The 72,089-nt window shown below is 35.6% G+C and overlaps 1 protein-coding gene across 1 annotated transcript; it reads left to right on the top strand.

Moving 5' to 3' along the window:
* The first annotated feature begins 47,725 nt into the window (after nucleotides 1–47,725).
* LOC131033889 (uncharacterized) lies at nucleotides 47,726–71,869 on the top strand. The gene is made up of 4 exons (XM_057965196.2): nucleotides 47,726–48,057; nucleotides 48,168–48,248; nucleotides 52,763–52,820; nucleotides 71,551–71,869. Exons 1-4 carry the CDS (start codon nucleotides 47,864–47,866, stop codon nucleotides 71,599–71,601), a joined length of 384 nt encoding a protein of 127 aa, XP_057821179.1. The 5' UTR covers nucleotides 47,726–47,863; the 3' UTR covers nucleotides 71,602–71,869.
* Nucleotides 71,870–72,089: the final 220 nt, after the last annotated feature.

The raw sequence follows: 72,089 nt of genomic DNA, 5'->3' as shown, positions 1-72,089 counted from the left end.
CAGTACTTTAGAAGCGGATGTTGTGACATGGTCAAAGTCAGAGAGGGGTTGGGTGAAAATTAATTTTGATGGGGCCTCAAAAGGGAATCCATGCACTTCAGGTGCGAGGTGTGTGGCTTGTGATGATGAGGGGAAGATCATTTTCACATAAGCAAGAAGATTACAAGATGGAACCAATAATGAGGGGGAGGCTCAAGCGACCTTATTAGTGGCTGACTTGGCAGTGAACATCAAGGAATCGAAAGTCCACTTGGAAGGGGATTCCCAGGTTGTGATCAATGCCTTGATCAAAGGTGATACCCCGTGTTGGAAGCTAAACAAATTTATACATATAACTTATGAAAAGTTAAAATCCTTCCAAGATTTTTGTATTTCCTGTGTGAAAAGAGGTGGGAATGTCATTGTTGATGGGCTTTCAAATGTGTCGTGTGAGCTTTCTAAAGGGGAGGTGAGGTGGCGAGATTGTCATGATTGCATCGTGCAATGGAGTTAAGACACCCTGCCAAGAATGTACTCCTGTTAATTTGAAATGTGCATCCTTCGATCGGCTTTTTATCCAAAGTTGTAGTTTGGTTCGAGTTAATGAGCAATTAATGCGAAATGCTCTCTGAAATGGCGGCAGTTATGGACCGTGCCTACTTAATTTCTTTTTTGGTATCATTGCGCATTCAATAAGGCTTGTCTGTGACTTGGTGGTGAAGGCTACAGGTTTTTTGTAGAGTTTAATGGTTTTTTTGTAGTCTTTTTCATGTGGATGCCTATAATGGAATCCAATTTTACTTCGATGTCTTCAAAGTTGATGTTGGCCTTTTGAGGTCCTATCCCGGTGAGGATGCTAGAGAAAATGTTTATGGCAAATGACCCACTTTTCTTGAAAGTGGTTCAGTTGGTGTTGGGTGAGGAAGTGGCGGTCATAGGTCATAGGTATCGATGTAGATCTGATATTTATTCCCTAATTATGGCTTCGGGATTGGACTTGGGATACGCGTGCGAGGTATTCAGGAAGGTATTGAGGATGATTGTTTTGCATGCCTACCTGTTAAATTTGGAGTCATTGTTGGAGGGGGTTGTTCCGAGTTGGGGATTCAACCTTTCTGAAGGAATTCCAAAAAATAATGTTGAGTTGCGGGCGAGGCACTCCCAGATTTATTTTCTTCATAGCCGAGAGGAGGTCAAAGCTCGGTTCAAGGATGATGCGAGGCGAGGTTGGGAAGCCCTGGTGGTTTATGTCTAGATTATGGAGATTGAAGAAATTATCCGACAGGCGGCTGTGGAGGTGAGGCTAGTTGATGAGGCGAGAAGCAAGAGGTTGATCACTAGACAACTCTCGGCGGAGCTGGCAAGACAGGTTGAATAGGGTGGTGCGGTTGGTGGTTTTGGTGGGGTGGCGAGTGCTTTGAGCTCTCGAACTACTGCAGATGGTTAAACAATGGTTGATCAATGACACCTCTTGGTACATTTTCTGTTTCACCGAAGTCTCTGTTTAATGGTTTTTTTTCTGATAAACTGTTTATGCCATTGAGGCACGATGTATTGAAACCTTTTTTGACAGTGGGGTGGGGCAGGGTTTTTTTATGTCTTTGCTTAAGCTCAGAATGGTTTTGGCTGGGTGGTTTTGTTTCCAGATGGTGGTTTGGTTGTATGGTGATTTACTATGTACTTCAATTTCCTTCTTAATAAAAATAAAAATATTTTACCAATAAAAAAAAAAGATGTAAATTATAATAATAATATCATTGGTATTTATTATGTGTGTATTTTTATTAAGTGGTGTTGAATAATATAAATATCTGTGTTCCCTATTTTCCATTCTATTTTATAGGAGGAAATTATATGCTATATTATTATGTTTTTTTATGGCATTAAATATTTGTTGGCATAAAATAATCTTTGCTGGGATATTATGTGAGATGTTTATTATCTATGAGTTTTGGTTTATATAATTTAATATTTAGTTTTGATTGGTTGAGGATTTGGTTGGGAAATTTAGTTGTTTCCCGTTCAAACACCAACTCCCATTTTTGGGGAATGGTTTTGTGTTGGAAATAACTTGTTTTTTTTGTGGGTGGATGCCGGAGAATTTTAGGATGATGGCTAGAAAAAATTGGAGTTTGAGAGGAGATTTGGGTGTGGCATTGGAGAGCAATTTTTGCATTGAATTGAAGGGGTTTTTTGTAAGAGTTTATATGTGATTTGTTGGAGTTTATTGTTGCTATGTATTGGTGTTGGATTGCTACTATTTCCTGGACTCAGAGTGTAGATCCTAAGGAGTTGATTTTGCAAGATTTTCTTCTACCTTTCTTCTACACTTTCTACACTTTCCAGGTTGGATTCAAATGCCACTTTCTATTCTATGGTTTTAAATGTTTTTAAAATTGAAAATATCGTACTCTCTGTGTATTTTTTTGTTTTTGTTCCATTCTAAATTTTTTTTGCATCCATTGTTTGTTGTGTATTGAAACAATGCAAATAGGTGTGTTCTTTAAATTGTTTTTCTAAACAGTTTTTAATGGTTTCCTATCGTGTGAATTTAATTTTTCTCATGGGATGAAATGATTGTATTTATAGAAAGGGGATTCACCCCTCTCAAAAGGGTATTTTCCACATTTTTCTTTTGACATGGTTTCGTGGTTGTTTTCTGAGCCCAAAGTCAACCCTAGTTTTGAGTCTTGTTTTGGGAATTTTTATTTACAAACCCCATTTGGCTTCCCGGATTGGTTTTTTGGACTCATGTCAATCCATGTTAGTCCAGGGGATTGTTTTTGAGTTTGAAAATTTATTCATGTATTTACCATAGGTTGATTGATCTTTTTGGGATGGATCCACGTGTTTTCATTTCATTTTATGTATTCGATATTTAGGGTTTACTTATTTTGCATTCATATTGATGCCATTACTGTATATGATCAATAGAGGGAAATGTGGATCAGATTATCAAACATGGATCATAATGTATGATTATTTTTATTGTTATATGAGTTATGTGATGTAATATATGATCCCATATGCTTTCATTTCATGTCATGTTAATAAGTTATGGTTCAGATTTTGATGTCATGTGATGTGAGATATATGGTGCTTATGAGATATTTTTGGTAAGGTCTGATTTATTTATAGATACGTGGATTTGGATTGGTGATCATAGGCCCAATCCCATGCTTGATGATTATGAATCAATGGATTCAGGACATGACCCTTTTGTTGATTGGGATATTATGGAAGTCCTTTCTTAATTTATGAGATCCTTACTTAAGATAGATTTCGATGGATCATTATATGTACTTTGGACATGGATGAGGTTGTTGTGATCCTTTTGTTGTACCTATAGGTTAGTGGTGTCTAGGTTCAAGTTAGGGGGAGTGGCTCTCAAGTGGGTGTCGAGGCCCAAAAGTGGCTTCCAGGCAATCTCATTGAGAGTTGGTTAATCAAGTGATAACATTAAATTAAATGAATTGGGTTGGGTTAAACACACATTAATAAGATAATTTTTTGTGCCCCATTCATGCCTCGTGTTCTGATGTAGATAAAGGATGAGATCTGATGGCCTGGAGTGCTCGTTTAGACACAATATGAGATTGGGAAGGACTTTATGAAAAATCAAACTTCCTTGCCTCCATGGAAGGATTGTTTGGTTCCACATGTGCACTCAAATGTCTGGAGTTTGGAGAGGGTCAGATTTCCTGGGAAACTTATGTTGATGTCATGCGATGACACTCTTCCCTAGTTATAGCTTGGTACCTTATCTCTAGCAATGTTGTGGAGGAGCCCCTGGTAGTTTATGTTATGTATTGTTCTAGTCCTTGTGATTGTTGCATTCATGTATTCATTGCATTTCCATGGTTGTGTCAGTGTTAGCCTTAATGGTTGGTTGGTGTGTGTTGGTATTTTGGTATGGTTTTGTCATTGATGTCAACACCTACTAAACACTTATCAACTCTGGAACTTTGGAGAATCAACAACATTCACCGGCAAGCAAGTGACTTATGCATAGTCACCGGTATCTGGTACACCAATAGGATATAATGATCACCAACACTTGGAAAGGTATGGAAAACACTTGGTTATGTTGAAGACATCGTGTGAACACCTTGTTTTGGAGTTTTGTTAATTGGCATATTCATATTTACATATTTGTTGTTACCGACAAATAGGTCCAGGTTACACTGGCGGGTTTGTCTTTTCTAGATCAGCATGGCACGCTATGGAGATGACTTATTATTGTTGTAAATGCATTAAGCCGACATGGTGAATCGATTATTGCATCAGATATTAATTGATTTGTAAATTAATTTTATTGTATTACCCTTTAGAGCCGACCTACTAAAATTGTTCTTAGGATATGGTATAAATGTAAGATCTTATTTGTAAGATCAAGTGTGTGAAATGCGAAAAAAGATTGTGTGAAGGTATATGAGAGAATAAGAAGAGCTATACATGCAGACATCATTTGAAGTTGAAGGAGGGTTTTTGTGAAGGCAATCAGAACTACACCGGTACTGAATCCAGCATATGAAGATGCTATTTTGAGCAGTACATTCTTATTGGATTTAACCATCCAATTGTAGTCAGTGTGACTCCCCTTTTTTTGTTTGAGTAGTGAGCTCTAGGCGCTTGGCCTTTCTGCATGTGCAGACCCCATTTTTATACACTTACTATCTGCAGTAGTATCATCTGATTGTGGGTAAGGTTTCCCATTGTAGTTTTTCCCCTTACAGGGTTTCCACGTACAAATATTGGTGTTATGTGTTGTGGATGACTTTGTCTTTTTGTTTCATGCATTAATCTTTACCGGTATTGCAATTATCTGATAAAACTGTCCACCGGTATAACAGATTGTTTCACCGGTATTAAGCAAAAAGTTGATTAAGGTGTTTTAGGTTTAAGTTCATTAGACAATTGATTCACACACCCCCCGCCTCTCAGTTGTCTCCAGGACCTAACAGTGTGTGGGGCTTATGTCATTCTCCAGAACATGGGGGGTGGGCCTCTAGGTTTCACATGGTTAGGTGGTTGATGTTGTCTTCCATTGAAAAATCTGGTAATATGTTTGTGAGCCTCATGGATGAACTATGTCTTCTTCAGTTACAAGTTCCTTGGAATCAGGATGCAAGTTGTATTCTCTTATTTAATGTTTCATTCATGTATCTAGAATAGATTTTGATTTATATTCATTATGTTATATGAACACTTTCTCGAGAGGAAGATGTAATGTAAATTTAATGTAATGATGTTAACTATGCAGTCATTTTGTGAGTTTAGATAGTACGATGTTGGTACTGTCTATCCTTTATGAATGATTAGATTCTTAGTGAGTAGATGTTAGTTGTAATGCATAGAGTAATTTTAGGAACATTTGGATTTGGGATTTATAATGAACCTAATTTCTAGGATAATTACATTGTTTAGTTCTTATATGATATCGTTTCTATTTTAAGATTCATCTATTTATGTTAAGGCATTATGTTTTGCAATGGTTAGTTTAGTAAGTGTTAATGTCGCCTTGTAGTGATGTTAGGGGACCTTAGAGTACATAGGTGTTATTGTTTCAAGTTGTTTCTGCTTATGCTTAGATAAGTTGTTCTCATGTTAAATATTATGTTATTCATTATTATAGTTTAATGATTTGATGTATCTCTTTAGAATAAAAAAACATGTTATCTCCTTGAGGTTGGTTGGTTAGTTGTGTTGTCCTTTGAGGTTCTCTAGTGGGGCGTTACATACCAAGCCCCATGAATGAAGGATTATACATAATATATTTTGCTCTATAAAACTCTTTTGGAAAAAAACCTAGAAAAATAATAATTTATTACCAACCTAACTATATCATTCATAATAAACTATGGTATTTTGAAATATTATTTAGTCTTCCACCTATATTTGAGTATTTAGAGCACGTAAATATAAGGATCACCTAAACAATATTGCAATTTGATGTGTATGAAATTATTTGTTGATAAACTATTAATAAACAAGCCCTTGTCCGGGAGCCTCTCACCCTCAAATAGCCTCATGGGCGCTCACATGTTCTAATATGAAGAAAAATGATATTGATAAGCCTAAATCGAAGAAATAATGGTAACAAATTTAAGTACAATAGATAGTAATAATGTCATAATCATAAGACAACACAATCATTTACAATTTAAAAACTCTCTCAAGAAAAAGAAAAAACCCAAGAAAAACAACACCCATTTATCATATATCTAAATTGTTCATAATATATGAAGACATTTATTATTTGTGCTACATTCTTGTTGCTTAATCCTAGTTCATATGCAAGTATATATAGGTGAATATAACTAAATAAAATTACTATAAATGTTTCAATACACTATGTATGAATTACTAGGAAAAAATAACATATAATGACTCCTCGTATGTCCATACATGATGCCTTGTATACCACACATGAGTTCCCATATTCCCTAGTTGAGGAACAATAAGGAATGGTGGGCTGTAGAATACACATGGCATGGTACACATGTCCAACATAATTGCGGTGGGTACATATAATTATAGAGGAGTGTAAATCATTTAAATCATACAAACCGCATCCAACTAGTAGGGTGCTCATTTTTACTCTAGGTAATAGATTTATTTCTGAAAGTCAACACCCAAAATTCGAATTTGTGATTTTATACGTCAATAGCTGTTGCAAACAAAAATGAAACTTTTGATTTGTATTTCATTATAAATATTTATTTTTTAGAAGAAATATTTCACGTAATGTGTGAAGTCTGAAGACAAAATTTTACCCTTAGATAATCAAATAACTCATGCCTTATGCACACGAGATGATATGTGTCTCAATAATTAAATCTATTTCATAAATCAATAATGCCAAAAAATATTTAATTTTTTTTGTAATATCAAAATATTACGTAGAGTCTCTTTTTCTTATCGGTAAAAATCAGAGATGGCACCTACAACCACGATGTAGGAGCATCGATAGGTGTAGGGCAATCTTGCATCACCCAAAAATGGTATTTTAATATTTTGTTAAGGTTAGGTGATTAAAAATAAATTCAAACATCTATAGGTCTCTCTGTACTTGGTAAATTATCCAAGTGGACATTGGAAGTCAAAATTATTCAATATTTGTGGCCTATGTCCAAAGGAAAATGTAAAACTCAATAGGGAACACATATTTTTATTATGTATAAGGTAAAAATGAGTAAATACCCACTCATGAGTACCTCTTGAGGAAGGCAAAGATTCATACTTCCACGTGTCTTGGGGGTTACAAAGTGAATGAAAAAAGATACCTTTTTTGGCACCCATTTTGGGAATTTCAACAATCACCTCCTTAGGTACCCATTTGGGAAAGTTTTATGGACATCGATTGGTTGTGTATTGAAATTATCGATGGCCATAACTTTCTCATCTCAAGATGGTGCGAGATTTCCAAGGGTAGTTGCCCAGAGTTTGGTAATACCACAAGTAGTTTCCCTCTCAAAAAAATAATATAAATTGGGGGCTTAGGCTTGTTGATCATTCAAAATTGAGCCCTTCAATATAGAACTTAAGAAGATGGGATTGCATCTCCAACTTGTCGATTTATAAAGCCAATATGGCTAATATTTTGTAAGTTTTGGATATTGTGTTTTCAATTTCATTTGAAGCAGTAGAAACCAAGTATTTCTTCCTTTAATTTTTGGTGTTGTTGAGTGGAGTAGCCCTTCATCAAGTGATATTAGACCGAGGTTTCTAGGTGTGTAGACAGAACATCAAATGTGAGGTAGTTTGTACCAGGTCTTATGGTCATGGGATCTTGATCAAGATTCTTCCACAAGTGATTTGTGGTATGTGGAGTGTAAGAAATGGTATTCTAGAAGAGGATTTTATAGTCCTCGATAGAAAATGGAAGCATTACAAGAGGAGTTATGCAAAAGAGTAGATCAAAGAGGACGAGATGAAAGTGAAGATGAAGTTGATGAGGAAGGATTGTTCAAACAAGAATAAGAATTGGTTAGAGATATTGAAGTGGAGAGATTTCTAAGGGCCATCTTGAAGATTGAAAAGAGGCAAAAGATGGACGTTTATACATTTTTTAGGAAGTTTGAATTCTAGAGGAATGGATTGACTAGATCAAAGATATGGAGAAATACTTTGATTATGAAGAGGTGGAAGATCTTGATAGGGTCAAATCATTTGAAAAGACTAAATTGAAAGGCCATGCCAAAATCTGGTGGAGACGTTGAATTAAAGAGAAATAAGAGAACAAATGCAAGATAACAAGATGGTGTCAAATGGTGGACAAGTTGTAGAGGTAGTTCATCCCTATAGATTATAAGCTTAACTCGTTGAAGAAGATGCAAATTTTAAAGGAAGAAGGCAGATCTGTCAAAGAGTGTGCAAAAGAGTTCTATTAGATTTTAATTAGAATAGGCCATTTCGGGGCCAACAAGGAGAAGAAATCATTGCATAAATAGGTTGAGGCCAAGCATATAAAACGGGTTGAACCTAGTTATAATGAATACCATTAAGGACATTTATCAATTTTCTTTGAAGACGGAGGAGATATTGAACAAAATATTTGAAAGCAAATAAAAGGTAATAGGTCAATCATATAAAAATTGAAATGAATATCAAAATAATATTGAAGAATCGAGTAGTAGCTAGAATTAGAAGGGAGATGATGAGACCATAAATTGTCTCATATTTAACCCATTAAAATAATCTATTTCTTCTTAGTATATTGTTGTAAAAGTGGATTTGAGTAATAATTGGAAGTTCTTTAGATTGTTCAAGGTAGAATATAAAGTAAATATTTGATTTATTTTTTGTAAATAAATATGATCCAAAATTCATCTAATGTGTCTCCATGAGTATGAAATGTATTACAATGTAGATGAATGAGTTATTAAATAACTCATGAGAAGAAGAAACTTCAAAAATACTTGCAGTAGAGAGCTCAGAACATTAACTTCAAAGAGCTCCAGACATTGTAGAAGGATTTGAATATATTAAAATAAGATAGAGAAGGATCTTGAATACTCAAAAAACACTCCAATATTCATGCAAAATCATGGAGTATCAGTCATTCCTAAATCAATGGGAAAAGTATATGTTTCATGTTGGTTGCAGTTGCAGACTACGCTGTGTTATCTTTCTTCAACAAAGATAACTCAAGTTACCAAGGCACTCAAATGTAATTGCATTATTTTAGAATATTCTTCATGATGATAAACAATTATTTGGTTAACTCAATTGATGATTAATGCATTCATTCACGTTGAGAACTTGAAGACTTCCTAAAAATCAGGCGCCCAAAAATTGTGAAAATTGCAGTCTCAATAAAATGGTGATATCTCTGTTGTTTCTTAACAAAACTCAAAAATTCAAAATGATCTAGAAACTAGAATTTAAGGGATAAAAACCCTTTTGAGGGTTTGGTAATATTTGTAATATATATGGAGCAGTTCATATCAGAAAATGACTGAGATAGGTTGGCAAGATGAAGGACAACAAGTTTAGTTTTCTCAATGTTTTGTAAATGTCCCCTTCAAAAGTGGATCTTGGATCCAAATTCTTAGTCGACTAGTTGGGTAGATATAGAGTGAAAATTCTATAAATGTATTGTAATAAATCAAGCAAATGGGGTGATTATAAAGCCTTGTTTTAGCTTGAGGAATAAGATAGACTAGTTTCATTTCTAGCAATGTATTTTCCAGATTTTCCTAAAGTAAATTCAATTTCAAGCAGATCTTTTATTTCCAACAAGTGTGAATTGGATTATTATTTGCTTTCATGCAAGTGTGCCTTAAAATAGCATTTCCTTTCATGCAAGTGTGCCTTGGATTAGCCTTTCCTTTCATGCAAGTGTACCTTAAATTAGATTTCATTTTCTATAAGTTAGAATCGACTGTCAAACCATTTTTCTTCATTCTCTTTTGCATATAGCCATGGACACCGCCCTGGATTGATAAATTAAATGATGAGGATTACAACGACCCCATCAAGAGATAATGCCTATTGTTCCCATGACAAAAATAATGGAGATCAAAGAGGAAGAGGAAGATTTGGATTAGGACCTAGAAAGGGAGGCTTTTAGTGTTTTGAATGTGGAGAAGAGGGACATAGAGCATATAATTATCCCCAACACCAAGAGAGGGCAAATATAAGACCTAAGGATAATTAAAAAGTTGCCTAAGATATTGAGTATTCACATTTTGAAGATGCAAAAGGGGGAGAGGTTGTTTTCACAAGAATAGTATTGGTGAATAAGGAGGTAGATTTAGTTCAAATGAAGAGATTATTTTTTAAAAGATGCAAATGTGAAGGAAAAGTTTGTAATGTGATCATTGATGGTGGTAGCGATGACACTCATATGTTGGAAGAAATGGTTATAAAATTGAAGTTGGAGAGGAAGAGACATCCACATCCATATTGGATTGCATGGTTGTAGGAAGGCCATAGAGTTTTGGTCAATGTTCAATGCTTGGTATAATTCAAGATTGGGAACTACCATGATTAGGAACTATGTGACATCATGCCTATAGATGTTTGTCACATGTTATTGGATTGGTTGTGTCAATTTGATCCCAAGTGTAGTACACGATGGATATGAAAACATCTAATTATTGATGAAGGATGAAATTCACCATATGTTGAAGTTCTTAATGGAGGAGGAGGAAAAGGTATGCAGCAAGACTAGAATTCATTTGGGTTAATTTGGCATGAAATAATTAGTGAAGAAGGACGGGGGTGAAAAAGATGATCTACTAATGTGAGTTGAAATAGTATGGATTGCATTGAGAGCAAGAAGAGCAAGATTTCCAACAAAAAAGGATGAGGTAAAATCCAATTCATGTGATGGGAATCATATGTTAGGAAAGGATATTGAAACAGTGCATCCTTTGAAAAGCCAAAGTGCAACTCGAAGTAAGAAAGCAAATGGACAAGTGGAAGTGGGGTTCTTTGTTGATCCTATACTTAGTAAAGAGATTGGTGAAGAGAAAGAGTAATAGTTTGGTGCAACTTGAAAATGATGAGGAGTGGCAAAGGAATAGCAGGGCGCGCAAGACTCATTTATGTTTTTTTTCAGCAAACATCAATCTTATAATACCGCCATGCTATATTCTTGGCTGCGGTTTAGTGGAGATCCACGTTTTCAATGGATTAACTCCGTATGTTTTCTGTCATAAATTGTTTCCGTCTCATTTCATCGGCGTGACCTAGATTGTAGGAAGTTGTTATAGTTTTCTTTTAAATAAGAGCTTGTGCCTCTTCTCAAAGGTTAGAGACAGGAGATTTAGAAATAGAGTTGCAGAGTATTTTTAGAATTAAAAGCATTTTCTTTCATTTTGTGTGTTGTATCGACCTTTGAAAAACAATGAATCAAATGATGCTATTTTGAGTATACAGAGTTATCTTTCAAGTCTGGATACACTCATCCAAGGGGGCCCACTTGGTGAGTATTCCTGAGAAATTGTTAGATTCACTTTCCCTTTTTGCTGCAGTAGATGTTCTAGCGATTGACTATTCCTGCAACCACTGGAAGCAGATCCTGTGACTGTTCCTGCAGCCAAAGCAAACAGAGTAATTCCTGTTTGTCAGCTTTGGACTTAGTTAACAGTTCTTTAATTAGAATTTTTATGTCAATGTTGAGTTTTCCTGTAGTCATTCAATTGTTCTAATTCTTGCTTGCTTATTTCAAATAGGTTTAGTTGTTGTAGTAATGCAGAATAGTTATCGCAAGAACTTAGTGCATATATAGTGCATACCCATTTCAAGTAATACGTCCCTGGGTTGACAAATAAATGAAATTCAGTTGTGGAGATAATAACTTCACAGAGTGAATGTCCAAAATTCGGGTTGAGACTTTAGCTATGGTTATTGTTCCTATTGGTGAGGCAAACATTTTTGGCGTCGTTGTCGGGGATGGTGTCAAACTAAGAACCTGTTATGGTTATTAATTTTCAAGCTTTTAGTATAGTTGTTTTTGACAACTCAGTTTGTTTAAAGTAATTCTCATGAATCTGCATGCATAGACAAATAAGAGATGCTCAAGGTAGATTCCTTCCTAACCGTCCTAATCATACAAGACTCAATCCATCTGAACCCCCAAATGTAAATCCTTTTGTTGCACTGTACCAAGCCCCAGATAATTTGAATACTCTTGAATTTGAACTTTCTGAGAACAACCTTCATTTCCTCTTTGGACCTCTTGAAGAGGAACTTCATTTAGTAACTCCTCCTCAAAGCCCAATGCAAGGAAATCCACCACCCGGTGGGAATAGCCCACCTCCACCTATGACTCCAACGTTTGAGTTCCCTATTTTTGATCAACGTGATAATGCTAATCTCAAGAACATCCCAACTTCTTCCCTTCCTAAATTCTATGGATTAGTGACAGAAGATCCCGACACTTTCTTGCTTGAATTTTATGTCCTCTGCAGGAGTTTTGATTATACTACAAATGCCCATAGACTCAAAATATTCCCTGCCACTTTGAAAGAGTTAGATTTGAGATGCTTTATGAGTCTAGGGAGTAGCACAATCACTACATGGGATGAGATGAAACGATTGTTTCTTGTGAAATACAAGGATTATTGTAGAGGGACTGACCACCATGGGGATAATATTTTTAGAATGACACAGAAAGAAGATGAGAGTCTAGAAGATTATCTGGAGAGATTTCTATTAAGTGTCAAGAAGTCCAAGCATAGTACTACATAAAGATTCTCTTAAGTTAATATTTTTAAGAGGAATCGGTGATGAATGCTTTGGATCTTATGGGAGGAGGTGACATAACACAATCAACATGGAATGACATTGGACAAATTGTCATAAGTATTCCAGATCTTCTTCTAAGAAGAGTAGGCATTTCAAGCCAGGAATTTCTTCATCAACATCTAGTAATGGAGTTTCTCGAATGGAGCTTAGCCATCTATTGAAGGATTTTAAGGAGGATATCATAAACAATATGGCTACTCAATTAGACACACTTTCAGCTAAGAAGAAACATGAGGAAGCTGATGCAATTGTTGCAGAATTCTGCCCACATTGTAGACAGAAGAAAAGAGACTACAAATGTAAGATGGTTGCAAATCTTGAAGTTCCTGATTTCAAGACAATACAAGGAGATAATGAGCAAGTTTTCTATGTTTCTCAAAGGAGCCTAAATTTTCCAAGAAAAGGTATGCCTCCCGATCCACTTTCTTTTCCGGTTATAGTGGAAATTCCTACGCACAAAATAATCAATGGCAATCTCCATATGCTCAAAATTTTGGAAATTATCAAAATTGGTATAATCCTCAAGGCCAAGGGCAAAATTTTGCCAGTCAAACTCCACAAGGAAATTGGTCTCAACCTCAGGGACCATGGCAACAATTCCAAGGGAATTGGCAACCTACCCCTCAATGGAGAGGAGGTCAGTCATGGACAATCAGTCATCTGGTTATCAGCAACCTATGCAACAGCCACAACAACCTGCGATAATGCCTCCTCTTGTTGCCAATACTGTTTCACATAAACCTACACAGTTGCCCACTCAACCAATGCCAAATCCTAATAGCAAGCCTCAACAACAAAAACAAGTTTATTCAGCTGATCCTAATCAATACGCAACTTATTCTCTTTCTATAAGTGATATTCACCTTAGATCCGGGACAACTTTACCCAACCTGTCCCCACCAATTATAACTGAGATACAAAAAGAACAAGAAATCTCTAGCCCAACAACCCAAATACCTCAAAATCATCAAATACCCCCATTTCCTCAGAGGTTGCAAGCTAAAGAGATTCTACAGGAAGAGGAAGTAAATTTTGATATCATAGATCAACTGAAACACATATGTGTTAAAAATTCCATTGTTTCAAGCTATTAAGGATGTCCCTATTTGTGGTAAGGCAATTAAGAAGGCATGTTTAAAGAAACCTGGTAGAAAGAAAAAAGATTCGCAAATAGTGCATGTAATGGGTCGACTGGTTGATATTATGTTAGGAAAGGTTTCAATTCCTAAATATGTTGATCTTGGTAGTCCTATTGTGAAAATAGTCATCAATGGCACTCAGCTAAACAATGTTGTAATAGATTTGGGAGTAGCCATCAATGTAATGACAAGAGATATTATGCAGAAACTTGACATAACCAGTCTCAAACCTACACGTACAGTCATGCAACTTGCTGACAGTTCCACGATTCAGCCTGATGGTATGATTTAAGATGTAGTTGTTACTTTGGATTCCTGGGAATATCCTACAAATGTTATGATCATGTCTCCTAAATCCACATTGGGAGGATATACAGTTATTTTGGGAAGACCTTGGCTTGCTACAACCTATGCATATATTGGATGTCGGTCAAGGGATATGACTATTTCAGATGGAAATACTACCAAAACTTTGACTCTATATTCTCCTGCTCAGCCCCAACTTGATCAATAGCAAGTCATTTGGCCTTACGTGGGAGAAGAATTTGAGGAAGGAGTCGACTCTGTCAATCATCTTATGATGATTAATAGAGAACCATTCATACAACTTCAAGATGATGATTCAATCCTCTATAAAATTATGGCAAATCCGTTAAGATAAGAGCAACAGTCGCAAGAGTTAGTATCAAATATTACAGCATTAGATTCAACTACAACCATTGATATACTGCATACCCTGTTGCCGCAGGTAGTCTGTACTTCTCATCTTTCTGAGGCATCTCAAGTTGATCTTACTATCAAAGTGGAATTTGATCTAGACAAATATTTGAATATCAACAATCAACTCACATAGACTCAAAGAATAACACCGGTTGACTTGCTTAAATGTCATCAACACATTTTTGCGTGGGATTACAAAGACATGCATGGAATTGATCGTACAATTTGTACCCACTGTATCTACATAAAAGAGGACTGTAGACCACTTAGATAGCCACAGAGAAGAATTAATCCTGCATTAAGAGAAATAGTTAAAGAGGAATTTCAAAAATTATTAAATGCTGGATTTATCTATCCTATATTGGATAGTCAATGGGTGTCACCTCTAGTCATAGTTCCAAACAAAGGAGGTAAATCGCGGGTATGTGTGGATTATAGAGCTTTGAACTTAGCAACCAAGAAGGATCGTTTTTCATTACCATTTGTGGATCGGGTATTAGATTCCTTGGTAGGGAAGCAGAACTTCTAATTCCTGGATGGATTCAGTGGCTACAACTAGATTTAAATTGCTCCCAAGGATCAGGAAAAGACTACATTTACTTGTCCTTGGGGAACATATGCATATTGTGTTCTTCCTTTTGGGTTATGTAATGCTCCAACTACTTTTCAAAGAGCAATGATAAGCATATTTTCAGATATTTCCCATGACAACATGGAGATCTATATGGATGATTTTACCACTTATTGTTCAGAATTTGAAGAGGCATTGAAGAATCTGAAGAAAGTTTTGCAGCGGTGTGAAGACTACAATTTATCATTGAACAACGAAAAGTGCTTCATGATGATGCAGGAAGGTATAGTTCTTGGTCATCATATCTTTATAACTAGAATACAAGTTGACCCAGCAAAAATAGAAGTCATTCAAAACCTCCTCGCACCTATAAATCAAAAGGATGTCAGAAGTTTCCTTACTCATGCTGGATATTATAAAAGGTTTATCAAGGATTTCAGCAAAATTGCAGGACCTTTGTATTGTCTTCTGACCAAGGATATGGAATTTAATTGGACTTCCTCATGCAATGAAGCTTTCTTGAAGCTCAAACATGCATTGATTCAAGCATCAGTGCTCAAGGGTCGGAACTGGTCCTTACCTTTTCATATTCATACAGATGCATCGGATTATGCCATAGGAGCAGTTTTGGGACAAAAGGTTGACAATTTGGAGAATGCAATTTATTTCATCAACAAGAACATGAAGGGGCCTAAGCTTAATTATATTGTCATCGAAAAGGAGATGTTAGCAGTTGTATATGCACTCAACAAATTCAGGCATTATATAATAGGATATCCAATATTTGTGCACACTAATCATTCAACAATCAGATATCTCATGAATAAACCTTCAATTACAGGAAGATTGGCTCGCTAGTTACTATTGATGCATGAATTTGAGATTACAATTGTTGATAAACCAGGTAAATCCAATGTAGTGGCAGATTATATTTCTAGGCTTCAATTGCAGGATGATCCTATAGCCATAGATGATGCTTTTCCAGATGAACATTTGTTCCTAATAAAAATGCACACTCCCTGGTATGTTGATATTGCAAATAATTTAGCTGTTAATAAAATGCCAACTCATTTTTCTCCTAAAGAAAAAAGATTGTTAGTTGAGAAAAGCTTTAATTTCTCATGGATTGTTGATTGTTTATTTTATACTAGACCTAATCAAGTCATGAGAAGATGTGTAAGAGAGGATGAAACATATGATATCCTTCATGCATGTCACGATGAGCCATGTGGAGGACATTTTGCTGCTAAAAGAACAACACTTAAAATACTTGGCATAGGATATTATTGGCTAGCATTATATAAGGATGCAAATCAATATACTAGAAAATGTGATAGATGCCAGCGCATGGGTAGGCCTACCAGATCTGATGAAATGCCATTATATCCTTAGATATTAGTTGTAGCATTTGATACGTGGGGATTAGATTTTGTTGGGCCGATTTATCCTCCTTCAAATGGGAAATCTTATATTCTAGTATGCACTGATTATGTCACAAAATGGGTGGAAGCACGAGCTGTGACACATGTAAGAGATAATAAAGTAGTTGTATTCCTTTATGAAGAAATATTTACCAGGTATGGAGTTCCAAGAGAGATTGTTTCAGACCAAGGACCACAATTTACTTCCACACTAATTGCAGCATTGGTTAATGAATATAATAATAGGCACATGAAGTCTATCCCATATCATCCACAAGCAAATGGTCAAGTAGAAGTCACAAAAAGGGATTTAGAAGCCATTCTTACCAAGACAGTAGCTCTTCATAAGAAATATTGGTCACATAGACTTCCTGAAGCCATTTGGGCATACAGAACAACATGGAAGACACCAATTGGTTTTACACCTTTTGAAATGGTGTATGGAAAAACAACAATGATGTCCATTGAGTTTGAGCACAAAACTCTTAGAACAACTCTACAATTATATATGACTCTCTCTAAAGCACAAAGAGACCGCATTCTGTAATTAAATGCTTTGGATGAGCTGAGGAAGCTGGTCATCCAACATATAAAGCTTATTCAAAATCAATGAACTAAATGGTATGGTAAGTACATGAAGCAGAGAAAATTTAAATTAGGTGATTAGGCACTGCTATATGATTCTATATATAAAGATATTATGGGAAAGTTGTAGACAAGATGGTTGGGCCCATATGAAATAGAGGAAGTTTTTACAAATGGAGAAGTTTGCTTGACCACTATAGATCCAGTCAGATTCAAACTTCTAGTCAATGGTCATTGACTACGCCTGTATCATAAGCCTGCAACCAAAGAACAGTTCCTTCAGCAATTCGCCAGCCAAGATAAAACAACAGTTCCTACAAAAATTGGAGAAGTTCCTTCAACATCCAACGAATATAATCCTATCATAATTCCTGCAGCAACTGGAGAAGACATTAAGGATGCATTTCCTACAGCTTCTGCAGGGAGCGTTCTTAGCCTTCAGCCTTAAATCCTTCATGCATGCTTTCATAATAATTATTTTCATGCCTTATGAAAATATTATTCTCTGATAATAATTTTTTCATACACATCATCCCATTTCATATCTCTGTCTATCACTTCATTCATGTCACATCATCTCATTTCACCCCTTTTTAATAACTAATCGTTTGATGCAACATTAATTAGTACGACTGCGGGTATGTACATTGTTTTTTTGTTTTTATTAATTATGCATTTATTATTTGCTATGATTATTGCCTATTTTAATTTTCATAATCCGCATACCCTTCCCTCTGTCCTTTACTACATGTGTGGACACATGCCATCATAAGTTGGGGGGGGGGGGGGGCATTTTATGGTCCGATTTCCAAGTCGAGTAATTATCCATCATTGTCAGTAATTTGTTTTGACTTGCCTAACATCATTTTTGAATAAGACATTACGTGGCATGAGTGACCAGTTCATCCTACCGCCGAAAGCAACGAAAGGGACTGAAAGTAAGTAAAGTATTTCAGAACAAGTATTTTCAGTTCTATAGGTTATTTTAGTCCCTCATTCTGTTGTGGAAATTATTTTGAGAGCCAAAATAGTCATGGGAGGAGATCCTATCCGCCATGAACTTGTAATTCATGACATGTTGTTGCAAGATGTCCAGTGTGAGCATTACTTCTGTATGTATGGGTGGATTGATTGTTTTATGAAAATAACAAATTTCAATGAAGAAATTGCCTATGAATTCATGCGTACATATAGTGAAGGAGAGACCTCTGTCAACGGGTTAAGAGTAATTGCTACAGAGCAATGGATAGCTGAAGTTACTGGGTTGCTATAGGAAGGAGAACTATTTCCTGAATCTAAGGATGCGAGAAGTGTTAGGGCAAAGTTTACACACCCAACAGATGGACCCCTAAGGGTGGACAAACAGGGAACCAAATAGATATCTCTTCCAACGGAATGGCCCCAGGTGGTATTGTATATGATGAAATACATTACCTGTGATGGAATGTACTCAAATTTGCATCCGGTCCATTTTAAATTGCTTAGTCATTTACGGCATGGCCGAAGGGTAAATGTTCCCAATTTTTTGTATCATTTTATTTCCATAAGTGCAAAGGAAACACAGAAGGGTGGAAATCATTTTGTCAGTCATCATGGATTGATTAAATTGTTAGTAGAATGTTCTCTCAGAGATGTTTCTCAAATGGCATAGGGGGCATTTGAAGATATACTGCAATTTAGGGAGGAAAATGTTCCTGCTGCAGAAGAATTAGCAGCCCAAGAGGAAGATATCGAAGAGCCCTCATCTCCTAGGGTTTCTGCAGAGAATGAACCTCCTATTGCCAATGAAGCCCTGACTGTTGCAGAAGAAATGGTGATTGAAGCAAATATTGAGCAGCCCTCCACTCATTTTCAAAGTGGAGCGACATCTTCTAAAAGGAAAGGGAAATAAATAGAGACAATTGACTCAGAAGAAGAAACCATAGAGCAACCTCAAGCAGCACAGGTTTTTGCTGTAGCTAAAAAGCGTAAGGTAAAACAAAATTCTCCTGCAGCAATGCCTCTTGCAGAAATTGTTCCTATAGCCACTCCGAAAATGTATGCAAGAAGGAGTCGGCGGGGTAAACATAAAACTAGCAGGGGATGTAGTGGAATTCATATACGTAGAAACGTCAGAAGAAGGGCATGAAATTCAAACAGAGATTAAACCACAGGAAGAACATGGAGCCGACATACTTTCAAATTTGACACATGTAGTAGAATAGTTTGGAGAACCTATTGAAGAAATCTCACGCCCTCAGGGAACAACTAACATGCCTCCTTCATCTCTCACTAGTTTATCTATTGCACTTGCATTTTATAGGCAATGGGAGATAGAAAGGGATAGGTTACATGGAGTTATTAATAAACAACAGAAAGAAATTGAAAAGAAGGATAATCAGATTATGGCATTGCAAGCTAAGGTTGACACAATCGCTAGTATGGTTTCTGAGTTGATGCAATGTAGGGCTCCTCCGAGGGTTTATGCTTTATATCTAAAAGAGCAATATTTAAGTTTCAAGCTAAACCGCATTGTTAGGGATCTTAGTCCTTCTTTAGATACCCTAGGAGAATTTTATAATGTTTATCAAAACTCTCCAAAAACTGTCGAGAATTTATTATGTGAATTTTATTTGCATAATTATGTTGTGACTTCTGACAATGAGTGGAATCCCTTATTATACGTTGGTGACATTCAAATAAAAGCATTAATGTCATGGATACAAAATGAAATCAATATGGGGACTCAGGCTAAAATATATAGAAATTTGGAATTTGATTGTCCATTACCACTCAGAGTTGAAGCCAAGATTCCACGGCTTCTTTATTATTTATTATGACTAGCATAAATTATTAACAAGCCCTGATGTCAGGAGCCATGTGTTACCAATAAGAGAGAAAACATTCCAAGAATATGAACACTTGATTGAAACTGAAAATGCAGTTGCAATTGAATGTTTGGTTCAGTGTTGGAATAGCCTTCCAGAAGACCTAAAACAGGGTGAACCCCATTCACTATCTAATTTTCATGGAGCTACACAAAGAGCTCCTAAGTACATCCATTTGGGTAGCGCAAAGAGAAATAACTGGCTACCCTTGATATTTCAACCACCTATCCTTATGTGGCCATTAATGGGATGTAGGGTTATAGACAAACCATATGAGGAGGCCACAAAATAAGCCAGATGGGCTAGACTGGAAAAGATGAAGGGGTTTTATTGGCACTTGGCTACAAGAGGAACAAGATAGGGAACTATTGGTTACTTACGAGTCAGTGCCCGGATCAGAAATTTTCCTCTTGATGGAGGATCAACAAGACACTAAGTTGGGGGGCATGATGAGCTGAGATATTAGCTCTTTTATTCCTAAAACTCATAAGTTTTTGCCATGTTTTAATTTGTATAATGGGATAGTATTTAAGTCATATGATGTGTTAGAGTTTGACTATATGCATTCTAGATGTTAACTAAACCCATTAAATCCTGTTTTGTTTTGATCCATTATTCTTGTTGTCATGCGAATTATCATAGGTAATATCATGTGTGAAATTTATAAGTGTTATGATTAATTAAAATAGATATATGTGTGCTTGTATGTTCTATCTTTTTAGTTGCAGGAATAAGTAAGATGTTGTAGAGGCGGTTATTGTGTCACATCATAAAGGCAGTTAGAGATATTCAAGGGGCGGTTTGTTAGAGTAATTGGGTCTTTACTTGATTAATTAAACAACATTTGTTTAATTATTTAAGTTCCCTTTATCTCTTTTTACACTTAAGCTAACTTTAGGTGCATTATGATTAATCCTTTTATTAATTATTATGTGCAAGCCTAGGGTTTTCCCTTTTAGGGTTTCTTGACCTATTAGAGGTTAATTATTTTCTTTGTATCATTGATTGATGGATTATCACATTACACATTTTGTGAATATTGAGCTCTCATCTTTTTGAGCATATTTTATGTGTGTTTGTTTTTCCTTTGTTGCTTCCTTGCTTCTCCTTGTAACAAGTTTATTCAGCTTGCAGAGATCATTTGGGCTCTTGTGGTGTTGTATTTCTCAACTCTCACACAGTTAAATATTAAAAACAACAAAGAGAATAATGGGTGTGAGGAGTGGAAAAGGAATAGCAGGGCGTGCAAGACTCATTTATTTTTGTCTTTAGCAAACATCAATCTTATAATACCACCTTGCTATATTCTTGGTTGCGGTTTAGTGGAGATCCACGTTTTCAATGGATTAACTCCGTCTTTTTTCTCTCATAAATGTTTTCTGCCTCATTTCATCATCGTGACCTAGATTGTAGGAAGTTGTTATAGTTTTATTTTAAGTAAGAGCCTACGCCTCTTCTCAGAGGTTAGAGACAGGAGATTTAGAAATAGAGTTGCAGAGTATTTTTAGAATTAAAAGCATTTTCTTTCATTCTGTGTTTTATCGACCTTTAAAAAACAATGAAAAAAATGATGCTATTATGAGTATACGGAGTTATCTTTGAAGTCTGGATACACTCATCCAAGGGGACCCACTTGGTGAGTATTCCTGAGTAATTGTTAGATTCAGTTTCCCTTTTTGCTACAATAGACATTCTATCGATTGACTGTTCGTGCAGCCACTGGAAGCAGATCTTGTGATTGTTCCTACAGCCAAAGCAAACAGAGTAATTCCTGTTTGTCAGCTTTGGACTTAGTTAACAGTTCTTTAATTAAAATTTTCTGTTAATGATGAGTTTTCCTGTAGTCATTTAGTTGTTATAATTCTTGCTTGCTTATTTCAAATAGGTTTAGTTGCTGCAGTAATGCAAAATAGCTATCGCAGGAACTTAGTGCATATATAGTGCATACCCATTTCAAGTAGTACGTCCCTGGGTTGACAAATAAATGAACTTCAATTATGGAGATAATAACTTCATAGAGTGAATGTCCAAACTTCGGGTTGAGACTTTAGCTATGGTTATTGTTCCTATTGGTGAGGCAAACAACTCCCATTCATTAAAAATTATAACCAGTACATTAAAGGTCCTTTTAATAAAGAGAGAACATTAGGATACAAATAGCCTCAATAACCTCTTGTGTTCTCTTGATCTGTGTGAGAAATAAAATATTTCTATGAAACCTTACAAAATAAACATTTTTTTCATATTGTTCCTACAAATATAATCACAGAGTAGAGCAATCAAGTTTCTCATCTCGTTGTTTTTTTATGGTCATTTCAATGCATATAGCATTGCCAATCATCCCTTCAATCAAATTCTTTTTCAAATTTTGTGTATCCCTAATTGTAGGTATCCTTAACTTAGCTAAAATCATTCTATTCATGGTATTCTTAGTTTTCCCATAATCCCTAGAAGTTCGTGTGATATTGTAAAAAAAAAACTTTCCCATATTTTTTAGATTGATTTCCCCAACAAACCTTTACACCACATCCTCCTCCACCTCTGACATGATTAAAAAAAAATTCCTTCAACTTGTTTGAGACTGCATTTTGGTTATAGTTACAACTATATATAGGGATTCTAATATAATCCTCCTCCTATGAACTAGTTCCTCTAAATCACTTGCCATCTTTGAAGTTTTGAGTAGACTGATGATGCATCCCAGTATATAACTAATGGGGTGCAGAGGCCGAGAGAATAAAATGTTGTCTCAAGTATTGGTAAAGATGATCGAGCTATTGTTGAGGAGCCAATTTATATTTTGAAGTTTACATCCCTTTGTCGCTATGCAATGACTATCATATTCAATCAAAAGTAATCTATTAACCCGATTCATCAACATCCATCAATTTTATTTCACTAGTGATTTCTTAGATACCATTCCAAGAAGAATAATCACTCGATATGATTTATTTCTCCATTCAATCTTTTATGGGAAGGAGACCTACATCCATGTTTACTTCCTAAAAAATATTTTTAATATTATAGTTTCCTATTTTATCTAAAGTAGCATGAATGCCATCGATCCACATCTTTTACTTCCAATTGGGAGCATTATTTGTGGTGATAGCTCTGATCACATTTAAAGAGTCCCCTTTAATGTTCAGGGCATTAATATTTTTCTCTACATAAAGTCAAACCAACTTGTAGTGTTACGTATTCAACATCATTATTGTTGCCACTGGGAAGACATATGGATTCACCCCATACTAACTAACCAACATCGTTATGAATGACGAAGTTGGATCTAGAGAGGCTTGTATTGCCTCTGGAGGTCCCATCAATGTTAAGTTTTAATTTTCCTTTATGAGAGAGGATCGATCAAGCCGAGCAACAATCAGTTTTGTTTTTGATGAAATCCCCTTTTAGGGGAACCATATGCTTCTAGACTTAGTAATAGAAATAAACTATTTTCTCACATTTTTTGGCGATGATGTTGTTGGGTAAAATAGCCCTTCATCACAATAAACTAAGGTATTCTACAATATTATTTAGTCTTCCTCCTATATTTGAGTATTTATAAGGGCATAAATGTAGGGATCAAGTAAACAATATTACAATATTTGAGAAACTATAATAAACAATCCATCATTTTAGGGTCTCTCACCCTCAAATAGCCTCATGGGGGCTCACATTTTCTAATATAAAGACAAATGATATTGATAAACTTACATTGAAGAAACAATGACAACAAACTTAAGTATGAAAGAAGGTAATAATACCATCATTATCATATAACATAATCATTTATAATAGAAAACCCTTTCAATTAAAAACCCAACAAAAACAACACCCACTTATTGTATATCTCAATTGTTCACAATATATGAAGGCATTCATTATTCGTGTTACATTCTTGTTGCTTAATTATAATTCACATGCAAGTATTTATAGGCACTCTCATTGAAGAAATTTCCTAAAAAATATTGCAATATAATGTGTATGAATTATTGGCAAAAAAACAACATATAATGACCCCTCATATTTCCATACATGATGCCTTCTATATCACACATGGCTTCTCATATTCCCTAGTCAAGGCACAATAAGGAATGGAGGGATGTAGAATATACATAGCATAGTACACACATCCAATATAATTGTAATGGGGTACATATAGTTATCAGTGAGAGTAAAACATTCAAAGCATAAAACACACATCCAACAAGTAGGGCTCTCATTTTTATCGTGGTTGAAAGTCAACACCCAAAATTCAAATTTGTAATTTTATACGTCAACAACTACTTCATATACAAATGAAATTTTGATTTACAATTCATAATAAATATTTATTTTTGAGAAGAAAGATTCCATGTAATATGTAGAATCTCTTTTTTGATTATTTAGAGAGGACAAAATTTTACCCTTAGATAATCAAGATACTCTTGCCTTGTGCATACAATATGATATATGTCTAGATAATTACATATATTTCACAAATCAATAATGCAAAAAACTTATAAAAACTTTTTTTACAATATCCAGATATTACATGAAACCTTTTTTTTTTGTCAGTAAATAACAGACATGGGTCTTGCCCATTATATTAATACAATAAAATATTTTACAATGGAGGTCTATTTTCCAAATTGCCAAAAAAACACTTTCATATAGATTTTCCTTTGTTCTATTTCATTCTACAAAAAAATAGTATTTATAACTATAGGTATTAGTATATTAAATCAAAATTCAAATGCATCCATTGTCCTCTATTATGCTCCATTTCTTTATCATGGTATCATCAACTTAGTAGGGTTAGATGACTTTGCAATTTCCTTCACCTCAACCCTCAACTCCTGCAACATATCCTTGACAAAATCCCAACTTGCCAAAGCTTGCTCCTTCTTCTGGTCTTCATTAAAATTCATTCCCCACATGGCGAACAGTTCTAGAGGTTGATTAAAATGATAATATACTTGAGTCCAACACCCTCCCTGTGCTTGAAAATCCACTCTTGGCTCAACTATGGCTATAAAAAACTCCATTCATCCTTGCTATTTTTCCTAGATGCATTCTGGAATCACCCATTTGGCCTACTCCTTTGAGACTGATTCCAACATCCAACAAAAAACATGCAGACCATGCCAAGATTTATTTAGCATTTGTATTCCAAATTCAAGTATTCCTCTCTAAGCATCATCTTGATTGCCTACAAAAACATAAGATCATGGTGTTTAAAGATGTTCTTTAATTTGTCATTAGTCACTTTCCCCAAAAGGATATCCACCTATACTTCACAATCAAGCTAAAATTAGCTTCCATTGTTTGTTTTAGCTTCAACTACGTGCTTTGATGTTATCACACTAAAAATGTTTTCCTTTCCATCCCTTAAAATGGTCTTGTTGCCACCTACTAAAGTTCAACCAGTGCAATCTAGCTATATGATATGTACTGCACTAACCTTTCACTGCAACTAAAGGAGTTAATGGTTTTAATTCAAATAATCTCTTGTTCATCGTAACTTTGAAAATTCGCATGTTGAAGATCTTCTCAAATCACCTCCCCCACTCCAGCTTCACACTTCACTAACCATTTAGCTAGCCTATTGACAATATCATTTCCCTCTCTATAAATGTGTGATGATTGATATTCCTCAATATTTTCCAATAATTCTCTTAAAGGTAATAAGAATTTGTTTAATTTTCAATTAGGTCTCTTCTTATTTTTAATTGCATCGACAATTATTTGGGAGTCTCCTTCCAAGTTAAGTTTCGCAACTCCTAGACCGCTTGCCACTTTCAAGGCAAGCAAAGTCCCCCAAGTCTCCACTTCATTATTCATTCCCTCCATCAATTTTTGAGAGTCAAATGCCACTAAATTACCATCCCAATCTCTTATCACACAACCTACCCCTTGTTGGCATATGATGAACCGGTATGATGATAATGTATGTTGTCATTGATGTCAATAAGTGCAGGTGAACCGATATGAAGATTGGAAGAAGTTGTTATTGATGTTCAAGTAGGAGAATTGATATGAAGGGATGAAGTGGATTGGTGTCAGGGTTTCACTAAGTGTGACTACCGGTTGGCAGTCTCAGCTCTAGGGTTTCCGGTTTGGCAATCTAGCTTGTGTGATGCAACCGGTGACATTTTGTGATGAGTTAGCTAAGAGATAAGGATGAGATTGAGATGCCACGTCAGTTTTATGCACATGAAGGATTTCCTTGAGGATCTTGCATGTGAAGATCGATTGCATTAAATGTCTACCTCGAGAATGAACATTCTTCTTAGCGATATGTGAAGAAAGCGTGATGGGTTATTGATTCCCATATGCGGTGAAGAATGGATGATGCATAATGACTTGTGATTTGTTTAAGATTGCTTTATTCTATGCAAAGTGTTTGAACGGTCAGGATTGGACCACTTGTATTGTAAACCTAAAATGTTTAGGGTTTAGGGTTTATGCTACCGACCTAATTGTTGTCTATAAGATCGATGATATTTGTTATTGTTTGTGTTGGAAAATGTTGTGTTTGTATCCGAGTGATGAGATACTTGCCAGACCAGTGAGTGGAAAACTGTAGAGTGTGATTGCAGAGTAGAGGAGCTGAAAAGGATTTGCCTTAGCATGTAGTGCTATTATTAGATTAGAGCTTTACCTGTTGTCTTCTAACCATTTCAATAGTAAGAAAATCCCTTTACCAGATAGCTTTAACAGGCTTATCGCAAATCCTCTAACCAGGTGACTCAAGATCATTGAGTTCTTCAAATCCTCTAGCGACATAACCTTTAACAGGGTATATAGCCATCCCTTAACTGGGTGATCTTTAACAAGATCAGTTCCTAACAGAACCTTATTGTAAAGTCTTTAACCAGACTAGGCTCCTAATAGAGTGAGCTTCGAAAGAGTTAAAAAACAAGCTTGTGGGTATTCATCCCCACCGTGGTTTTTCCTATTTGGGTTTTCACGTGAAAAATTTGTGTGTCATGAGTCATGCATTTTTTTTCATGTGATGATTAAGCAATTTTTGTTTAGGTGAATATGCATGCAAAGCTAATGGTTATGGTATTAATGATACAACACATGCATGAGTATATTGGTGAAGTATTTATCAAGTGTTGAATGTTATTTGAAGTATTCGGTTTTACTGGTTTTGCTATCTGAAGTCTTACTATGTTTAACCGGTATTGCCATGGTTAAGTTCAGTGATGAAGACAACTGGTTAACATTGTTTTAACTTGATAAATTGTTGAGAAGTTTTTATATGTACTGATTCACCCCTCCCCCCTCTCAGTACCGATTAGGGTATTTGTTGTTCATCATTATATAGGAGTTGAGAAAATACAACACCACAGGAGCCTGAAGATCTTCTGCAAGCTGAATAACCTGTTACAAGGAGAAGCAATGAAGCAAAATCTGAAAAACATACAAAACACAGAGAATATGCTCAAAAAGAGAGAGCTCAATATTCACAAAAATATGTAATGTGATTCTTACAATGAAAAGAAAGAACTCAACCTTTAATAGGTCAAGAAACCCTAAAAAGGGAAAACCTAGGTTTGCACATAATAATTAATTAAAACAATTAATTATATGCACCTAAAGTTAGCTTAAGTGTAAAAGAGATAAAGGGAACTTAAATAATTAAACAAAGAATGTTTAATTAATCAAGTAAATACCCGAATACTCTAACACCCCCCCTTAAGATAGACTTAGGGAGAAGCTAAAACCTAGAACAGCTACTGAAAGCAATAAAGATGGGTCCCGACAACAAGGCCTAATCAGGGACCCAAATACAATGAAATCTCTATGAAACAGAGACAAAGGAGAAAACCCAGTGGGAAAAAACTCCTCTCCAAAAAGAGATAAAAGAACACCACTGAAGCATGAAGAACATGCAAACTCTGTCGAAGAATAACTGCTGATCTGAAGAACATCCACTGAACTAGAACATGACCAGGTAGAGAAGACTGTAATCTGCATGAGTGCCCTCAAATGACACTACTCAAATCAGGAGGTAAACAAGGCAAAACAACTGAAATTGAAGATACAGATGGCATGAGAAACCAAAGCCTGAAGAGCTGATCAATCGAACCACGGAAGCATTAGAACCAACAGGATAAACCTCCCCATAATGCGGAAGTGGGAGAGGGACAAGAACACTGAAAAGGACAGCCAAAAACAACTGCATGACGAAGAACCAAGAACATCATAAGGTGCTGAGACACATCATCATGAGGCGAATGTCATGGAAGGAACACTCACTTGACAAAGGAAGATGGCAAACAAAGGCAAACATCAACCCCCTCATAGCACTTGATCAACAGTGCATGTACAACGAGACACAAGATATGCAAGATTCCAAGTAAACAATGCATGATGGCACTTTATCTCAGTGCATTTGCATAATTACAAGCTACAATGATAAGAAGACTGGAAATAGAAACGAGAATCAAAACAGAGACACCCTACTCAGAAAAGAGATCCCAGGACCTGAAACAACCACGATATCCACCAGAGTGCTGAAAAGCAAAAAACTGAATAAAATATGCATGGAGCAGAAGCTGGAAATAAAACCCATTTTTCTGGAAAGTACACAACACAATCTTTCCAAAAATATAAAGTTTTTGAAAAACGGAGTTCGGATGCTCATTCTACGTCTCCCGGAGTGCAAAAAAGAGACCTCACTTTGACTATTAAAAAAAATAGTCAAACAACAAAATTGGAAAAAATTACTAACACCATGAGGTCGGCCTCAGAACCAGCTTTCCGACGCCTATTTGTTCGCCAAAATCTGACTCCGTATGCCCAAGATAGGGCCAAAAAACCAAACCCCCCCAGAAAAAGCCCAAAAAGGGGGTCTGGTTGCTTATTGGTGGTCCGGTGGCCAGTGGGTGGTGCACTGGTGGCGGTCGAGTGGCGACCGGGTGGCGGCCCGGTGGCGGAGCGGTGGCTGGTCGGAAAAAAGGGTCAGGGAGAGGCGGAGCCAGGCGACTGAGCGGCGGGGGCCAGGGTTGAGCGCGGCATGGTCGGCGACGGGCTAGGCGGCGGGGGCCAGAGACCGGGAGTTGCATGGCCGGCGGCGGCCGGAGAAACGGAGGGGCCGCCGGCGGGGACTGCAGGGGCCGGACTGACAGGTCTGACAGGCCTGTTAGTCCGGTACCCTGCGGTACCCACAAAAAATGTGCCCCAAAAAAAAAAAAATTCCCTTTTTTTTTTTCACTTTTTTGAAAGAATTCTTTTTTTAAAGCAAATTTCGGCCTGCATGCCGTAAAAAGGCAAATTTTTAATTTTTTGAATTTTTTTCTCGATCTGCGTGCCAAGGTCGTACGGCCTGGATTTGAGAAAAAAATGCTCCCAGAGGCTCAGGAACCAAAATAGGTCAAATTTTATATGACCATAGGGGTTTTCGGGCCTTCTAAGCACGATGGTGAGGTCCGTTTAGGCCCAAAGTGCTCATAAAAAAAGATCAAACCCTAAGTACATAAAAAATTCCTGAAACCCCAGATCTGCTTCTAAAGCAAAAATTCTCAAAACAAGAACAGGCAGCTGCAGATCACCGCTCTGATACCATATAGGAGTTGAGAAAATACAACACCACAGGAGCCTGAAGATCTTCTGCAAGCCGAATAACCTGTTACAAGGAGAAGCAATGAAGCAAAATCTGAAGAACATACAAAACACAGAGAATATGCTCAAAAAGAGAGAGCTCAATATTCACAAAAATATGTAATGTGATTCTTACAATGAAAAGAAAGAACTCAACCTTTAATAGGTCAAGAAACCCTAAAAAGGGAAAACCTAGGTTTGCACATAATAATTAATTAAAACAATTAATTATATGCACCTAAAGTTAGCTTAAGTGTAAAAGAGATAAAGGGAACTTAAATAATTAAACAAAGAATGTTTAATTAATCAAGTAAATACCCGAATACTCTAACACATTATTCATCACCCCTAATAGACTCAAATTTCCACTAGATGCTTTTTTAAAATTAGCCTTCGTTCATCCCACCTCTTAGATGACCCATCTAATTTATGCTTTAACAATATTCCCTAGATAACCTGACCAAACCCATTAATATGTACATGGAATCTTTTTTTATTATTTAGAGAGGATAAACATTTACGCTTAGATAATTAAGAAGCTCATGCCTCATGCACACAAAATAATACTGGCCTCAATAATTACACCTATTTCATAAATAGAAAATTTAAAAAATTATCTAAAATTAACTAATTAAATCATTTGACTATAATTGAGTCATTTGGCTACAATATAATTATTCGTTCCGGCCAAGGCAGGTTACTATTGCATCCATTTAATCCAAATTTTGATTTAGTATAGCCAATCAATGCTTAATATTATATTTTTTGAACAAAACATCTATAGTCTAAATTTAATTTTTATTTTAAATAATTGAAAAAATACATTTTTCTTTATTGTTCAGTTTTCCAACAAAAAAAATCATTTTTTTTTGCATTCAATGTTGTTAGGCATACAATATCTTTTAAAAATTGATGTCAAAGGCATGTCGTTTGTACAATATGTTTTAAAAATTGACATGATATGAGTTATGCAACTGTATTTTGTGAACCAAAAAAAAACAAAGGCACGTCTCGTAGTTGCCCTTGGTTGACTTTCATAGATGTTTTTTTAAAATGATGTGTATCGAGCATAATTTAATAAGTGGGGTTTTCCCCTTAAATCATTTATCTTCTACTTGATTTCGTTTATTAAGGTGTATTTTTTAAGTTAAAAACTTTTTTAATTATATTTTAAATTAAATAAATATTTAAATAAATACAAATTAATTTAGATAATTTAATATAATCAAGAATGATAAAATTGGACTAAGTGTTTTTTTTTTTTAAATTACGTAAGTAAATAAGAAGATATGAGTGTTTACTTTGATTATGAAAAATATTTGGAATTTAAGTAGTGTCTAATTTAGAATAATGTATTTCTTTTAGAAAAATATTTTGATATTTACAGTGGATCCATGCTTTATCAAAGGATAAGTTTTAAGATCTAAGATAAAATAATTATTGTGAATGTACATTGTCAAACTCATCATTGCAATAAATAATATTTTGTTCTACAACTTCACCTAATGAATGATAGTTTATTCAACTCCTAAATATTTGAAGACTTGGTAGTGTATTCAGAAATACTTATTATTGATTCATTACAAGGAAACAAGTTCACCTAGATCAACCTTCCAAAATAGAGAAAAATTAAAAAAAAACAAGCAGGAGCCATAATGTATAGATTTGTTACTACTTTCATTAAAGCAAATTCTACTATAATTATTTATTTATTTATAATTTTATTAATTTGTTTAGTAAAATTTTTAAAATTTTAATTGAGATATTTCAAAATGAGGTCAACTAATTTGAAGATCTATTTTTTAAATTTGTCAATATTTTTTTTGATAAGCTAATAGCTGCTAAGGGGCAACACCCAATATACTGATCACCAAAAAAGATATTACAGTTACAATAATTACATCATCTATCATGTATTCATTGTTGCACTATATTGATCTCGTCTATATTGCATAAGCAATATATACATTCCTAGACTTGTCTTCTATCTTTAGCCCCAACTGCAGACATCCCAAGACCCTACCTTAGCCACCATATTAGAAAACTAGGGCTAACATCCAAAAAAAATCATATTTGTCACCCAACATAAAATAGTGACATTATGGACTGACATATACAAAACTTACATATTGTCAGTAAAGCAATCCAGTAGATGGAAACCCTGCTTAGGTTTAAACTTCTTCTGCTCTCATTTCCCCTGTTGCGAGTGCTTTGGCCACCACTGGGAATTCGCTATCACACATGTCATGAGAAAGACTCTGTCATTTCCTCAATATTTCAGTCGTCATTATCAACTCATTCTTCCCTAACTTAGATCCTAGTCTTCATCGTCCTCACTCCCATCCTCCATCAAAAATCCTTTCATTACCAAGTATTCTTGTACCCATTCACCATCTAGGATCAAAATAATCTCAACCAATTGAAGCAAGAAAATAATGCTCCACTACATCTCCTCCCATCGCTTTTCTAGTAACTCCGATTTCAAGGTGTTGACAATGGGAAATTTCTTCACCTCCCCACCACAACCCTTTGACATGTAGAAATTATGGGGTAGTGGAATGAGTAGGTTCTCATCCACATTACCCAAAATCTCATCAATTTCTCCTATAAAAGTACATTTGAACAACATTTGACATAGTTTCTTGGCCCTGGCCTTGGTCACCCCCATATACAGTAGTACTGCCAAGAACATTGTTGTGACATTAGTATTAACCCTATATTGGTGGTAGGCCTTTAAGAGTTATCTCCCCAACACAATTTTAATAACATTCATCACCAGAATGTGTCCAGAAGAGAGTATGGCCACCATTCTCTTATTTGTCACCTCGCCTAGAAAAGACATCTACTATTTTATTGATTAGAGAAAAATAGGTGTGTCCATCGCTCACGCCACATTAGGTAGATAAAGATAAGCAAGAGAAGAATGAGTCATCCATCACCACCCTCTCCTATTTATTTTCACTTGCCACATGTCTCCATGATAAGCCTCTAAACGACTTAATAAATGCTATATTGTCTTGACCATCATTCCAAATCTGTGACTTACCTTGTAGGATTTCATTTGCATATTTCCATACATATCTGCCCTCAAACATATACATTTGATAGATATGTGGTATGTGGCAACTATCACGATAGACCCTCTGCGATGATTCCTCTATTTTTATGCATACTACGTGTCTCTTCACCGTACACCCTCATTTTCTCTCTTTGAATTGTGTCAAATCGAAGTGCACCCTCTCCATCTTATGATTAAGATAATCTTTCTAGGACCTACCAACCGTTTGTTATTTGTTGTGTGTGCAACAATCATTAATCATCCTTATTTGATCACAAAACGATCCAAATTGAGATTAAATGTCATCTCTTATTGTGATGTTAGGGCCATTACAAGTACGCATGAGTGACGACATATTTGCAAATTTCCAATCTCTAATTTGATAATATTATTTTAAACAAAAACACTTTAATTGAAATTTGATAACATTCATTTTTAAAAATTAGTACTTTTTGTAACATTTATGTTCAAAAATCAATATTGTTCTGATTGATTAAAGTGAGACACGCTCAAACCAAATCAAGATTTGAAATTGTTGTTTTGTCACCTCCCCTCTTTTTTTTGACACAAAATAATATTGTTAGTAACATTTGTTTTATTTATTTATTTTTGAAAGTTTCACTAATAAAATTTAATAGCATTCACTTTCAATAATAAATAAAAATAATTATCAATGTCAACAATAAATAAATAATTATCAATATTCAAATTTATTTATTTATTACTGAAAGTGAATTATGCTAAACTTCATTAATAATAGTTGTTCTAGACGTATAAATCTGACCACTTTCCTAAATAAATATTTAATATTTATTTTAACCCCATTCCTCCTATTAATTAAATTCTATTTAATTGATTTATTCACATTCATCTAATTATCAATGTCAATAATAAATAAATAATTATCAATATTCAAATTTATTTATTTATTAATGAAAGTGAATTATGCTAAACTTTATTAATAATAGTTGCTCTACACATATAAATCTGACCACTTTCCTAAATAAATATTTAATATTTATTTTAACCCCATACATCCTATTAATTAAATTCTATTTAATTAATTTCTCCACATTCATCTATTTGATTAAATAAATTACTCAATTTATTTAATTAAATTCACATAAACCTTTTCTAGCTCTTAATTAAATAAATCACTTTATTTAATTAATTCCCCTTTCTCCCTTTTTAATTAAATTTACATTTAATTAAATTGATCCTTGCAAATAAATAAATCTAATTTATTTATTAAATCCCCCACTTGTATTTATGCAAGCTGCTTCTATTTTAGTTGAAATAAAGTAATTTTTTTTTAATTAAAATCCTTTTCCCTCATCCACTTGCATTTTCTTACATCTCCCACTTGTCTTCTGAGCATTCTTCTAAAACCCATCTAATATTAATCAATTAGCCTTAATCCCTCTTATCCTATCATTTCCCTAAGTTTGAGGAGGCCACTTCTCAAATTTGGAAGAAAGTCTTCTAAATGCATTAAAGGCTTTATTTCCTTCAACAAGCTAACTTGTTGAGTTTCCCCAAATTTGGAAGGACTCTTACAAATCTGTCCCCAAAGTCTTCCTAACCATTAATGGTTAACTCAACCTTCTTGCATGGTTGGAGACTTTCCTCTAACTTAACCATACTTTTGACTCCGGGGTCTCATCAAGCATTCATGTCTTTAACCTTGGTTATCCTATTAACCCTTGCACAAGAGTTTACCCCTTGGGTAAAAGCTTTATCAATTGGATAACCCTAACCTAACCTTAACCCTTACCTCCTAGGGTAACCTTCATGTCTTCTTAAGCATTTAATGCTTCTTGCGTCTCCTCTCAAGCAACCTCTTGTTGACAATTGTCACCATTTCATTGGTGAAAATTGTAAACATGGATTGATTAACTTTCAATCCCAACCCTTGTTAATATTATTCAATCTTAACTATCCATTGCCCTATTTTCCCTATAAATAGAGCTCTCATTCCTCATTTTCATAACATCCAAACTTTCATGCATCTACATTATAACCTAAATTACTAAGCATTTTAGCCTCTCTTTGTTAGAATATCATCATAGCATTTAAAAGCATTTTCATATCATAGAATACTAATGCTGGGATAGTATATCATGTTAGGATAATTTGTCAATCTTTTATCATATCACTATCTTCATCTTAAGCTTAATCATCATAGTTTTAACATCATATAGATCTTAGAATGCATTCATGCATGTAGATCAAATATCACTCATTCATGGAGTTGTCATTCCTAAGTCCCTTGCTCAATGCTCTGAGAGAAAAACATTGGCTTTAGTGATCCTGTGAGATAGAGAACAATGGGACACCCCTTGGGAAGTTGAACTAATTCAATTAGTTCACATACTTGCACCAAGAGTCTCATTGGTGTGTGGGTCTTCTGATCTCGAGTAATTCGTTTTGGAAGACCGCATTCCAGGCATATAATTGCCTTTTATTTATTAACAATAATATTTATTTATAATCTAGTACTACACATTTTCAAATATTAATATTGCCGGTATCATTCATTTTCAAACTTTGTAGAATTAAATAAATAAATAATTACAAAATATTATTTCTTGCATAAGAATGATTGAAATTTGGTGGCACTCATTAAAAATTTTCAATATTAGTACTATAATTCATTTTCAAAAAATAATATTGGCACTTACTTTCAAAAAGTAAATATAATAAATAATTATCAATGTTGTTTTTGTTGGAATCCAAGAACACTGAGAGGGGGGGGGAGTGGGGGGTGCATCAGTGTTCTCCCAGAATAATTAATTTTAACCTTATTAACACATCAACTTAGCAATCGGTATCCATAGAAGCAGATAACAACAAGTAATAATGCAACCACAAAGATGAACACCATAACACCACATATTTATACGTGGAAAACCTTAATGAGGAAAAACCATGGTGGGATTAGAGACCCACAATATCTATCCATTGATCAAATGAATAAATATCATATAAGGGGCTTGCACATGCAGGAAGGCCAACAATCTAGAGGACACTGCTCATCGCAAAAGGAGTCCCACTAACTATAGAAAACTTCACTACAATCCGAAAAGAAGATTGAATTGCAAGAATAACATCTCCTATGCCTGAGTACAATTCCGGTTAAGCTCAATGTCAGAGGCCTTAAACCTCTTACACAAACCCAATTCGATCACCTATGATCGACCAAATCCTCTACATATGATTACAACCTTACTCGCACACAAATAATCCCATAACCCATGACCGATGATCTACAAAGAGATCTTACATCATATTTATATCAACCCGGGACCTAAACAATTAGGTCGATCACCTAAAACATAATACAACAAATCTATTACATAAACCCGCAAACCAATGATAATCCAAGTCGGCCTAAGACCGAAACAACATTAACCAGACAATAAATCCAACTGGTAACGCATTGGGAGCATCCACATCCACGTTACATAAACCGGTCCATAACCTTAAACCACTCTATCGAAACCCTGTAGACAACCAAACAAGCTAGTGTTGACATCAATGACAAACGTCAATGCAACATGTAATCAATTCCTCTAAATTGCCAACAATTTTGAATAAGAATACTTTAGCTGAAATTTGGCGTTACTTTAATGAGACCCACTCACAACTCCCGAGGAACCATTATTTAATAAATAATTTATTAAAAATTACATTTTTAGATTAATTTTATTATAGTAATATATTTATTTATATGTAACATTTGGAGGGGGCTAAGATTTTTTTTTTGGTTGATAATATAGAGTTTTTTTAATATAAAAATATTGCATACATATCTAACCAGTCCATAAACGAGGGATAAACCCATAGTCTGAGAGCAAATATTACCATACTACATATCCGACATTAAAAGTTGTACGCAGACACCACTACATCCATCTACCCTATCTAAACTTGAACTTTTAAAACCCAACGACTTGGTCGAAACTAAATTGTCAAAATTGGACACAAAGGACAAAAAGATTTCCTACTTGGTTTTCAAATTTTGGTCGGAATTAGAACCCCGACCCTCTGCAACTCTAGTCACCACCTTCTTGCCCTGATCCTGCATCTTCTTTGCCTCACGAGCCTTGTCCCTTACAATTTTTGCCGAGCGAATATAAACCAATAGATCCTCCCATGCCTCTCGAGCCTCATTAGTTCTTGCCACACGGTCAACACCATCCTGCTCAAGCATAAATGACCTGTAATCCACATTCACACAATCGAGCATTAGTCCTTCCCCATACAAATGTCTCAAACCTTGCCCTGGAACTACTCTCCCCATAAGAGAAACCAAACCACATAATGAATGGGATGATACATAAGCTTTGGCGACCCACTCAACTTCTATTTGGGTCCCAAAAGAAAGACCCTAGTCCACCAACATGGACACAATGTCCATGTTGGTTTTGTACCAAAACTTAGACATCAAATACTCGTGACCAAATCTCTTGACAATGTTCATAAATTCCTCCTCATCACCAAGAAAATTTCCACCCAACTTCTTTTCAAAGATGCCCCCTAAAAACACCATTTCTTGCTTGGTGGAATGAAGAGTGAAATTGGCCTCCATCTCCAAACAAAGAGCCCGAGATTAGCAATTCCACCTCCACACCTCACCCTTGCTCCAAAATCCAGGAAAAGCCACACTCAAAGGGAAACAAATGACTGCCAAATCTAGAATTTTCGATATCAATACTAAGCCAACCCATCCTCTGGATGAAAAATGTGCCAATCCGCATACATCCAATCACAAAAAAACTTCTTATAGTAGTAACTTTGGGTGACGACTCAAAATTAATGATGAATTAGTAAGATTGACACAAAAAGCAAAAGTAGGGAAGTGAAATTAATGCACTGTACATTCCAATGTCTAGTGAAATCATTACCAAGTATCGCTCAAGTAGCCCATGCCACATTGGCCCCTAAGCTATCCCACCACTGAATACCTTGGGGGTCCAATAAGGGGCTTAAGATTTAGTTCAAAAGTAATTTATTTAAATAAAAATATATAAACCTTTTAAACTTAAATTATTGAATATCTTTTAATTACAACATTATATTTATAAATAATTTATTTTATATATATATATATATTTTAAATATTATTTTTATTTTAGAAATCTTAATAATCATTATATCATAAAATATGTAATATATAATTAACACCCATATCTCTCTCCCTACTCCTCTCTCTAAAATTTTACAACTATATCTATTTTCCCTTTTATCTTATCACTCCATATTTGTTCTTCCACCTATCCCTTTATCTTCATCTCCATCTCCATCTACATATCTCATTGCCTTTTATTTTTAATAGTTAGGTCAGTACTTAGTAAAACATTAGTTTAAAACCTTTCTTACCTAGGGGAAGAGCACTAGTAGCCATCATAGCTAACTTTGCGCACCCACGGATCCTAAACGGTACATCGGATTTTGAATTTTTTTGGGGGTTGTCTTTGTATGCGACTTAACTGCTTGAACCTATTGATTTGGCTTCTGGGTAGTAAAGATCCGATCTCTACGGGTTGTTGTGTGTCGAAAGGTCAAAAAGTAGTCATTTCAAATTGTCACCCATTACTTGACCTCTTTTGCGCCAATACCCGCACACGAAAAGGCCAATATCTATTTATAAAATACCTAAAAACTAATATGTTTTTCACCTTTTTATAAAAAAAAATTAACCTAAAAAGTTTATGTTATGCATATTATTAAAAATACATTGAATATAAAATGTTTAAAAGTGGTGGTTAAAAAAAATGTTGACCACCCATAACCCCCTTCCCGCGTATGCATTATGGGCCCACGTGGCACAAACTCCCGCTATCTTTTTTGCCCTAAAAACTTAGGGAAATGAAGATTTTTTGTGACTATTTTGTTCACTCGTCATCGACTCTCCTCCATTTCTCCTCTACAACATTTTGTCAACTCTCCTCCATTTCGACTCTGCGCTCCCAGGTAACGGTCACACTCTTCCTCCTTTCATATTGGATGTCCAATGATGGTTTTTCTCATTCGTAGTTGCATTATGCTTTGTCTATTAATGATTTCTTTGTGTGCGGTTTAGGGTTTCATTTCAATGCTCTGTTACAGTTTAATAATGCTGAAATCCTCATAGAGAATGGCAAAACAATTGAATATCTATTCGTTTACTTCAAAAAGCCTTCATTATTTTTCATTTCACTTTATGGTTGCACTGTTAAATGGCGTTTCTCTATTTATAATGCCAAAATCCTCACAGAGAATGGCAAAACAATTGAATATCACTTCGTTTACTTCAAAACCCCATCATTATTTATCATTTCATTTTATGGGTGCGTTGTTAAATGGTGTTTCTCTGTTTATAATGCCAAAATCATTACAACGAATGCAAAAGAAAATGATTATTGTTCATAATTGTTCGAAACCCCTTGATTATTTATCATTTCATTTTATGGGTGTGTTGTTAAATGGTGTATGCGTTGTTAAATGATGTCTCTCTGTTTATAATGTCGAAATCCTTACAATGAATGCAACAAAAAATGATTATTTTTCATAATTCTTCGAAACCCCTTCATTATTTATCATTTCATTTTATGGGTGTGCTGTTAAATGGTGTCTCTCTGTTTATAATGTCGAAATCATTATAGTGAATGCAAAAATAATTGATTATTGTTCATAATTGTTCGAAACCCCTTCATTATTTATCATTTCATTTTATGGGTGTGCTGTTAAATGGTGTCTCTCTATTTATAATGCCGAAATCATCACACTGAATGCAAAAAAATTGGTTATTGTTCATAATTGTTTGAAACCCCTTCATTATTTATCATTTCATTTTATGGGACCACTATTAAATGGTGTCGCTCTGTTTATAATGCCGAAATCCTTACAGTGAATGCAAAAAAAAAATGATTATTGTTCAAAATTGTTCGAAACCCCTTCATTATTTATCATTTCATTTTATGGGTGCGCTGTTAAATGGTGTCTCTCTATTTATAATGTCAAAATCATTACAGAGAATGCAAAAAAGATTGATTATTGTTCATAATTATTCGAAACCCCTTCATTATTTATCATTACAATAACGTGTACGTCTGATACTGGCTATAAAGTTGTTATCCTCATATATATATATATATATATATATATATATATATATATATATATATATATATATATATATATATATATATATATATATATATATATATATATATATCTGTGTGTGTGTGTGTGTGTGTGTGTGTTATTGTCGACATATAACAACCTTCTCACATACACGTTATGGACGTGGCACGAACTCTCGCTATCTTTTTTGCCCTAAAAACTTGGAGAAATGAAGATTTTTTGTGGTATTTTCTTGTTTGCTCTGCCTTCAATTTGTTAATATACTCACTGTAAATAATATTATCAGACATACACTATATTACTTCCAATAAGTTTCATATGAGAAATACAACAACATCATTCAATCATTAGTCATTTGACAAATGAATCTGCATCTTAATACAATATCTACATTTTTTTTTCATCATTTATTTCAATGGCATTGAGGGTTTCATTTCAATGATATGTCTCTCTCTATATATTTATACAAGCACAAATGGTAGCATTTTTATTTGTTGAAAGATGTTCAATGATGGAATTGTTCACTATATAATAGAATATCAACAATATCCAGTTTTCAATCACATCACAGTCACATATTTTACTCCTGCATCTCATGCTTTTAGTTTGTCTCCTTGTTATATATAGTTTCAAGTTTTGTGCCTCTATGGTTATTGTCCATATCTATGTATACACGTACATAGATATACACACATATACACACATATACATATATATGTATATGTATATATACATATATATGTATATGTATATATACATATACACGTGTACATGTATGCACATATACATGTATATGTATACATGAAGAAACACACGCAATAGCATAATATGTTCTATAATGATGGTTGTTTCGAGTTTTGTGGCTATATGGTTATTGTCTATATAAATGTATATGTATATGGACAATAACCATATAGCTACAAAACTTGCTATGATCAACAACAGTTTCCTTATTCAAGGGCGCTCATTCAGATTGGTACACACTGAATAACTAAATTCCTTCTATAGTCAATGTTAAATGTTATAAATTTTTCAATTTAAATTATACTATTTTCAGTAAACCAACATTTCTTTCAATATAGTCATTGTAAATAATATTAACAACCATACTGGATGTCCAATGATGGTTTATGGTCCTTTGTAGCTGCATTATGCTTTGTATATTGACGATTTATTTGTATGGGGTTTGTAGTCTCATTTCAATGCTCTCTTACAATTTAATGTGCCTATATGGTTATTGTTCACACACACACACATGGTTATTGTCCATACACACACACACACACACACACACACACATGTGTGTGTGTGTGTAGAAGAAAACTGAACAATTCAAAGCAATGGAGGACTGCATATTTAGTATGACATGATCGACTGTTTCCCACAAAAAATTAAATTTGAAAATAGCTAGCTACCACAATCGAATGCATTGCACATTTGAATTATATTATATGACAGAATTTTCCAAGTCACTTTCATTGCAATCCAATTCATTGCATATTTTTGAGTTTTGCAAATTCCCTTTGCACATTCCTTATGTAACTATTTGTTTGCAATATGTATGTATGTTATACATATGCATATGCATGTATATGTGCATATGTGCAATTCTATGCACATGTGCATATGTATGTTGGTGGATATGTGTATGTGTGTACTTATGCATTTGAATATGTATATATGAATGCGTAAGGATTGTATGCATGTTGTCAAATGTTAAAGACAGTCAAAAAGTTGTTCTGCATTCAATAATGTATGAATGATTTGTTGTTACAACATTACGCTACCCTCGATTATTACTATTTTTTGCAGGCGTGCTAGAGCATCGAGGGAATGACCATACCTGTGGAAGATCATCATATCAATGTAAATGTGTTTATTAACACACTTCAATTCTTTGGAGATTATGCCTTTAATGCTTACATTTATATTAATTTGTGTAGATATCTTAGGTAGTTATGCATTTCTTATTAAATGTGTTTATTAACACACTTAAGTTTGTTTTGCATTTTGTTGCGATTGTTATGGCAGGCAATGATCTAGGAGTCACTATTTCGAAGACAACAAGCCTTCCTCTCAGGTAAAGTCAATATGACTTTACTTTGGCAATGATCTAGTAGACAATGCAATTTGTGATTTGTTTACGTTTCAATTTGTGAATTGTTTATGTTTCAATTTCTAAATTGTTTATGTTTCAATTTTTTAAAATTCCTCACCTAGTTCATATGTTTCAATCTTCTCTTTGTGGGACTTTACTTTTGCAATGATCTAGTAGACAATGCAATTTTTGATTTGTTTATATTTCAATTTGTGAATTGTTTATGTTTCAATTTCTGAATTGTTTATGTTTCAATTTGTTTAAATTCATCACTTAGTTCATATTAATGCAAGAAACACACTTAGTTCACATTTATCAAAAGGAAGTGCCCTATTTGAGAAAAAAACCAAACAAATAAATGTTTTATAGTGCCTTAAAAGATATTTTGTTAGATACTGCCAACAAGGAAACTTGGTAGCTAACAAGATATCTTGCAAGGCACTAGAAAATAACTCTTTGTCTGGTGCCTTTTTACAAATAGGACACTTCCTTTTATCATTTTAGATGCAATGACCTAGTAGACATATTAGACACTGCAATTTATATATGATGACTGCAATTTGAATACTTATAAGTGTTCAAATTTCTCACTATCAAAAGCGGACATATCAGTGGCATCTGAATAATCAAATGCCATTGATATGGACTTTTTGATAGTGAGCAATTTGAACACTTGTGTGGCCTGTTTTGATAGTGAGAAATATATGAGATCAGTTCAACTGATATATGAGAAATATCACATCACAAAAAACAAATATACAAGATTTACAACACCATCAATTCATTGGAATATCCATCTGAGATATCTGAAAAATAATGGAGTTCTAAAAACATTACAAAATATGGCAGTATATCATTCTATAATCACATCACAATTATATCAAAACTCAAAATCTGCTCTTCGGAGGGCTCACAAAATATAATTGATCAATTCTCGATATGAGTATTAAATGGAGGAGGTGTCACAAATCCAACCCCAACATATTGTGGCCTACTAGGGTTTGGCCCAACAACAATGTTTTCTTGGCTGGGAGGGGTTTGTAAGCAACTTCCTATTTGAGCAAGGAATGCCTGGTTTACACCTGAAGTAAGTTGCTTGGTGTCTAAGGATCCAGGTGCAATCCCAACTTACGTTGTATTAATAGCTACAAAGGATAGGGACAAGAGGTTCATCATTTTCATGAGAATTGGGTGTCAGATGGGTAGAGGTTTTGCAACTGTGGCCACATCTTTTGTCCTCTTTGCACGCTTGGTTGCCTTTTTAGCTTTCATCCTCGCCTTCTCAAGCTTTGGTTCTGCATCTTTCTTTGCCTTGTCTTGTCTTCGAATGAACTTGTCTTGGGAATCCTGCAATTTTTTGGCCTGTTTTTCCACCCTCATAGCCTCCTTTTCTATCGTTTCTACTTCACGTTGTGCCTTCCTCTGTCTCATCCGTTCTTTCTTTCATTCTGCCAATTCCTCATCTCTTTTCCTTTCAACCTCTTTATCTTTTTCCCTTTGAATGTACTCATCAGATGTCAACATTTGTGACTGGTTACTAAGACGTAGCACCCCTTTCCTACCTCCACGCGAAGATTGATTCATTCTTTGCACTGGAAGTCTTCAAAATCTGGTGATTTGCCTTGCCACTTGCTGCCCATCCTCTTGTGTACATGGCACAAACTCAGGTTCGTCTTCACTTATGTGATTTTCATCTTCATAATCAACACCATCTTGCTGCTCCCAGTTGACTCCATTGGTGAAGTAATGTATCACATCTGCTGGATCAATTTTTGGCAAACTTGGCATGGAAAGGGTTACATCATCACAGTTGGCTGCTTCTTGGGTCTAGTCTGTTTTTTCAGCTTATGTTGGCAAAGACATGCTTGCTGATGTACTTTCCAAACCCTCATTTGGCTGGCTAGTTTGTGCGGGCATACCTACTTCGGTAGTTTGTGGTGTCAAACTTCTACCCTCAACCGTTGCTTGTGTTCCGCTATGGCGTTCTACAAAATCTTGAATGTCTTCTTCATTATAACCAGCCAACCGCAAGCAAGCTTCCGCTGCCATATACTCTGGTTCTTCATCCCTTGAAGTGGCATCATGCTCTGTTCCAACAACTGGTTGTATATCAACTGCAACCTCAAATACCTCACTTGGTCTCATATCATTTTGTAATGTATATCAGTTAAGTGGCCAAATCCATGTTGTGCAGAAGCCACTGATTATATTAGCCGATGTCAATGCTTGGGCAAAGGCCTTGCTCGCAAGAGTTGCCAACTCTTCCCTTCCAATTTTAATTTGTGGGTGCTTTGACATCCATATACTCCTTTGTTGTTTGAAATAATTCTTGAAAGGTGAGAATGCAGAGACATCAAGTGGCTACAGTTTGTGGCTTGCATGAGCCGGAAGGGTTACCAAATCTATACCTATCCGCTTTGCTTCTTCAATTGTCTCGAAGGCTACATGGCTGCCATGACCGTCGAAGATCAGTAGGGTCGTACATGATGGTGGAACTCCACCAGGGACTGAATGTGCAAAATGTTCCAACCAATTTAAGAACAACTCTTTTGTCATCCATGCATGTTCTTGGACTGCCATGCATGCTCCTGGCTCACAGTTTGCAATGTAGTTTCAAATATGCCTCTTAGATTTGAACAAATAAAATCCAGGAACGCTGAAACCACATGCACTAACACATGCCAAAATAGTAATCCACTCTCTACTCTTATAAATTAGGTGTGATACACACCTCTGGCCCAATTTGGCTATCATTCTCATTCCACAATTCCTCCCAGTTTGCACACCAGTCTCATCACAATTCCATATCTGACTGCTACCATAGTGATTGAGGTTGTACATTACCTCCAAGTTGTCATAGAAAGAGGCAACAATAGAAGGTCGAAGCATAATAGCCCTATCTGAGTCCACTTCTTCTGTTGTTCTCATCGTCAGATCATGGTGCCTTCGTCTAAAACCTGCCCACCATGACCTCCCTGGCATCCCATTTTTGAATGGATTAGGCCTATTCTCGATACTTTGGGCAACAGTTGATTGAAGTTGACTAATTTGGAGACCGTGACCAATTTCAGCCATGTCTTTGCACCATTGGACAACTTCATCCTCCTCCTCTATTGATAAAATGGTACGTGGACCCCTCACAGTCGTGGTTGTGGTTCCCATCAGCCATGCCCTCAAAGAGACAATGGGGATACCATACTTGATTGATGTGCATCTGAGAGACATGTGCTTGTCTTTTATGCATGATATTGCTTCATTCAGGTCAAACATGCTCCATTTTGGTTTGGGAACCTTTGAGGCCACCTGTACTTGTGGTGTTTCTAGAATAGGATTACAATATGTAGTAGAATGGTCATGTACAACAATATTTTTCACATTAGTTGCATTGCTAGGTGAATGGTCATCTACAATAGGAGTCATTGTGTCTTCATTTTGGACAAAACTATCTTCATCGGGGAAGTGCACCCCATGATTGACTCTAACTGTTCGACGTCTAACACACCTATTTCCCTTTCTACCTCGTGCCATTATGTTTAGTGAACCTGCAACGATAAGGTACCAATGATCAAATGCAACTGTGTGTGCCTATATAAATATATATACAGAGACAAATCATTGAAATGAAACCCTCAATGCCATTAAGATAAATGATGAAAAACAAATCAATTTATGTAGGTACCAATGAGTACAAATCCATCATTGAACATCTTTGAACAAAATAAAATGGTACTATGTCTCTATTTTTGTATGCATGATAATATAGACAATAACCATATAGTCAAAGAACTCGAAACAACCATGCAGGAGTTTAGTATGTAACTGTGATGTGATTGAAAATTGGATATTGTTGATATTTTATTAGATAGTGAACAATTACATCATCGAACATGTTTCAACAAAATAAAATGGTGTTGTGTGTGTGTCTACACACACACACACACATACACACACACACACACGTATAGAACTTGAAACATTATATAACAAGGAGAAAAACTAGAAACACGAGATGCATGAGTGGAAGATGTAACTGTGATGTGATTAAAAACTGGATATTGCTGATATAGTATTGAGATGAAGATTCATTTCTCAAACGAGTAATGATTGAATGATGTTGTTGTATTTCTCATATGAAATTTATTGGAAGTAATATATTGCATGCTTGATAATATTATTTACAGTGAGTATATTAACAAATTGAAAATGCCACAAAAAATCTTCATTTCCCTAAGTTTTTAGGACAAAAAGATAGCGGGAGTTCATGCCACGTGGGCCCATAACGTGTTCGCGTGAAGGCTATTATGGGTGTTCAACATATTTTTTGACCACCCATTTTAAACTTTATAATAAAAGTTGTCTAACCTGGTGTATATATATATATATATATATATATATATATATATATATATATATATATATATATATATATATATATATATATATATATATATATATATATATAGTCATTGTAAGTAATAGTATCAAGCATACACATTATTGTAATGATAAATAATGAAGGGGTTTCAAATAATTATGAACAATAATCATTTTTTTGCATTCTCTATAATGATTTTGGCATTATAAATAGAGAGACACCATTTAACAACACACCCATAAAATGAAATGATAAATAATGAAGGGGTTTCAAAGAAAATGAAGAGATATTCAATTGTGTTGCCATTCTCTGTGATGATTTCAGCATTATTAAACTGTAAGAGAGCATTGAAATGAAACTGTAAACCACATACAAAGAAATCATCAATAGACAAAGCATAATGTAGCTATGAAGGAGGTAAACCATCATTGGACATCCAATATCGCTGTGAATATTATTTACAATGACTATATTGAAAGAAATACTGGTTTATTGAAAACAATATAATTTCAATTGAAAGATTTATAGAATTTAACGTTGATTGCAGAGGGAATTTAGTTATTCAGTGTGTACCAACTTGAATGTGCGCCCTTGAATAAGGAATGTGTAGAGGGTATTTGCAGAGCTCAAAAATATGCAATGAATTGGATTGTAGTGAAAGCGACACAAAAAATTCTGTCTTATAATATAATTCGAATGTGCAATGCATTCGATTGTGGTAGCTAGTTATTTTCAAATTTGAATTTTTGTGGGAAACAGTCGGTAATGTCGTATTAAATATGTAGTCCTCCATTGCTTTGAATTGTTCAATTTTCTTCTATGCTTTGAATGAAGCTTGGTTTTTTTAATTTGATTTTATGCAAATTCTTGGATATTGGGGAGTCCTACACCAGTTGTTGTAAATGCAGGTATCAAATGCAGATCCATTTAATGCATGAAGCTGTGAAGTGATTTTTGGAAGAATGTACACTTGAGTGTCTAAGAAGTCTAAAATTGATTTTTTTATGTCATGTAATGCACCAATAGTTGTGCATATGTAATTGTAATTGGAGTACATTTGTACTTTTTCGTCACTTGCATAAAGTGGCAAATGTAAACATTAAGTTTTTAAAAAATTAAAAAATGTTTATTATTTGTACAAGTTGTTTTGTATTAAAATCGGAAATGTATCAATAATTGTTTATTTTTTTAACTTTTTTGTTTTCAACTACTAATTCATTTGTGAACATGTATTAGTGTTAAAATAAATATTTACTGATATTTTTATATTTATGCACTGACAATTTTTGTTTTGGGGGTCAACATGATATTAAAGTGACGGTCATTACAATTATATTATCTATTGATACTCTTCCCCTACCATTCTTTCAATACAACAATGAAAAATCAGCAACAAAAATGAAGGAAATTATTTATTTATTTTAAAATATTAGGGGAATCGAGAACTATTTCCCGTCAAAATTTTGGGAGAGGCAACCTCAAACTTGCAGTAGAGGGAAGGAAAAAACCATCGTCCATCCAGAGTCATTAGAAATCATGTAAATAAGAAACCAGAAGCCGCGAAGGTGACAAATGGCGTCCAAGGCTGCGAAAAAAGTAGGGGCGAAGGCTGTACAAGTAATGGGATGGAGGGAGAAGCTGGAGAAATACAAAGGCGAGCTATCGAAGGGAGTATGGGGATATATGCAAGACGGCCGATGGAAGCCCCTCGCCATTAGCGCTCGCCACCGCGCTAAGTTACGGAAGCAGGTCCTTTTGGCTGGAGAGTACGCCCCTAACACATACTCACTGTATATACGTCCATCAGTATAATGTACCTCTAATCCTTTCTGTTATGTCTCTATATTGTCTTTATTTATTTTTATTTTTTGCGTAGGGATTGGCCTTACGATCCACCCCGAAAGGAAATGAGAAATGTAATGAAGGGTCACAAATGCGATAGAATCTCTGCAGAAAAGTAAGTTGGAAAAATAAAAATGAAACCTTTTTCTTGTTATATATTGCTTGAGAAGTCACCGGTTCGAATCTCATGGAGTCTTGGGTTTTTTAGATTTTAGGTTTTTTTCACACCCACAGACACTTTTATATAAGCCTGTCCAAATATCATGGAGGAAGTGCCTTCGAGAAATTCCAATTTATTGATTTTTAGAATTTTAATTTTAGCTTTTTATTTGAGCTACTTTAACCTTTTTATATTTACTTTTTTGAAGACTCAGGTTGGCTAGCAGAGTTGCTACTTTGTTGCTTCCCGGAGAACATGCTTTATGTGGACACCTTCGAATTGTCTGATGAGCACTTTATCTTCCTCTAATACAGTCCTGAGTCTTCCAGTGATGGATTTTTTTCCATTTTGCAATCCATTGACAATCAAATTAAAATCTTCCTCAATATTTAATTTTTTTGAATTCCAACCCCAAGACCCAAGATGAGATCCTTAGCTTCAACAACATTGTTCATGTTAAGATCTGTAAAATGAGTACCAAGAGCAACCATTGTGCCTTCATGACTCCTGATAATAGCTTCAGCCCTAGAAATTTCAGGATTATTTTTGTTTGTCCAATCAAAATTTATCCTAACCCACTTTGTTGGTACTATTGTTCTCTTTTTCTCTGCTTGGGAAGGGATAGATAAAAAAAACTGTCCAATTTCGAGCTAGTTCCTTAATATAACAATCTCTGAAGGATTACTTTCTTTAGATTTGGTAAGATTAAGTGAGATAATGCTTCGGGAGCAAGCCTTCTTGACCTCCTTCCATATTTGCCATGGGCCTTTCTTTTCTATTGAAAATTCTGTTATTTTGTTTCAACCACACTTTCCAGACGATAAAAACTGGAACCACATTCCATAATTCCAGCAAGATAATAAGATCTACCAGACATCTCTACGTTTCTAGAGAATCGTTGAAATAAAGTAAGAATACCCACTTTAGATTAAAACTGTTGAGAAATGTATTCCAATTGCCTTTCATGCAGTCATAATGGAGAACAAGGTGAGCTGAATTTGTTATGACTTAAACAAATAGAGCATTGACTAGGACCAAAAAACCTTTTCATTGAAGCTGATCCCCGTAAGCATCCAAGAGTGACAGGTGAGCCGTGGGAAAAAGTTTACTTTGGGCCAAGCTTTGGATTTCCATATCTTATTCCAGTTAAAGGTAGAGGGACTAGTAATAAGGTGAAGCTTATTATACCCTTCCTTAACAAGTTAAAATAATAGAGCCATGTCCCTTTTAGATCCCATCGTAAGAGATCCTCTTCCCTGCTCCTAAAAGGCATGAAGCCTCAAAGAAAAGTGTTGAGCGGCCTGTTGGAGTCCTCTGGAACACTTGAAAATTGATGAATAGATCTTTGATTTGAGAGGACCACTTGCTTTTACTCCCTCCTCCCAACAGTCACTAACTTTGAGGCCCTCCAATCCTTTGAGGATAGGCATTAAGGGTTGAAGATCCAGATCCTCTCTTAGAGGTTTGCCAGAGATCCATATATTATCCCAATAGGAGGTCTCTCTGTTGTTTTGAATGAGAGAAAAAACGAACCAATATATAAGAATCTTGAGTTTCTGTTGTTTCGAATGAGAGAAAAAATGAACCAATATATAAGATTATTGACATTCTTTACCCTCTCTGAGATAGCCAAGTCTTGAGGAAGATCCTCCCTCATGAGAAAGGACGACAGGCAGTCACCAGAGCTTGTCCTCAGAGCATTGATCCAATGAGCATCTTTATTTGAGATGAATGTCCATATCAAGTTAATCAGAAGAGCTTAGTTGAAGAGATAAGTGTTCACGGCCAAGGCCACTTTTTTTCTTGCCTTACAAATCTCGCATGAGACTAGATTATATTTAAAATGATCTCCTGTACCCCACCGTAGAAAATTCTGCATGGAATTAGTAATGTTAGAAATGACACCATAGAAATTCTGCATAGAATTAGTAATGTTAGAAATGGCATCATAGAAAATTCTGCATAGAATTAGTAATATTAGAAATGCTACTTCTAGGGGCTAGCAGAGCTTCTAGATGGGAATAGCTTGAAAAAGAATTCTTAAAAGCACCACTCTACCAGCATACGAGAGCCATTTGCCTTCCTATTCTGCCAAAATCTGGTTGAATCTCTCCAAGATTGGTGATCAATGTTGTTTTTTATTCCTCCCACAGAACAATGGAAAACCAAGCTAGGTATCTGAGAGACTTCCTTTCCTGAATGACAGGTATCTACAGAAAATAACTTATTCCCTACTGTTGATATTGAGGGAAAAGTCTTTAAATTTATCCCTATATACTTTCTGTCCTGAGGCCTGTTCATACGCCTCCAGAAGATGTTTGCCAACTCTACATTTTTTAATAGAAGGTGCAACTAATAGCATAATATCATATTAACAAATTGCTGCTGAGTAAAGTCTTTTCCTGTGGATGAAGCCTGAAGCCATTTTAGGGATCCTGTAGACTTGAGAGCCCCAATGTACCTGCCCAGCAATTCCACCATGTTAATGAAAAGATGGGGTATGGAGGATCTCCTTACCTTAGACCCCGGGAGGCCTGAAAGAAGCCTTCCACCAAGCCATTGACCATTACTGAAAACTAGTAGAAGAGTAACAGCTCTTTGCTCAAGCTCTCCAACTTGAGCAAAACCTGAATTTCTCCAAAACACAGTGCAGGAAATTTCAGTTAACTCTGTGACAGGCTTTGGAAATATTCTTGGATGTCTGGTTCGCTGCCCTGGGCCCCTGGTTCTGGTTCGGTTCGTTTTGGGTTCGGGTCCTGGTTCGGTTCGCCTTTGGGTTCGGCCAGGGTTCGTACCCAGGCAAGCTGGTCTGTCCAGGGCAAACCCAGGGCGAACCTGGACACTTGGGTGCCCAAATTTACATTTTTAAGCAAAATATTATAAAATTTATAGCAAAGAGTTCAGACTTGCAAATTTGTGTGATTGTTTTGCAAGTTATCATGAAGGTTTAAGACTTAAGATTATTAAGAACAACAACAGACAATTGATAGATTTATTCAAATTTTTTATGTCTGAAGCAAGATAAATCAGAGCAGCAAACAATTGAATTCTGACCTCTTACTTGTTAACCTTATACAATGTACTAGAGCAATGCTCAATCACAACAGCAAAATACCCATGCGTTAGCTCATTCTGATTTACAATCCTCGGCTTATGAAAAACAACAAAAATATTCAGTTTCCCGAGCTCACTTTCTTGAGTCCTTGACTGGTTCTTCTTCTTCTTCTTCATCATCTTCCATGGCATTAGTTGTTTCCGTGAAAGACTTTTACTGTTACTCTTGACTGCTATTGCATTTATTCTTGACTTGCAATTAGTCTTTCATCTTCTTAGTGCTCTTCTTGACTGCTATTGCATTTATTCTTGACTCCTATTGCAAGAAGAAGAAGAATCCATTAGATGATTTAAACTTAGTATAAAGTTCCAATTGTTGCAAGTTGAATTTTGTAAAAATGATACTTGAACTTGATATTATCATTTTAATATTTTGATGTTGAACTTGAAGTATATGATGCTATGATGGTATGAACTATGATCATGATGCTATGATTACAAGTTTATGGTATTTTTGTTGTTTATATGATATTATGTTGCGTTCTAATCTTAATTCATGCTTATAGGCTGCATAAATCAATCTCTCTCTCTCTCTCTCTCTCTCTCTCTCTCTCTCTCTCTATATATATATATATATATTACATGTTTTTGTACTAACGAACCCAAACCCCATTTCAAAATTTTGCCGTACCAGCAAACTGGTTCTTTGAAACCCGAACTTGAACGCGAATCCGAACTCGAGGATTTTTTTTTATATTGTAGTATTTTCAGCTTTTTAATTATATTCTGTTACATTTCACCTGTTGGATTTCATGGAGTCTCTTATTGTTGAAGTTATTATTGGAAACCTTTCTTATTCTTATCATAGAAGTAATGATTGGAGACCTTTCTTAGTTCTTAGTTGAGAAGTTACCTGCTTAAATCTCATGGAGTTGAAGGGCTTTTATCATATTATGAGTTTTTTTTTTTTCTAGCTGTATTTTTAATTTCTTCTTTGAATGGGTCACCAGTAGAATCTGATGGACAAAAAGGCTTGAATTTTATATAATCAAGGGTTGTCAAATCATTTGCTTTTCTCCTTAGTTTTTGTGAGTTCCAAATTTTAGTTCTTATTGGAGACATCACCCTTTTTTATCTCATGGAGACAAGGATTTTTGACCAATTACTATTTCTTTTTGATTTTTTGTACAACTTACATTTATATTTTATATTCTTTAATTTTGAGGTCATCCAGCTTGAATCTCATGGAATCAAGTGTTTGGTCAAATTACTGATCTATTCATATATTGAATTCTTATAACCATACTAAGGGCTCAAGGGGTGTATGCTTTGAAATTGAGGGTTTATAACTTTATATGATAGGTGTATGCATATTTTTGCAATTTAGAGATGATTATTTGCCTTTTTTGGTGCAGACGAGCAAACACAGCTGAGCTCATGAAGCAGATGCCTCAGATGCTGCTGGATTACAAGGTAACTCTATAGCAGCATTTAATTACAATATGATTTTGGGACTTTGTTCTTTGCAGAGTTTTATTTACCAGATGCTTTGTCCTGATGTAACCCTAGACCTCTTTGAATTTTCATCTGAATTACCTCTTTGAATTTTCATCCGATTTAGAATCATTCACAATTAATTTATCATTATGTTCATCCACTTTTGAAGCAAAATAAGTTAAAACTGTTGATAGTAGTGGATAGAACTCAAATTAGATATTGATCTTACCCGTAGGTCAAGGGATACAACTTTAAAAGCAAGTTTCCAAAGTTACAAAAGGGAAATACAAGACAAACTCAAGCCCTTACTGTTACCCTAATGCTCTTACCCTATCTTAAAGGCTTATTATTACATTCCTTAAACAGGGCATTAATTTTTATAGAGATATTTTTCTCTGTCTTGTTGCTTGTATTATTAAATAGAGATCCTGAGAGTACTTGGCAAGATTCTCATCAACAAGTAGAAGATATTTTATGCAGTGTGCCAAACTAGGATATTTATATCAGGATTCAACTGCATAAGTTTTGGGTCAAACTTTATTGTAGTTTGCAACATTATGAGCTCTGCCACATGTAGTTGCTTTGTATAGCCATTTGTCTCTAAAAAGCATTATTACTTTGCAGGTCGTCTTGCATACCACTCTTGTATAACTTTTCACCAGCTTTGGTCTGAGCTGCTGCACTTACTGTTCAAATGCGCTTCTGAATGTTGTGACTCCTAGATGTTTGCCTTAAGTTCATTGTTAAATTATTGGCACTCGTACTTTATTTTTTCTGTTTTGGACCTTGGTTAGATAAAATGATAACCTTTAGACAACTGCATCACAGTAACATACTCAGAAGTTAGGATACCTTTTGGCAATTGTTGGAACTGGCACTATGATTTTTATTCTGTTTTTAGTGAGACAAATAGGAACTTACACAACTCCATAAAACCATCATACTTAGGATACCCTCAGAAAAAATCAATGTTCGAGAGGTCTCTATCTGTGGTAGCATGCATAATCATCCAGCTGGAAAATTGGAGAAGAGCATGCTTAGGAGATTTGAACTTGTTTATAATCATCAAGATTGTTCAAACTTCTCACTTTACCACTATCATGACCTACTTGAATACACTAATTTGAGGCTTTTTAAAGCTAAATGCATAACAGATTCAAGTTCTTTGTTTGACATTAAATCCTTGTTAATCAAAACTAAAAATTGTTATACCTACTGTGCAACTTCAGAAGTCTGAAACTGATAGTGGATGGAAGTTGGAAACTGGTTCCAGATCTGAAATTTTAGTTCTGTGAACTCTAGACTGAAATATGAAAATCTTCTTTTTAATGGAAATCTGACATTCTTGTAAAAGGATTTACAATATTGTGACAGCAAATAGACCAAAATCATAATAGATTCGAGGTGAAATGCATGGTAGATCTCATTTCTTTGTTTGACATTAAATCCCTGTCAATCAAACGCAAAAATGTTATACCTACTGTGTAATTTCAGAAGTCTGGAACTGAAAGTGGACGGAGTTTAGAAATTGTTTACAGATCTAAAATTCTAGTTCTGTGAACTCTGATCTGAAATATGAAAATCTGATATTTTTGCAAAATTTACTATAATATTTTGATAGCAAACAGACCAAAATCTGGAATAACCTAAAAGGGCAGTGTGTAGCTTCTCTTGCCAGTCTTAGCTGCCCTTATACTTCAGGGGATGTTTTCTACAATTTTGTGTTAGGTATCTGAGTCTGATGCTAATAACCTTCTATCTGCATCATGTAGATTCAGTAGATAATCTGAAATCTGAAATCTGAAATCTGGCAGATCCATGTATGGAGTGGGTTGCTACTTGTGAGAGGGAGCTGTTGGAGGATTCCAGTGGGTGTAATGCCCTTGCTTTAGTGTTCGAAATGATTTGTGAGAAGTTATAGATTGGAGTTCCCATTTGATTTGTTTGGTTTCAATGTGTTCTAGGAATTGCTGTTATGATTCGTCTTGAGCCTAGAAAATATGCCAGTTGGAGGCATAGATTGCAAATACTATTGTAGGAGGTTGATATATGGATTTTTTGTTTAGAGGAAGGTCACAACTCATGCTGACCTTGTTCAGTTGGCTGAACATAAAACAGTCAGCCAAGGTGAAATGAATCATCTTAGATTCAGTGAATATAACAAACCACCCTACATTTTTTTTGAAAATTATTGGATATAAAGTGCATATGCAATGCCTTCACACTTTTTGGTCACCCAGATCTCAGAGTGGGTAAGGTGAGAGCATATGGTACTTCGACCACACTACTAACTACAATCTATGCAAACTTAATGAAATGGTGGCAAGCCGACCATAGCACGTATGCAGCACGAGCGACCTCTATCAACACTTCTTCAGCGGACAACATGCATTAATGCAAGCATTTGGCAAAATGTGTAAGCTAGTTCAAACCAAAATGGTCGATTACACCAGAATGTCCAATGCCAAAATGGGCTAATGAAATACATTGGGTCTTCTGGTGAACCAACCAAGACCTATCTATCCACATGATATGCATATGAACTAGTGGTAAACCATTCAGTTTTTCAAAATAAAATTCATACAAATATATTCCTCTGATGTTACTACCATCCGGGGCTTACAAGATGGGTGTGAAATTGCATTACAATGGAGCATAAAACGAAGTATATTGTAGAAACCAAGTTGGTTTATTATTCTAATCAGAAGTATGAACTGCTGCAAGTACAAGGGTTAACTCAATATGCTCAAAAAGCATAGATAACAAGCTGCTCATCAATCATGGGCTGAAAAATATGTTGACATACACATGGCCAAGTTGATGCAGGTTGGCCGAACTCAGATACAATGTGGTAAACTGCCTTTGTGACTGATAAATGCTGAAAATCAGGTTTGATAAGCAATATAAACACTTCGAAAACTAGCACAAACTTTTCTCAGCACACACTCCAACAATTATGAACTGACGTACTCCCCAAAATCATGCATAAACTGAACCCCTAACGCATGAAACAAATTGATATCAGACTGAAATAGAAATCAGATTAATTGCATTTTTCAAATGGGGATTGATGCTGCTAGCACAGCAGGTACAGCAGGTACAAATTCCATAAAAACCTCAAAGATCCTCTTGGAACATGTTAACATTTTTAACAAAATTGTACCATTAACATTTAGCAATCAAAACTTAGAATGCATTAAATATTTCCATTCAGTGATTTCACCAAACATACATAAACAACTCAACTTGTAGCACAAATGCGATTCAGGGTGAAATCACCATATCCAGCTAAGAGGGTTTTCATCTTCGAAACCAGTTTACAAAAGGGTTTCAACCAGTTTACCATATCCTGCTGCTTTTTGATAAATTTTTTGTTTTTTGTTGCTTTTTCAAAACTTTGTTTTTTTACTTTTTCATTGTTTTTTCAAAGAAGCATTTTTCCTTAATAAAATAATTTCAAGTGTCCTTATGACCACTTCTCAACACCTTGACCCTATTGACACTTTATCTTCACACTTAAAACACTTTTTTAAATAATTAAATATAAGTTGTCTTTTAATTTTAATTTTTCAACAACTTTAATATTTAACCATTTCATAATTTAATTATTTTTTGCACAACCACCAAAGTTACAAGAAATATTAAAATAGCCCAAAATACGAATTTTGATCACACCATCAATTTTTTAAATGTATAGAATATCGGTCTATATGAATACTGACACTCTTCCAAGATGACAAACTTCTCCAAGAAGTGTGGAGTGCTCTCAAAATGTCAGATCTGCACACGTAAAATACCATCGTACTCATCTTGGCTCTAGGAACTTATTACTATCAGGATCTTTTTTTCAAGAAAAGCTGATGCTTTCCATGAATGTTGGAATGAATTGCAAAAGGGGAGATTATTGTGAAGGAACATTTGATCCATCACATTGTAGAGAGTAAGACAACAAAGAAAATGTACAATGCCTTGATCATTCTTTTTTAAAGTGTGAACCTTTTTTGTCAAATGATTTTAAAGAACAAGGTTGATGCCACATGCATGAATGATATAGATACAATGGCCAATCACTTTATAAACACAATGGATGATGAGTTGGTGTCCATATGTATAAATGTGTTCTCTCTATCTCGGGATTTGTTTGTTTAGGGTCTTTGGGCTCTTGAGCACCTTCCCCTTTTTGAGGAGCTTTGGAGTGATTTCATCTAAGAGAGAAGATAAGATTGGAGAACGTTTTAGCAAGACTAGAGGAGAGCTAAACTTAGCCTTAACCAAGAAGATGAGAAGATGTGGTAAGAAAGGACGATCTAGGAAGGGTCAAAAGAGGTAATGGAGCAAGGATTCATGTCCTCTCAACAAGGGAAGAAATACTTGAGCCATATCAAGTGTTTCAAATGCCACAAGAATGGCCACTATGTTTTTGAATGCCTTAATAAGAAGGTGAAGGTCAAGCAATATTAGAAACAATTTGTAGGCAGTGGAGATACTTTAGCAATAGATGAGCTTTCATCTGAGAATGGAATAACCTTCTCCATGGTGTCGTATTTGTCCAATAACACTATTTTTGGTGTAGGGTGGTATGTGGACAGTGGGGCATTGAGACGCATGACCTTTAATAAGAAGGCTTTTAATGGTATATAGGAACAAAAAGGTAGGCACAGACGTGGAGGTTGCTGATGATGCTGCATATGTAGTTATAGGGACAAGATTAATTCCTTTTGCATGCTTTAAGATTATTGTTTTTGAGCTTCATGCTGTCTTACATGGTCATTGGTTAACTTAGAGCTTGCTTCTAGTATTATCCATGTTGGATAATAGGTGTATGTTTGAGTTTGATGAACAACAAGTCATAACCATTGATTCTAGTCATTTTGGCCACATGCATATGAGAGAATGGCATTTATATGTTACTGTACAACTTGATAAAAAACGAAGCCCTAGTGCATGTCAATGACCAACTATGCAAGCTTTGGCACAAGAGACTTGGTTACTTGCACTTTTGAGGATTATCTCTCTTGAAGGACATGGTACAAAGATTGTCAGACTTCAAGATAGAGAAGACACGAGTGTGCAAGGGTTGCACACTAAACACGCATGCTAAGACTACTTTATCTAGTAGTGATCATAGATTGAGAGGGTTCCTTGATTTAATTCATTTAGATATGTGTGGACCTATCTTAGCACCTTCATTGGTTGATAACATTAACTATGTTTTATTTATTAATGGTTGCTCCAAGAAAACTGTGATTTACATCTTTAAGATCAAAGATGAGGTCTTTGGAGAGTTCCAAGAGATAAAAATTCTTATGGAGAATTATACAGGTAGCTAGAATAAGGTTTTGAGGTCTAACAATGGAGTCAAGTATACCTCCAAGGACTTTGATGCCTTTGGCAGGATGCAAGGATCAAGTGGGAGCTGACTATTCCTTACAATCTTCAATAGAATGGTGCTGTACAGAGAAGGAACCAGTGTATCATAGAGATAACAAAGGTCATGGTCCATGACAGAGATGTACCTATGTTCTTTGGGCAAAAGCATGCAGTGATGTTGCTTACATTTTGAAAAGGCGTCCTCATGGGGTATAGAAGGACAAGACTTTAGAGGGAGTTTTCCGTAGGAGAGAAACTTGATGTTTTCATTTTTGGGTCTCTGAGTGACGTGTACATTCATGTGCTATAGGAGAAGAGGATGAAGTTTTAACCCTCTAACTTGAAGGGTGTTTGTGGTATACAATAAGTCCTCCAAGGCTTGCAAGGTCTATGTTTCTTCATAGGGAAAAATAGTAGAGTTGTGACATGAAGTTTGATGAGGATGCTTGGTCCTCAAAGTCGTAGGTGCCTCCCATGGAGGTTGAGCAGAGCGAACACATTGATGTCCAAGGTGCTGATTTGCAGAGTTCAACAATACAAAACCTAGTTTAGCTAGGTTTTATTGCAAGAATGGAAACCTCATTACCTTCAAGTACAACAAGGAAGCCTGGATACCTTGCTTAGACATTACATGAGGCATAGGAACAAGTAGGAGCACTAAAAACCTCTTTTTATGTGAATCATACTCCTATGAAATTTTGAGTTGTTGCATTGATGTTTTACACCATTGATGTTGAGCTTTTTAGTTTTGAGGAGGCAAATTTAGAGCAAGTGTTGCAAGATCCCATGGCAAAAGAGAATCATTGGTGCAGGGCACCTACTACTCCATGCAAATTTTTTTGGTTTGTTCTAAGTCTTTTGTGTTGTCTTTCAAGTTGTAATAAATGGACCAACCATTTAGGACTCAATGAAGCCATGGTTGAGTTGTCCAAGCTTTTGTTGTGTTCAAGATGCTGATATCCTAGAAGATGTAATGTTGATGTTGTTCACAGGAGCAGTACTCTAAATTAGAGTCATCATGTATTACTTTAGGTCTCCTAGGATGCATAGAGGGCCTTTTTGAGCCTTGGAATGCACTTGAGTGCAAAGTTGCATTCTCGGGATGAAAAGATGTAAAGTTGCTAAGCAACATTTGCAATTTTGGCAAAAGGTTGCATTTTTGTTGATTGGCGGTGAAAAGTTGGTTCAACCAACTAAATCAGGTTGTTTAAAGCCAAAAACAACTTCATTGTACGGGTTGGAGGTTTTGGAATGCAAAAGCAAGTTTTGGTTGCAAGAAGAAATCTTGTTTTGACACCGTTTTGACTGTTTTCCTTTGTTTTTGTTGCATTGTATGGTCCAGTACGGACTTGTCAGAGGAACTTACTTGCAGGGGATGAAGGATTGTTGAATCTACTTTCCAACAAGGTAGATATACAAGTTTGGTTGTGTCTGGTTACAGAGATTAGAACCATTCTCTTTGATTAGGTACAAAACCCTTGTAAGGTAGGGTTTAAGGAAAAATGGTTCTAACCTGAGCATCCACTAATGGCACAAGTTGTAATCTTGTGGAATGCTAGGTTAGGGTCTGTAAATATGTTTAAAGTAGGTGATTTGGTTTTTCAGGCCTTTGTGGGGATTCTACAATGATACCCTAGGCTCACAGCTAGGAGTTGGTGAGACTAGGACAGCAGAAGATGTGCGATTTCAGAGCACATGTGGATTGGTAGAAGAAAAGTTGACCCATGGTTGGAGACCCCTTTGAGTGACCTTAAAGAATCCTTGATTGGCTTTTGCAGAGGTTTTGATTGGTGAAGCTTTCCAAAGCCATCTTTGCAAGTCACCCGGGTAGGCCTCAAACCCTTGAAAATATGACAGTTTTGGATACCCCATGTGTACAGAGAACCCAGATGCCATTTTGGAATATTGTTTGTAACTCTGAAAAGGGTACTCAAATATGTAAATTATTTGTGGCCTTGTGTGGGAAGATTTGAAACTAAGTCCTGAAAACCGCCATAGGAGTGCTAATTGAATTATGCCTATTTGGAGCCGGTAGAGACAAAGTGAGATTGAGAAAGCTTGGCGATGGGCTTGAAGGTGAACAAAGAACAAGTTGGAGAAGTAAGATCCTTTGCAAAGGTTGTTGGGGCCCTTGGGAGTGGTGTTAGAAATTGAGGTGGAATCCTCAATAGGAAGTTTGATTGTTAAAGATCAGTGGCTATACCTCGGAGGCAAGCCAAAGTGGATTAGGCCTTGGAGGTCTAACTAGTAGAACCCTTACCAAGTACCATTGGATGGGCTTGAGGAGCTAGTGGGTTAGAGAGAGCAAGGAAGACAACTACGTGTTTAGAGCAACTCCAAGAATCTTTGCATCAGAGTGGTACTAGAGCCACTCTTTTTTAAAACATTGGTGTATGTCAGACTTTGAGGAATCAAAAGCAAGTTCAATGTCTCCAAGGGCAATGACTCCAGAAGCCATCCAATAGATGGTGACAAAGATGCTAGAAGGATTGAAGGATCAGGAAGGAAGTAAAGGGACTCGAGATGTTAAGAATGAGAAGGGAAAGGTTAAGACAAAATGGGGAGATGAGACAGATGAAGAAGTGGAAGATGAGGAGGACCAGCCAACAGTAGCAATGCCTCAAGACCAAAAATTATTCTTGGATGCAATCAAATCCATCTGCAAAGATAATTTGGATGGATTACCCACCTATGGAGGAAATCTCAATGGAGAGGAGTTACTAGACTGGATAGAAGCATTGAATAATCATTTTGATTATAAGGAGGTAGCAGAGGAGAAAAGAGTAAATGTAGCCAAGCCAAGATTGAGGGGATCAACATTGGTTTGGTGGAATATGACGCAAGAAGAAAGGATACAAGTAGGTAAGAAAAAGATAACTTCATGGGACCGTACAAAGATAAGGATGAAAGCTCAATTCCTACCAAGAGATTATGAAGTTCAAATCCACAAGAGACTGCAAAATTTTAAACAAAGGGAACTAGATGTCAATGCATACATTGAGGAATTCCACAAACTAAGTTTGAGGGCTAGGAAACATGAGAATGAAGTGGAGAAATTGGCCAGATACATGAATGGCCTTAGGCAAAACATACAAGATGAAATAAGCATCCTTACACCAGACACTGTTCATAAGTGTTTTCAATTGGCATTAAGGGCAGAGGAAAAGATCAAAAGGAGAAGTGAGCAAAATCAAAAGCATAGAGGTGGTAAGAACTTCAGAGGTAGAGGAACCTTGGCAGAGGGCGGAGTGCTCCAAGAAATGAAGAACATCAAAACCAAGAAGGAAGTGGGGACTCACAAAGAGGAACATATAGAGGAACCTTTAGAGGGAGAAGCAATTCTAGGGGCAGGTTTGGAAGCTCAGGGAGAGGAAATACAGTCTTCACCAGTTGGTGTTATCACTGCAACCAAGTTGGATATACCATGAACAGGTGCCCAAGAAAAGCCTCAAGTTCAACAAGCTCATACATGGGTGAAAGGACTCAGTTAGTGCAAGAGGAGGATACTCAAAGTGAGACCTCTCCAATCAGTAAGGAAGGGCTAGTGACAGATAGAGAAAATTTAATGATGAGAAGAACAATGCTAAAGATACCCCAAGCTCAAGAGCCACCACAGAGGAAAAGTCTATTTAGGACCACTTGTAAGTCGCATGGTAAAATTTGTAAGGTGATTGTGGATTCTGGTTCCACAAAGAATATTGTCTCAGTTGAAATGGTGGATAAGCTCAAACTGAAAAGATTACCTCATCTCACTCCCTATAAGGTGTCATGGCTCAACCGGGGTCAACATGTCTTAGTTGATGAACAAGCATGGGTGGACTTTGAAATTGGTGACTACAAAGACAAACTTCTATGTGACATATTGCCTATGGATGCTTGTCATTTGCTTTTGGGCCGTCCATGGCAATATGATGTGAAAGCTTGTCATGATGGAGAAAAGAACAGTTATCTCATCACCAAAAATGGTAAGAAGTATCAAATGGATCCATTACCTGATCCAAAGGAGGAAAAACAAGTAGGGTCAAGTGTTATGTTGCTGAGTGGTAAAGAGTTCCTTAAAGTATTAAAACAAGAAGGTAATCAGGGCTATGCTACAGTGTTAAAGTCTAAAGATGAAGCTAAGGCAGATCCAATGAGTGAAGTGCCTCAAGAGGTGCAAGGTTTACTAAAGCAATATGCAGAAGTTATAGGAGATGATATGCCTAATTCTTTGCCTCCAATGAGGGATGTAAATCATCAAATAGACTTGATACCAGGGGCAAATCTGCCTAACAAAGCTGCTTATAAAATGACACCTAGTCAAAATGAAGGGATCGCCAAACAAGTGCTAGAACTCTTAGACAAAGGGTTTATTAAAAAGAGCTCGAGTTCTTGTGCTGTACCCACTGTTCTAGTGCCTAAAAAAGGAGGAAAATGGAGGATGTGCACGGACTCAAGAGCAATTAATAAGATTACCATAAGATACCGGTTTCCAATGCCAAGGATAGAGGACCTATCGGACAATCTAGGTGGAGCATGCTACTTCACAAAGGTGGACTTGAAATCTGGTTATCATCAGATAAGAATCAGACCTGGTGATGAATGGAAGACATCATTTAGAACCAATGCAGGCCTATATGAGTGGTTGGTGATGCCTTTTGGCCTCACCAATGCACCTAGTACCTTTCAAAGGCTCATGAATGAAGTCTTAGTTGAGTTTATTAGCAAATTTGTTATTTTGTATCTTGATGACATTTTGGTCTTCAGCAGGTCCAAGGAGGAACACCTTAAGCATGTGGAGATGGTCTTGAAGAAGTTGAAGGAGGCTCTACTCAAAAACAACCTTGAAAAATGTGAGTTTTTGAAAACAGAGTTGGTTTACCTTGATTTTGTCATTTCACAAGGTTGTTTAAAGATGGATCCAAGTAAAGTAGAAGCAATATTTAATTGGCCTACACCTAGGAGCATAAGTGATGTTAGAAGTTTTCATGGAATGGCATCTTTTTATAGGAAGTTTGTGAGAAACTTTAGCCATGTTTGTGCTCCTATACTCAACACCATTAAAGGAGGGATTAAATGTCAATTTAAGTGGACAGAGGAAGCCAATAAGGGATTTGAATTGTTGAAAGCTAAGATAGCAGAGTTGCCAACCCTTAGATTGCCTGATTTCAGTTAGTTGTTTACAGTGGAGTGTGATGCTGGCCAAAGGGCAATAGGGGCTATTTTGAGCCAAGAAGGTCATCCTATAGCATTCTTCTCAGAAAAATTGAATGAAGCCAAACAAAGATACTCCACATATGATTTGGAATTGCATGCCATGGTGCAAGCATTGAAGAAGTGGCGTCATTACTTGCTGCCCAAAGAGTTTGTAGTTTATACTGGCAACCATGCCCTTAGTTTCCTTAATGGGCAAGAGAAGTTGAACCAAAGACACCTAAAGTGGGTTGAATACTTACAATCCTACACCTTCACTATCAAGCACAAAAAGGGCACTGCAAACAAGGTAGCTGATGCATTAAGTAGGAGAGTCATGACTATGCAGGAGATACAATTGCAAAGTGTGGGATTGAATGAGTTAAAAGACCTCTACAAGGATGATAAAGACTTTGCAGAGATATATGCTGTTTGTACTGATTTTTCTTACACCTCACATGTCTCTTATTCAGAGTATATGATACCAGAAGGTTTGCTGTTCAAAGGACACCTTCTTTGCATTCCCCAATGTTCTATGAGACAAAACATTATTCAAGAAAAGCATCAAGGAGGTCTAGGAGAGGTCATTTTGGCATAGATAAAACTATGGAGCAGGTTGTTGGAGCCCTTGGGAGTGGTGTTAGAAATTGAGGTGGAATCCTCAATAGGAAGTTTGATTGTTAAAGATCAGTGGCTATACCTTGGAGGCAAGCCAGAGTGGATTAGGCCTTGGAGGTCTAACTAGTAGAACCCTTACCAAGTACCATTGGATGGGCTTGAGGAGCTAGTGGGTTAGAGAGAGCAAGGAAGACAACTAGGTATTTAGAGCAACTCCAAGAATCTCTGCATCAATCACTCCATTTTGTAGCATGATGTTTGGGAAATTGTGCCAAGACCAAAAGCAAAATCATTGATTGATTCTAGGTGGTCGTACAAGGTGAAGCATGCTACCAAATTGGAGGATAGAGAAGTACAAGGCCATATTCATTACATGAGGGCTCTCCCAAAGAGAGGAAGTTGACTATGATGAGACCTTTGCTATACTTGCAAGATATACTTGTATCAAGGTAATTATATCTCTTGTATCGTATTTTGAGTAGCTTTTTATATAAGATGGATACAAGGCCAACTTTTTTGAATGACAAGATAAAAGAAGAAGTGTATATCAACCAGCTTAGGGAGTTGAGCTGTATGAGTGTGAAACAAATGTATATAGGTTGAAGAATGTATTGTACAAGCTGAAGTAAGTAATACGTGTTCCTATTCGCAGATTGATGAGTGCTTATTGAATTTTGGGATTCACCAAAATTACTGCAGATCCTAACATTTATTATTTGTTTGATAAATATGATCTATTAGTTTTGCTCTTGTATTTCAATGAGTTTCTTACAAGTGGCAAGGAGAAGCATATAGCATTATGCAATAGGGAATTGGTCTCCATGTTTGATACAAAGGATAGTAGCCTTATGCTTTATTTTCTGGATCTTGAGGTAGTAGGGTTGAAGTGAGGTCTTCCTTGGTCAAGGGAAGCACATGGTGGAGATTCTAAAGAGATTTTAAATGATGGACTGTAAACTTCTTTGTACTCCCATGGTTTTGAATCTAGAGTTGACTATTGTTATGCCCCACCATGTTAGGAGAAAATCACTGCCTTAAATCGCAACCCTCATTTAAGGGCATTAAATAATATTTCAATTAGTGGGGCCGACTAGGGTTAGGGCTGATTGATTATTAAGGGAAAATAAATAAAATGTACAAGAGGGTCTACCCCCTATAGATGGGTGCCCTATCTTGAGGTTGTAAAAAAAAATATAATAAACATTTGTTCATATTGCTCGCTGACCTGGTTGTGACCCTTGGTGACGTATTTAAATGCAAATTAAATACAATGTGTGCTAGCCGACCTGATTTGATAAGTTGTGTTGTTTGATGAAGAGGTGCCTCGTGGAAGGTATAAAGAGAGGTATGTTGAGACTCATTTGGGGATCCATCCATTGCAATATCATTTTGAGTTGTAAGAGCAGACATAAGCAGAAATAAACCATAAACAGAAATAGCATGAATTTGTTGTGATGTCCCTCCTTGCCTAGCTTGGTAATAAATGAAAATAAATAATAATGCTAGTCTATTTTTACCCCATAGGCTAAAGCATAAAATAAATAAAGGGGATTAAGTAATAAATGGAGCAAAAAGCTTAAGTAATATTCATTTATATTATATCATTAAAAGGGGCCAACTTAAGTGAAGTCATCAACCTTCCCTAGGCGAATTCAACAAGGTGATAAATTAAATAAAGTTAGGCAATTATTATTGTGCCTAAGTCGAACTTACACATGAATTGAAGACTCCAAAGAATTATATCAAGTGCTTGGCTGGGCATAATATTGGATGAATGTTATTATTGATTTTGCTTTGCAATTCGACTCCAAGGCATTCTTCTCAAGACGCAAACCCCGTGAAGCTTTTCTTCTGGACGAAACTCCAAAATTCTTTAACTATCCATCTCCAACACTGTAGAGGCCTCATATATGAAAAACAAATTGAATGAATGATTCAATAATCGGATAATTACATTGAATGATATACACACGTATATATAGAGGTTACAAGACGATGTTCTATAAATAGAACTAGTCATTAAAGTGAAATCAAATAAGCTAAAAAGCTAAAATACCTAAATATAGCTTAAAAGGCTAAATAATAAAAAGCTAACTTAACAAGCTAATAAGTCGACTAAAAAGCTAAATAGCTAAATAAGTCGACAACTAAGATGACTGCTAAATATAGAAGATGACCATTATAGAAGATATTAATATTATTTTAACACCCTCCCTAATGGTCATCATACTCAATACCCTACAGAAGACACTGCAGGTGTTTTGATCACAAATGCAAAGAACACTCTGCTGCTACAGAGACCCTCCCAGGACCTGCAGAATGTAAATGACCAAGAGTACCAAAAGCCATCCAATCTAATGTAGCCTTCATGCGCGAATTAGAGATCTAGCACACACGAATTACTGAAACCTGAAACCATGATTTTGAGGAAAAAATTAGTAAACCCTTTTTGCAGAAGAGTATTGAGCACTGTTTGCTCCAGCAACTCCTAAACAGACTGCAAGATACCACAGTTGCAGATGTTTGCCCTGACAGTGCGACCCAAAATTGACTGCAACAAAGTACAATTTTTGAGGAGAAAAATCGATCAAAACTAGAGAACTTCGCCAATCCAAAATCCCACGCGAACTTTGCGTATTACAAATGATTTTTGAGGAAAAAATCGTAAAAACCAGCAAACAATTTTTGAAGAAAAAATTGTGAAAACCTAGAAATCCCACGCATGCTTTGTGGATGACGGATAATAATTTTTAAGGAAAAAAATTCTAAACCCTGCGAACAATTTTTGAGGAAAAAAAATGTGAAAACCAACCAAACAGGAAATTTGCTTATCACAAAGCATAGAAGGTTGACTCGTCCTCTCCAGAATGCTTTGCAACATGAGCCTGCTCCTATTCCTGAGATCCTCCCAGCCTAGATTGTACAGATGCCAACAATTTCCTGCAATCTTTCTTCACATGGCCAAACTGGTGACAATAGTTACATTGCACACTTTTCTTCTTTTAAGACTGCGAATATTGACCTTGCCCCTTTTGCTGGAAGAACTGACCTTTACCCTTGTTCTTATCCAAAACTGTAGCTGTGAAGGCTTGTTCATTGGACGAACTAGCATTGCTTCCAAACTGCTGCTTCCATCGATCCTGCTGTAGAAGCTTGTTGCAGAGATTAGGAAACTTCAGATCAACACTAGTAGATGAGATATTGAGAGTATCAATGAAATGATCGTACGATTTGGGAAGGCTTTTCAGCGTGATCACTACCATATCCTCTTCCACCATGGTTCGGCCTATAGCTTCCAATTGGTCACGGATCTCCTTGATCTTCGCGAGATGTGCTTGGATAGAAGACTTCTCATCCACCATGATAGAAAACAACATATTCTTCAGAAAGAAAGTTCGGCTATTGTCGGCACCTGAGGGAGTTGATCATCTGTGACTGAGAGTTTGATAAGCATGACAGCCTCTTGATTCTTCGTATCATGTTTGTCTTGATCTTCACCTGCTGTTGTAGGACAAAGAACCTTGCCAAGAACAATCTGATCAAGGCAACAATATTCAAATATTGATAACATGTGCTGTTTCTAGGTGTTGTAGTTGAGGCCACTGAACTTCTGACTGTGTTCCAACTGATGTTGGTCAAAGATTCCATCACAGAAATCGAGGTTGAACGAGGCCAACCGAGTGAAAGCAAGAGACAGAAGAATCTGATTTAAAAAAAATCAAAATAGCAGTTGCTGAAAAAACTAAAACCCTGGAGGAGAATTCTGACACGAATTCCAAGGCGGGAATTTTGAGGTTTGGAAGAAACCCAGAAATTAAAATTTTCTGCAGACTTAAAACCTGAAATTTTTCTTGAAAATAATAATTTGCAGAAAATAAAAAAATACCTCTGATTTTTTTTTGTAAAAAAATACAGAAAAATATAGATGATTTTTTTTCCAAAAAAATTTAGGGGCAGAAACCCTAAGTCGGATGTATAGCATAAACATCACCTCGAAGACACCAAAATTCCCGACGCCCACAGAATTAGCAGAAATCGCGAACTGTTTTTAAATTCCAAGGCAAAAATTCATTGGCACAAAATTCGAGGCACATAAAACGATGCACCCATAAAATTATAACGACGACCCAGTTGAGGTCTCAAAAAACCCACCAAGAATCTGCAACCAGAATAAAATTTCGACTTGAACTGAAGGGTCAAAACCCTAGTTGAAAATTGCAGAAACCCAAGGCGGCCATGAATGAACCAGATCGAGCAAAAACATGTGACACGATTTGCAGCAAAAAATCCACGAAACTTTTGAAAAATTTTCAACCTGCAAAAAAATTCGGCCCAAGTAGAGAAAAAGAACCTAGGCTTTTTAAAAAAAAAATCTCTTCAATAAAAACTTAGAAATTTTTTTAATAACAAAAACTTTTGAAAATCTTAATTTCCATGGTCTGATACCATGAAAAATAAATTGAATGAATGATTCAATAATCTGATGATTACATTGAACGATATACACACGTATATATAGAGGTTACAAGACGATGTTCTATAAATAGAACTAGGCGTTAAAGTGAAATCAAATAAGCTAAAAAGCTTAAAAACCTAAATATAGCTTAAAAGGCTAAATAATAAAAAGCTGACTTAAAAAGCTAAATAAGTCGACTAAAAAACTAAATAGCTAAATAAGTCAACTAAAAAGCTAAATAGCTAAATAAGTCGACAACTAAGATGACTACTAAAATAAAAGATGACCATTATAGAAGATATTAAATTATTTTAACAATATACCTATCGCTTCTGATTGGAGTGGTGATTCTAGCAATTGAAGACATCAAAACTCAGCCTGAAGCAATTCGAGGGTTTCTGGTGGGCTGTAGCTTCCCTACTATCTCCACATTGAACAATTGGTGAAGTGAATCAATCATAAGAGGTGAGAGGTTGACATGATGGAGGGGAATGGTGTAAAGCCTTCATTGGGTATACCACCTCATGATGATGGTAAGGATCATTGGTTAAGGTTCAGCACATGAGGCTACAGAGGATAAGGTCCTGCTGTTGGGTGTAGGGTAGAGGATACTTGGGGCACCTCATAACACAACCCTCATTATGGTTGAGCTTCCATGTAATCATTGAGATATATATATATATATTAACTAACCCTAGAATTGGATGTATTTCACGAGTTACATCTACATTGTTGGCTAATCTGGTTGCATGTTTCCAAACAGGCTTATTTTATCTTATTCTTGAGTGAAGATTGTATCTCTAACTATGTTTTGCCCTTGTTGCATTCTGGATTTGTGAATTTAGGGCAAAGTATAAGGTGATCCCAAAAGGGGACATTACAACTATGCATTTAAATTATGATTTGGGGGATCTTTCGTGTATGGTGAGTTATTAGGTTCTCTCATGTATTTGATGAATACTTGACAAAAATTCCAAATAGGGTCTTTGTAGTGAATACATTGAGCTAGTTCATGGTTGAGTTGAGGCAAATTCTCTAGACCGTGACAAAGCATGTGCCCCTCATTATGGGTTGAGGTATTTAGGAATTTGAGAGTTGATCTTGTGTGGCTTTATGGAATCAGATTGGGCTGGTGATGCTAGTGCTAGGAAGAGAATTTTTTTTTTTCAGCTTGGGGTTAAGTATGATATCCTGGTTTAACAGGAAGCAGGCAGTAGTGGCATTCAGCTGAGGCAAAGTACACAGTAGCCTTGTATCTAGTTATGAGGCAATTTGATTTTGCAAGTTGATAGCAAAAGTAATTAATCATTTGTAGGAGCTGAAAACTGTGTACTTTAATACTCAGAGTTGCGTCAGGCTCTTGGGAATCTAATGATTCATGATTTCTCTAAGCATACAGACATTCAAAACTGTTTCCCCAGGGAGAAAGTCTTGAAGGGAGCAATGGTACTTGAGTATGTTCACTAGATTTATGTGTTGCAGATATTTTGATGAAACTCTTGCCTAAGGGGAAGTTTGAGATGTTGAGAGAGACTTCAATTGGTGGACAACACTTTCCTTGTGAAGAGGGACTGTTTAAGAGTTTTTACCTTGAGTTGCTCGGCTAATATTTTCATAGTGATGTTACAACAATGACAACAGATCCAGACCGGTATGCAGCAGAGAGATCAGCATGGAGAGGATGCAGCTATATAGGAGAATAAATCCCAGCCATGTTGGAGTCTTTCTTGAGATAGCAACTGATTAATTATTTAAGATGAGTGATTTGTGGATATAACTTAGTCTCTACTGCTCTGATTAGGAGTTCTTAGTTGTTAGACAAGGTTGATTGATCAGTTAGACCAGTTAATTGTGGAGTAAAATTGAGTTTCACTGAATGAGTTGCAAGCTTTATTTGAGCTTTACATGACATCCATCTGATTTCTCTTAGTTAGTTTTACAGTGCACTTGTCTATTTAAAGCATACCTATTTTAATTTTAATCATGATGCATATAATAGAATCTGTTTATTAAGCTTTATCTCTAGTGCAGTGTATTTTATTCCAGTGTCAATAGAAGATAGATGCAGTATGAGAGTTCAAATCTGCATGTTTTCACTGTTGATATTTTCAGCTGTAAGTGTTTGTAGATTAGTGTACCCAGTTCCACTGTTTTCTGTTTTAAGCTCTTTGCCATGAGAACTAAATTTTGGTGAAAATATCATCTGCTTGCCATCTGAAAACGAATGGGTTCAATGGTTTAATTTATTTTTATTGCCATCTTGAAAGATGGGGATTTTTATCAACCCACCTAAATGCCACAACAAACATTTATTTTAAGATTTAGCATTTATGAAATGTAATTAGCACTAGCGTGCTGTTCAATCCTCAATTTATCACAAGAAAACATTCTGTGATGAACATGTATCTGCATATTTACATGCCATTTCTCTTGTGAGCTCGGGAGTGTTTTTAAAATTTAATGATAATTATATTTATTGATTAGCTTTTGTGTTTACTATTGACAGCAACATAGGTTTGGACCATGGATGTTACCTAATAAGCTTTGCACTAAGTAGCTTTATTTTTTTCCATTTCATTGTTGGTGTTTCCTGCAATATACTTAGCTATGTTTGTTCATTATGGGAATCTATGGTTTTAACAAAGTGTTGATACAATTTCTGGAGATCTTATTAGTTGTCTTTTCTAGGCACCTTGCCACACATTCTCTGTGGAAAGAGGGTAATCTTAACTACTTCTATTGTTTTTCTAAGTTTCTTGTGAATTTTTAGTTGGTAGAAATTTAGAATGCTGAAGTAGATGAAATGGAGCTATATAACATGATAGTCATGCTGCTAGAGAAGACAGAGCATGTCTTGCGTAGGTTTAGGAAGTTAGTCATCGTCATAAGTATCAACCGTGCATTTGGTGTATACTTGTTCAGTTCATGGTATTGGTGGGGTATCATCTTTTGTTAGCTGGTTACTTAAGCTAATGCTTTTATTGGAAACCATAATTTTGAGAACAGAAGTGCTCTGGTATGGAATCGAGTGAAATTTGGTGTTTGTCTTTTTGGACTATAACTTTTTGTTTTTTGTTTCTGTATATGCAGAAGCGAAGATGGGAGAAAAAAATGAGAGAAGAGGAGGAAGAAAAGAAATAGTGTTTGGAATGAGCTTAATGTTTAAAACAGGTTTTCAGAGGTTGCATTACTAGGGAAACTGAGTCTGTTCAGAGAAAAAAGGTAAATGTGAACAATATAGTGGATAACAATTGAAGTATCAATGGTTGAATTGATTTGGTATCACTTTAACAGCAAATAACATCCTATCAAGAGCTACAAACATTTGCTGTATATTTTAGTGAAATTTGTAGACAGAACTGCTTGCTTTTGCTCTTTATACCATTATTGATTCATACTTTGGAGTAAATGCTTTTTTTTTTTTTTTCTATTGTTGTATATTTTATTTTTCAAAATTTTGTCTTTCTTGTAGCAGCATCCAAAAGGGTTTGAGTGTTTTAGGGCTTACTTTGATTCATTCCATTCAGAGCTGAATTCTTGGATTTGTTTCTTCATTCCTAATTTTGCCGGTACTATAAATGATATTATGCTATATTGAACAACAATGGAGGTTATTTTAATTGCCAGTG

This window comes from Cryptomeria japonica, chromosome 5 (assembly GCF_030272615.1).
Source record: "Cryptomeria japonica chromosome 5, Sugi_1.0, whole genome shotgun sequence".
NCBI classification, from domain to species: Eukaryota; Viridiplantae; Streptophyta; class Pinopsida; order Cupressales; family Cupressaceae; genus Cryptomeria; species Cryptomeria japonica.
Note: the sequence above shows the minus strand (reverse complement) of the source record. Positions and strands in the feature narration are given on the sequence as shown.

What these genes read in the sequence shown, in the direction of transcription:
- LOC131033889 (XM_057965196.2), top strand. Translation starts at nt 47,864, where the DNA reads ATGGCGTCCAAGGCTGCGAAAAAAGTAGGGGCGAAGGCTGTACAAGTA. An exon ending in CAGGTCCTTTTGGCTGGAGA is followed by an intron (nt 48,058 to 48,167) that starts GTACGCCCCTAA and finishes TTTTTTGCGTAG; the next exon opens with GGATTGGCCTTACGATCCAC. An exon ending in GATAGAATCTCTGCAGAAAA is followed by an intron (nt 48,249 to 52,762) that starts GTAAGTTGGAAA and finishes TTTTTGGTGCAG; the next exon opens with ACGAGCAAACACAGCTGAGC.